The 59,107-nt window shown below is 43.7% G+C and overlaps 4 protein-coding genes and 2 long non-coding RNA genes across 8 annotated transcripts; 2 read left to right on the forward strand and 4 right to left on the reverse strand.

Annotated features, from left to right (window-relative positions):
• Positions 1-403: 403 nt before the first annotated feature.
• LOC120031058 (protein yippee-like 1) lies at positions 404-31,032 on the reverse strand. The gene is made up of 5 exons (XM_038976608.1): positions 30,857-31,032; positions 18,248-18,527; positions 3,340-3,383; positions 3,097-3,205; positions 404-2,337 (listed from the first exon to the last, which is right to left on the reverse strand). The coding sequence occupies exons 2-5, from the start codon at positions 18,353-18,355 to the stop codon at positions 2,248-2,250; spliced, it is 351 nt and encodes a 116-aa protein (XP_038832536.1). The 5' UTR covers positions 18,356-18,527; positions 30,857-31,032; the 3' UTR covers positions 404-2,247.
• Positions 31,033-31,824: 792 nt separating this feature from the next.
• Positions 31,825-36,118, reverse strand: LOC120031066 (protein smg8-like). Its single transcript, XM_038976619.1, has 4 exons — positions 34,563-36,118; positions 33,751-33,896; positions 32,701-33,630; positions 31,825-32,430 (listed from the first exon to the last, which is right to left on the reverse strand). The coding sequence occupies exons 1-4, from the start codon at positions 36,097-36,099 to the stop codon at positions 32,215-32,217; spliced, it is 2,829 nt and encodes a 942-aa protein (XP_038832547.1). The 5' UTR covers positions 36,100-36,118; the 3' UTR covers positions 31,825-32,214.
• A 113-nt stretch (positions 36,119-36,231) lies between these two features.
• On the reverse strand, positions 36,232-37,315 carry LOC120031087. The gene is made up of 2 exons (XR_005473704.1): positions 37,219-37,315; positions 36,232-37,124 (listed from the first exon to the last, which is right to left on the reverse strand). It is a non-coding gene; the product is annotated as an uncharacterized LOC120031087 (long non-coding RNA).
• Positions 37,316-41,887: 4,572 nt separating this feature from the next.
• On the forward strand, positions 41,888-47,574 carry LOC120031073 (serine/threonine/tyrosine-interacting-like protein 1). Of its 3 annotated transcripts, XM_038976652.1 has the most exons (9): positions 42,671-44,296; positions 45,379-45,499; positions 45,660-45,721; positions 45,875-45,974; positions 46,294-46,427; positions 46,575-46,720; positions 46,825-46,925; positions 47,010-47,119; positions 47,350-47,574. In XM_038976652.1, exons 2-9 carry the CDS (start codon positions 45,397-45,399, stop codon positions 47,479-47,481), a joined length of 888 nt encoding a protein of 295 aa, XP_038832580.1. In that variant the 5' UTR covers positions 42,671-44,296; positions 45,379-45,396; the 3' UTR covers positions 47,482-47,574. The 3 variants fall into 3 exon arrangements, with proteins under 3 accessions (XP_038832560.1, XP_038832580.1, XP_038832569.1); XM_038976641.1 differs by lacking the exon at positions 47,010-47,119 and having other exon boundaries at positions 46,825-46,922; XM_038976632.1 differs by lacking the exons at positions 42,671-44,296; positions 47,350-47,574 and adding an exon at positions 41,888-42,142 and having other exon boundaries at positions 46,825-47,137.
• A 651-nt stretch (positions 47,575-48,225) lies between these two features.
• LOC120031102 lies at positions 48,226-54,633 on the reverse strand. The gene is made up of 4 exons (XR_005473705.1): positions 54,482-54,633; positions 52,624-52,745; positions 49,614-49,736; positions 48,226-48,358 (listed from the first exon to the last, which is right to left on the reverse strand). It is a non-coding gene; the product is annotated as an uncharacterized LOC120031102 (long non-coding RNA).
• On the forward strand, positions 53,798-58,494 carry LOC120031093 (serine/threonine/tyrosine-interacting-like protein 1). The gene is made up of 9 exons (XM_038976672.1): positions 53,798-55,186; positions 56,269-56,389; positions 56,550-56,611; positions 56,765-56,864; positions 57,184-57,317; positions 57,465-57,610; positions 57,715-57,812; positions 57,927-58,039; positions 58,270-58,494. Exons 2-9 carry the CDS (start codon positions 56,287-56,289, stop codon positions 58,399-58,401), a joined length of 888 nt encoding a protein of 295 aa, XP_038832600.1. The 5' UTR covers positions 53,798-55,186; positions 56,269-56,286; the 3' UTR covers positions 58,402-58,494.
• The last annotated feature ends 613 nt before the right edge of the window (positions 58,495-59,107 follow it).

The raw sequence follows: 59,107 nt of genomic DNA on the forward strand, positions 1-59,107 counted from the left end.
GGAGGCCCGGGCACAATGGAGAGCCCGGTGATGATAACCAGCTGCAGCTAATATCCTCTTCAGACATCCAATGTTCAAAATGTCTAACCGTATCTACTTTTACACATTATGTACCAGCCTTTAGAGTCAGGCAGATGTTGGAACAAATGCTTTTGCCTCATGGGATAATACATGTATGCACGAACAGTTATCGGTTATGCAAGTTTCTCTGAAATCCATAGTGGTATTATCCTAACAGCTGGAAAGTCAAAACATATGTACGATACAATTAGCCTGGTTGCCAGATCTGTTTCTGTTTAAGCCAGCTCATTTCTGGTTGTTGTTCATCTCAAAAGCCAAAGTTGGCTCAAGTACAAAACAAGACTGGCAACCAGGTGAGTATAAAACTTACTTTTTCTTCAGATCAATCAAATAAGAATCTTTATTGAGTCCCATATATTGCCATCAACTTTCCTTCCTTTACAAAAAACACACAAAAAATACATTTTCAAATAGTAAAAAAGTAGGAAATCTAACTGTCCCACAAGGTGCCCCAAGACAGACAGCAGAACATACATAATCATCAATTGAGTAAATGAATAAATAAATAAAACATTGAATATGGCTATTTACATGGTGTAATACAGTTTATCGTTATATAATAATAATGCTTATGTTCATAGTGAATATACAGGTATTAACATTGTAAATGTCTCAACCAAACAATGCATTATCTCACAGAGAAAGCCCAGGGTTCAACAGTGGCTCTGGGCCAATCACAATCTTTCATTCTGCAACTTCCGGATACTAGCAATCTAGGCAGGTCCATTGTTTGGTCAATTTATTGTTGATGGGAGAGTCTTTGGTTGTTGTGCTGGGATGTGTGACACCCTCTGATTGGGTATTTCCACTGTCAGTCACATTCTGTTGATTTTAATTGGTTCTCCTGTTCCAGACTGTAGAGAGTTAATTTTAACGGTTGGTATTTTATCTAATCTCGTAAAATCAGCAAAACAAATAAGCGAGGAGGCAGTGGAGGAGGCGGAACCAGTTCACAAACATCAATCTGTGAAGCTCCAGAATTAGCTGTAGAAATAGATCTAGAATCAGGTAACCCTCTCCATATCCTCACCTCAACCACTAGGGGGGAAACACAACACTAACTTTAGATCAGTGTCTAGGCACGAGGCACTCCACTTGCCTCATTTCATCATCAGTTTGCATCACCGTTATAATGTCAGCATGGAGCATTATTTTGAAACCAAAAAGAGCTAAGGGTGCTATCTAACTTTTTTTGTTCTGTCTCTTTACCAAGGTGACATGAAAACCTCTTGCACTCCGCCACTGTTCATTGTACACACCACCATTACTGAAACATTTACAGAGGGTGGTAACAGCACACTCAGAAAGGCAAAAGGACGACAACTTGAGTGACACCTCATTTTTAAGACTGCTACCATTGATTAGAATTGAGCGGTGAGGGAGGAACTAAAAAGTTGCTACCTTTGAACAAAGGGAGTAGAAGGGGAGATTGTCCCCAAACATTACTAAATAAATTCATAAATAAATCAATACCTTAAACTCATGCTCGAATAAATAAAAAAAACTAAGAACAGCAAAATATGTATTTTTCCAGATGAACAGTCAAGCAGTTTTCTGACAATCAGTTTCAATCCCTCAAAGGGAGTTTTGGACGATTTCAGGCTACAAGAAGTCTGGTGATTCTGGTTGATTGGTTGGGTGGTTTGTGTCTTCCATGTGTGTGTGAAGGTGGAAGGATCCACATAGGGTAGTGAGGGTGATCGTAGGTAAAAAATAAAAATAAAACATATTTTCACCTCATTGTAGTGTTGGTGGGTCTTGGGGGTACATCCTTGTCTGTCCAGTACTATGTTCATTGTCCATCTCATTCACCCCCCAGATAGACCATTACCTATGACCTATAACACTTAACCTGTGGTCTCCTGTCCACCCTGAGGCCTGGGACAAGCATCAACATGCAGTGTGAATACAAACATGTCTCTGAGCCACTGTGTGTGTGCGTGTGTGCATTCCTGTATATTCTGTAGACTGGAAATTATTTATCATTCTTGTAAACACACAAGCACACACACGCCCTTACACCTATGTATTGTGGGGGTACATGAACTGCATGTCAGGTGGATAGGGTCACGTGGATGAGCTAGCGGTAAACCTTATTGGTGAGTCCAACACTGAGCTGTGCCATACAGCTAAGCCACGCCTCTCCAACACTCTAGGTCTGCCCACTCAGTCCCAGCCATTGTCCTTGATCATGTGGGCCAGCTCGATAATGAACTTCCCCTCCTTGTACTTCTGACTGCTCTCAAAGGCATGCTCCTGCGGGGATTGGGGGGGGGGGGGGGGATACGGTGGGGGTAGAAATAAAGGAGAGGGAGAAGAGGATAGAAAGAGATAAAGAGAGAGACAGGGACCGAGAACGGGAAAGAGGGGAGAGAGAGAGAGAGAGAGAGAGAGAGAGAGAGAGAGAGAGAGAGAGAGAGAGAGAGAGAGAGATACGGTCACAAACATTAGTGAATGGCTGAAACAAGCATTTTCATGAATGTAAACAGTGCCTTGATGTTTTCTACCTGGGGTAATCTCTCTTGTTGTTCTATATGTAATCTCAGTGTGAGTGATTGTGTATGTGTGCGTGCGTGAGTTAGTAAGTGAAAGTTAATTGTGTGTGTGTGTATTTGCGTGTGTGAGTGATTGTGTGTGGGAGAGTGTAATAGGGTGTTTGTGTGCTTATTATCCCCCCATTGATAAGTGTACTAGGTCAGCAGCAACACCTTTGGCAGTGTGACAGTGCAGGAACATCAGGCCTTGTGGATGATATTAATAATAATATCACACAGATGGCAGCGCCATAAAACACCACAAGGCCGCGTACCGTCCGGGTCTCTCTCCCTGACCTCCACCCAAGCACGCACCACACACGCACACACACACACACACACACACCTTAACCCACATCATTAGCCACAAAGCAGAGTCAGGGACCCCAGCAATGTGGAGCATTTATGTCTATAGATGTGTTATACACCTGTATGTCTACAGAACTGTTTGTAGGGGATTCCTATGTAATTAGCTACTCACGTATTTCCAGCCCAGTGTGGTTTTACAGTTTTCACAGTAGATATCAGCAACCGCATGAAGCCCTGTCAACAGAACCCTCTCTTCTGCTAGTCCACACCCCACGTTCACCCTGAGAGGGGGGGAGAGAGAGGAATAATGTTAGAAATGGAGAGAAAGGTAAAGGAAAGAAAGAATGAGAAATAGAGAAAGAGGGGGTGTCAGAGGAGAGGGATGAAGTGATAAAACAGGTGCTCAGGTACTTACACCGAGTTGAACAGGTACGCTCGGCCTTGACTTCCTTGGAAAGACTGGACGATAAAGAGAGAGAACGGGATGAGAAAAGCCATACATTACTATCACAGGAGTAGACATTTAGAATGGTCGGTTGTTTTTTTCTTTTGTCTTACACAGCTTCAAAGCAGACAGATGGCATAGCATGTTCCTAAAACAAATGTATTCCATTCTCTATCCCACTCAGAAAAGATTGTTTACATGTTCATTATTGTTAACTCAAGCACAGATAAGTAACTTTTTCCAAATTTGGCACACAGAAACATGAGGCCATGAGTAACTTGGTCAAAAAGAATGGTGCCGATTGGCGCTGTCATAAGTAGTCTCACTTAAACCCTAATATCCGCCGCCCCGTTTGACCTAGAGACTTGTAATCAAATTAAATCAAATTGTATTGGTCGCATACACATGTTTAGCAGATGTTATTGCGGGTGTAGCGAAATGCTTGTGTTCCTAGCTCCAACAGTGCAGTAATATGTAACAATAGATAACAATGCACACAAATCTAAAAGTAAAAGAATAGAGTAAAGAAATATAGAAATATTATGATGAGCAATGTCGGAGTCGGGAGTATATAGTGCATTCACTTTTTCCACATTTTGTTACGTTACAGCCTATTCGAAAATGTATTAAATAATGTTTTTCTTTATCAATCTACACAAAATACCCCATAATGATGAAGTGAAGAAAGGTTTTCCGATTTTTTTGCAAAAAAACTGAAATGCCTTATTCACATTAGCATTCAGACCCTTTGCTATGAGACTCGATTTTGAGCTCAGGTGCTTACTGCTTCCATTGATCATTCTTGAGATGTTTCTACAACTAGATTGGAGTCCACCTGTGGTAAATGTAATTGATTGGACATGATTTGGAAAGACACACACCTGTCTATATAAGGTCCCACAGTTGACAGCGCTCGTCAGAGCAAAAACCAAGGCATGAGGTCGAAGGAATTGTCCGTAGAGCTCCGAGACAGGATTGCATCGAGGCACAGATCTGGGGAAGGGCACCAAAACATTTCTGCAGCCTTGAAGGTCCCCAAGAACGCAGTGGCCTCCATCATTCTTAAATGGAAGAAGTTTGGAACCACCAAGACTCTTCCTAGAGCTGGGCGCCCTGCCAAACTGAGCAATCGGGGAGAACTTCCTTTGTCAGGGAGGTGACCAAGAACCCGATGGTCACTCTGACAGAGCTCCAGAGATACTCTGTGGAGATGGGAGAATCTTCCAGAAGGACAACCATCTCTGCAGCTCTCCACCAATCAGGCCTTTATGGTAGTGGCCAGATGGAAGCCACTCCTCAGTAAAAGGCACGACAGCCCGCTTGGAGTTTGCCAAAAGGCACTTAAAGGACTCTCCGACCATGAGAAACACGATTCTCTGGTCTGATGAAGCCAAGATTTATCTCTTTGGCCTGAATGCCAAATGTCAGGCCTGGAGGAAACCAGGCACCGCTCATCACCTGGCAAATCCCATCCCTACGGTGAAGCATGGTGGTGGAAGCATCATGCTGTGGGGATGTTTTTCAGCAGCAGGGACTGGGAGACTAGTCAGGATCGAGAGAAAGATGACTGGAGAAAAATACAGAGAGATCCTTGATGAAAACCCGCTCCACAGCTCTCAGGACTTCAGGCTGGGGAGAAGGTTCACCTTCCAACAGGACAACGACCCTAAGCACACAGCCAAGACAACACAGGAGTCGCTTAGGGACAAGTCTCGGAATGTCATTGAGTGGCCTAGCCAGAGTCCGGACTTGAACCCGATCGAACATCTCTGGAAAGACCTGAAAATAGCTGTGCAGCGACGCTCCCCATCCAACCTGACAGAGCTTGAGAGGATCTGCAGAGAATAATGGGAGAAACTCCCGAAATACAAGTGTGCCAAGCTTGTAGCGTCATACCCAAGCAGCTACGTCTGGTAAGACAAGGGGCGGGGTTGTGTGTCTATTTGTCAATAACTACTGGTGTGCGATGTCTAATATTAAAGAAGTCTCGAGGCATTGCTCACCTGAGGTAGAATACCTCATGATAAGCTGTAGACCACACTTTCTACCAAGAGAGTTCTCATCTATATTATTCGTAGCCGTCTATTTACCTCCACAAACTGCTGGCACTAAGACCGCACTCAACGAGCTGTATAAGGCCATAAGCAAACAAGAAAATGCTCATCCAGAAGCGGCGCTCCTAGTTGCCAGGGACTTTAATGCAGGCAAACTTAAATCCGTTTTACATAATTTCTACCAGCATGTCATATGTGCAACCAGAGGAAAAACAACTCTAGATCACCTTTACTCAACACACAGAGACGCATGCAAAGCTCTCTCTCGCCCTCCATTTGTCAAATTTGACCATAATTCTATCCTCCTGATTCCGGCTTTCAAGCAAAAACTAAAGCAGGAAGTAACAGTGACTCCCTCAATACGGAAGTGGTCAGATGACGCAGATGCTACGCTACAGGACTGTTTTGCTAGTACAGACTGGAATATGTTCAGGGATTCATCCAATTGCATTGAGGAGTATACCACCTCAGTCACCGGATTCATCAATAAGTGCATCGACGACGTCACCCCCACATTGACTGTACGTACATTTTCCGACCAGAAGCCATGGATTACAGGCAACATCCGCACCAAACTAAAGGCTTGAGCTGTCGCTTTTCACTAATCCGGACGTTTATAAGAAATCCCGCTATGCCCTCAGATAAAGCATCAAACATGCAAAACGTCAATACAGGACTAAGATTGAATCCTACTACACCGGCTCTGATGCTCGTCGGATGTGGCAGGGCTTGAAAAATATTACGGACTACAAAGGGAAACTCAGCCGCGAGCTGCCCAGTAACGCGAGCCTTACCAGACGAGCTAAATGCCTTTTATGCTCGCTTCGAGTCAAACAACACTGAAGCATGCATGAGAGCCGTAGCCGATGTGAGCAAGACCTTTAAACAGGTCAACATTCACAAAGCCGCGGGGCCAGACGGATTACCAGGACGTGTACTCAAAGCATGCGCTGTCCAACTGGCAAGTGTCGTCACTGACATTTTCAACCTCTCCCTGACCGAGTCTGTAATACCTACATGTTTCAAACAGACCAACATAATCCCTGTGCCCAAGAAAGTGAAGGTAACCTGCCTAAATTATTACCACCCCATAGCACTCACGTCAGTAGCCATGAAGTGCATTGAAAGGTTGGTCATGGCTCACATCAACACCATCATGCCGGAAACCCTAGACCCACTCCAATTCGCATACCACTCCAACAGATCCACAGATGACACAATCTCAATCACACTCCACACTGCCCTTTCCCACCTGGACAAAAGGAACACCTATGTGAGAATGCCATTCATTGACTACAGCTCAGCGTTCAACACCATAGTGCCCACAAAGCTCATCACTAAGCTAAGGACCCTGGGACTAAACACCTCCCTCTGCAACTGGATCCTGATGGGCTGCCCCCAGGTGGTAAGGGTAGGCAGCAACACATCTGTCACGCTGATCCTCAACACTGGGGCCCCTCAGGGGTGCTTGCTTAGTCCCATCCTGTACTCCCTGTTCACCCACGACTTGTGTGGCCAAGCACGACTCCAACACCATCATTAAGTTTGCTGACGACACAACAGTGGTAGGCCTGATCACTGATAATGATGAGGCCGCCAATAAGGAGGAGGTCAGAGACCTGGCAGTGTGGTGCCAGGACAACAAACCTCTCCCTCGATGTGAGCAAGACAAAGGAGCTGATCATGGACTATAGGAAAAGGAGGGCCGAAAAGGCCCCTATTAATATTGACGGGCTGAAGTGGAGGGGGTTGAGAGTTTTCAGTTCCTTTGTGTCCACATCACCAACGAACTATCATGGTCCAAACACACCAAGACAGTTGTGAAGAGGACACGACAACACATATTCCCACTCATGAGACTGAAAAGATTTGTCATGGGTCCTCAGATTCTCAAAAAGTTATACAGCTGCACCATCGACAGCATCCTGACCGGTTGTATCACCACCTGGTATGGCAACTGCTTGGGTATCTGACCATAAGGCACCACAGAGGGTAGTGCATGTGGCCCAGTACATCACTGGGGCCAAGCTTCCTGACATCCAGGACCTATATACTAGGCGGTGTTAGACGAAGGCCCAAAAAATTGTGAAAGACTCCGTGGCTGAAGTCCTTGACGATCTTCTTGGCCTTCCTGTGATGCTTTGGGCTGTCCGCACCACCCTCTGGAGAGCCCTGCGTTTGCGGACGGTGCAATTGCCATACCATACTCCCTCTGCTGTCTTCTGAAGTCCACGATCAGCTCCTTCGTTTTATTGACATTGAGGGAGAGGTTATTTTCCTGGCACCACTCCGCCAGGGCCTTCACCTCCTCCCTTTAGGTTGTCTTGTTGTTGTTGGTAATCAGGCCTACCACTGTTGTGTCATCTGCAAAATTGATGATTGAGTTAGAGGCTTGTGTGGCCACGCGGTCATGGGGGAACAGGGAGTACAGGAGAGAGCTGAGCACGCACCCTTGTGGGGCCCCTGTGTTGAAGATCAGCGTAGTGGAGGTGTTGTTGCCTACCTTCACCATCTGGGGGCTGCCCGTCAGAAAGTCCAGGACCCAGTTGCACAGGGTGGCGGTTCAGACCCAAGCCCCCGAGCTTAATGATGAGCTTGGAGGATACAATGGTGTTGAAGGCTGAGCTGTAGTTAATGTACAGCATTCTTACATAGGTATTCCTCTTGTCCAGATGGGATAGGGCAGTGTGCAATGTGATGGCGATTGCATCGTCTGTGGACCTGTTGAGGCGGTATGCAAACTGAAGTGGGTCTAGGGTGACAACTCAATCATAAAGTTTGCAGATGACACAACAGTAGTGGGCTTGATCACCAACAACGATGAGATAGCCTACAGGGAGGAGGTGAGGGCAGTCGGAGTGTGGTGTCAGGAAAACAACCTCTCACTCAATGTCAACAAAACAAAGGAGATGATCGTGGACTTCAGGAAACAGCAGAGGCAGCACCCCCCTATCCACATCGACGGGACAGCAGTGGAAAAAGTGAAAAGTTTTAAGTTCCTCGACGTACACATTACAGACAAACTTAAATGGTCCACCCACACAGACAGGGTGGTGAAGAAGGTGAAACAGCGCCTCTTCAACCTCAGCAGGCTGAAGAAATTTGGCTTGTCACCCAAAACTCTCACAAATTTTTACAGATGCACAATTGAGAGCATCCTGTCAGCATCCTGCTGTATCACCGCCTGGTACACCAACTGCACGGTCCAAAACTGCAAGGCTCTCCAGAGGGGGGTGAAGTCTGCACAACGCATCACAGGGGGCAAACTACCTACCCTCCAGGACACCTACAGCACCCGATGTCACAGGAAGGCCAAAAAAAATCATCAAGGACAACAACCACCCGAGCCACTGCCTGTACACCCCCACTACCATCCAGAAGGAGAGGTCAGTACAGGTGCATCAAAGCTGGGAACGAGAGACTGAACAACAGCTTCTCTCTCAAGGCCATCAGACTGTTAAACAGCCATCACTAACACAGAGAGGCTGCTACCTACATACAGACTTGAATCATTGGCCACTTTAATAAATGGATCACTAGTCACTTTAAATAATGCCACTTTAATAATGTTTACATATCTTACATTACTCATCTCATACTGTATTTTATACCATCTATTGCATCTTGCCTATGCCGCTCGGTCATCGCTCATCCATATAATTATATGATATATTCTTATTCCATCCCTTTAGATTCGTGTGTATTAGGTAGTTGCTGTGGAATTGTTAGATTACTTGTTAGATATTACTGCACTGTCAGAACTAGAAACACAAGTATTTCGCTACACTCGCATTAACATCTGCTAACCATGTGTATGTGACCAATACAATTTGATTTGAGCTGTTCTTCCACAAATTAACAAGGCACACCTGTTAATTGAAATGCATTCCAGGTAACTACCTCATGAAGCTGGTTGAGAGAATGCCAAGAGTGTGCAAAGCTTTCATCAAGGCAAAGGGTGGCTACTTTGAAGAATCTGAATATTAAATATATTGTTACGAATCCCGCCGAGGATGGTGCCTCTTCCCGTTCGGGCGGCGCTCGGCGGTCGTCGTCTCCGGTCTACTAGCTGCCACCGATCCCTTTTTCTGTTTTCTTTTGAGTTAGTCTAATTTGTATCACCTGTTTTGTGTTTAGGTTAGGGGGTATTTAAACCCAGTTGGCCCGCCGACTTTTGTGCGGGCTTGTTTTTCTGTTTGTGTTGGTGGTGTTCCTTATAGTGGATTTCAGTCCTACTTTTATGGTTATTTTTTTCCCTGCGTTTTTCCCCTCTCTCCAGCATAAGGCGCTAGTAGACTCAGGCGCAGCTGGGAGTTTTATGGATCGCGGACTAGCCCGTAAGTTGGGTATTCCGTTGGTACAGATAGACCCCCCTTTCCCTGTGCACTCCTTAGATAGCCGACCGTTAGGGTCAGGGCTGATCAGGGAGGCCACGATTCCGCTGGACATGGTAACGCAGGGGGATCATAGGGAGCAGATTAGTTTCTACCTTATTGATTCACCTGGGTTTCCGGTGGTGTTGGGGGTTCCCTGGCTAGCCATTCACAATCCCCTCATTTCCTGGAGACAGGGAGCTCTTCAGGGGTGGTCAGAGGAGTGTTCAGGTAGGTGTGTGGGAGTTTCCATCGGTGCCACATCGGTGGAGAGTCCAGACCAGGTTTCCACTGTGCGCATTCCCCCAGAATATGCCGATTTGGCTATCGCTTTTAGTAAGAAGAAAGCGACCAAATTACCACCTCATCGACGGTGGGATTGCGTGATAAACCTCCAGGAGAACGCTGCACTTCCCAGGAGTCATGTGTACCCATTGTCACAGGAGGAGACGTTGGCTATGGAGACATATGTCACGGAAACTCTGAGACAGGGGTTCATTCGGCCCTCCATGTCACCCGCCTCCTCGAGTTTCTTTTTTGTGAGAAAGAAGGAGGGAGGTCTGCGTCCGTGCATTGATTATCGAGGTCTAAATTCAATCACAGTGGGATTTAGTTATCCGCTACCTCTCATCGCTACGGCGGTGGAATCATTCCACGGAGCACGTTTTTTCACAAAACTGGATCTCAGGAGCGCGTATAATCTGGTGCGTATTCGGGAAGGAGACGAGTGGAAAACAGCGTTTAGTACCACATCAGGCCACTATGAGTACCTCGTCATGCCGTATGGGTTAAAGAATGCTCCAGCCGTTTTTCAATCCTTTGTAGATGAGATTCTCAGGGACTTGCACGGGCAGGGTGTGGTAGTGTATATTGATGACATCTTGATCTATTCTGCCACACGCGCCGCGCATGTCTCCCTGGTGTGCAGGGTCCTTGGGCGGCTGCTGGAGCATGACTTATACGTCAAGGCTGAGAAATGTGTGTTCTCCAAACAAGCCGTTTCCTTCCTGGGTTATCGCATTTCCACCTCAGGGGTGGTGATGGAGAGTGACCGCGTTAACGCCGTGCGTAATTGGCCGACTCCAACCACGGTAAAGGAGGTGCAGCGGTTTTTAGGGTTTGCCAATTACTACCGGAGGTTTATCCGGGGTTTTGGCCAAGTGGCAGCACCCATTACCTCACTGCTAAAGGGAGGGCCGGTGCGTCTACAGTGGTCGGCCGAGGCAGAGGGAGCTTTCAACCAGTTGAAGGCACGGTTTACTGAGGCTCCCGTGTTGGCGCATCCGGACCCTTCATTAGCGTTCATAGTGGAGGTGGATGCGTCCGAGGCTGGTGTTGGAGCCGTGCTATCACAGCGCTCGGGCACGCCACCGAAGCTCCGTCCCTGTGCCTTCTTTTCTAAGAAGCTGGGTCCGGCGGAGCGGAACTATGATGTGGGGGACAGGGAGCTACTAGCTATGGTAAAAGCCCTGAAGGTGTGGAGACACTGGCTTGAGGGGGCGAGGTACCCTTTTCTCATCTGGACTGACCACCGCAATCTGGAGTATATCCGAGAGGCGAGGAGACTGAATCCGCGTCAGGCGAGGTGGGCCATGTTCTTTACTCGTTTTAGATTTACGATCTCTTACCGACCAGGTTCCCTCAACACTAAGGCCGACGCGCTGTCTCGTCTCTATGACACGGATGACCGGCCCATCGATCCGACTCCCATCCTTCCCGCCTCTTGTCTGGTGGCTCCAGTGGTATGGGAGGTGGACGCGGACATCGAGCGGGCGTTGAGGGTAGAACCTGTGCCGTCCCAGTGTCCGACTGGCCTTAGGTACGTACCGCTTGGTGTCCGTGATCGATTGATTCGGTGGGCTCACACACTACCTGCTTCGGGTCATCCGGGGATGGAGAGGACAGTGCGTGGTCTTAGAGGGAAATACTGGTGGCCCACCTTGGCTAAGGACGTGAGACTCTATGTCTCCTCCTGCTCGGTATGCGCTCAGAGTAAGGCTCCTAGGCACCTACCGAGAGGGAAGTTACAACCCCTTCCGGTTCCACAACGGCCATGGTCTCATCTCTCGGTAGATTTTTTGACGGATCTTCCTCCATCTCAGGGGAACACTACTATTCTGGTCGTTGTGGATCGGTTCTCTAAGTCCTGTCGTCTCCTCCCATTGCCTGGTCTCCCTACGGCCCTACAGACTGCGGAGGCTCTATTTACCCACGTCTTCCGGCATTACGGGGTGCCGGAGGATATCGTATCTGATCGAGGTCCCCAGTTCACGTCCCGGGTGTGGAGGTCGTTTATGGAGCGTCTGGGGGTCTCGGTCAGCCTCACCTCTGGGTATCACCCCGAAAGTAATGGGCAGGTGGAAAGAGTGAACCAGGAAGTGGGTAGGTTTCTGAGGTCGTATTGCCAGGACCGGCCAGGAGAATGGGCGAGGTACGTCCCGTGGGCGGAGTTGGCCCAGAACTCACTCCGCCACTCATCAACGAACATGTCGCCCTTCGAGTGTGTACTGGGGTACCAGCCGGTCCTGGCTCCGTGGCATCAGAGCCAGACCGAAGCTCCTGCGGTGAAGGAGTGGGTACAGCGCTCTAGAGAGACCTGGCGAGCGGTCCAGGACTCTCTCAGGCAGGCCAGTGAATGGCAGAAGAGGAGCGCTGACCGCCACCGCAGTGAGGCCCCTGTGTTCGCACCAGGGGACAGGGTCTGGCTCTCGGCCCGAAACCTGCCCCTCCGCCTGCCCTGCCGGAAGCTGGGGCCGCAGTGTGTGGGGCCATTTAAAGTCCTGAGGAGGATAAACGAGGTGTGTTATAGGTTACAACTTCCCTCTTACTATCGTATTAACCCCTCGTTTCATGTGTCTCTCCTCAGGCCGGTGGTAGCTGGTCCCCTGCAGGAAGGTGAGGTACCGGAGGTCCCTCCTCCCCCTCTCGACATCGAGGGGTCCCCGGCGTATAGGATACGAGCCATTCTGGACTCAAGACGCCGGGTGAGGGGCCTGCAGTACCTCGTGGACTGGGAGGGGTACGGTCCGGAGGAGAGATGCTGGGTACCGGTGGGGGACATTTTAGATCCGTCCCTCTTGAGGGACTTTCACCGCCACCATCCGGATCGCCCTGCTCCTCGCCCTCCGGGTCGTCCTCGAGGCCGGAGTCGGCGCGCTGTGGGAGCCGCGCGTCGGGAGGGGGGTACTGTTACGAATCCCGCCGAGGATGGTGCCTCTTCCCGTTCGGGCGGCGCTCGGCGGTCGTCGTCTCCGGTCTACTAGCTGCCACCGATCCCTTTTTCTGTTTTCTTTTGAGTTAGTCTAATTTGTATCACCTGTTTTGTGTTTAGGTTAGGGGGTATTTAAACCCAGTTGGCCCGCCGACTTTTGTGCGGGCTTGTTTTTCTGTTTGTGTTGGTGGTGTTCCTTATAGTGGATTTCAGTCCTACTTTTATTGGACAGTATTTTGACGCGCCCGTTGTTTGTGTGGCGTCGCCGTTTATGTACTTCATTTCTGGAAGGAATAAATATCCACTTGTTGGAGATTACCCTGCTCTCTGCACCTGACTCTTTCATTCCACCATTGGAACTGTTACATATATTTTGATTTGTTTAACACTTTTTTGGTTACTACATGATTCCATACGTGTTATTTCATAGTTTGATGTCTTCACTATGTAGAAAATAGTCAAAATAAAGGAAAACCCTGGAATGAGTTGGTGTGTCCAAACTTTTGACTGGTACTGTACCTTTAACCTACATCAACTCAAGCTTTTGTGTGTATTTTCTACAACTACAAGGGAACTCCCAGGAGGCACATAAAATACAAGCCTCCTTTTGACTGGATGAGCCAGAGCTCTGCCCTACAATATGGCCATAGTGAAAACAGCCTTGAGGGAGGAGGCTTTATGACTGGCTGCTTTTCCCGAGGGTAGTGTGCTCGCACCGTGACATGTGGGTAGCTTCATAGCCACCAGGTGCCATTCATGAGGTTGATGTACACAGAACAGGTCTGCACTGGGAAACTGCCACATCACAGTCATAGTCAAAGGGACGGACGGCTGTACTCCACACCAGAAACTGAACACTAGCCAATCAGGACAGAGCTGGAGGCTAGAGCCCAGACAAAGGAAGTGGGTTGACCCCTGAATGAGACCTAGTGGTGTCTTTAATACCTGCTGGGACAGACGTTATGATGAGAGAGTGGAGCTGAGAAGTGGCTATGTTCCATGCAATCTAATATACTGCAGACAAACATAAAGCCTCTATGGTTTAAAAAGTGGCTGCCTTTAAAAAGTAACAAATCCATGTGAAAACAGCCTATGTGGCATCGGTATAAGTCAGAAACAGTTATTCTGGTGTCAAACTTGACTACCAAGTCTAAATAGGTCATGAAGTCAGTCTCATCTAAAACGGAGTTTGGAACATCTTTGCATCACAACAGGTAAATCATGAAGTTGGGTTTTGATTTGACTATGTCCATTTAATCAAATTGTATTTGTCACATGCGCCAAATACAACAGGTGTAGACCTTAATGTGAAATGCTCACAAGCCCTTAACCAAAAATGCAGTTCAAGAAATAGAGTTAAGAAAATATCTACTAAAGTAAAAAATTAAATAAAAAGTAACAATAAAATAACGAGGCCATAATACAGGGGGTACTGGTACCGAGTCAATGTGCGGTGGTACAGTCGAGGTAGTTTGCACATGTAGGTAGGGGTAAAGTGACTATGCATAGATAATAAACAGCAAGTAGCAGCAGTGTAAAATCAAAGGGGGGCCAATGTAAATAGTTCGGGTGGCCATTTGATTAACTGTTCAGCAGTCTTATGGCTTGGGGGTAGAAGCTGTTGAGAAGCCTTTCGGACCTAGACATGGCGCTCCGGTACCGCTTTCCGTGCGGTAGCAGAGAGAACAGTCTATGACTTGGGTGACTGGAGTCTCTGACAATTTCTTGGCCTTCATCTGACACCGCCTAGTATATAGGTCCTGGATGGCAGGAAGCTTGGCCCCAGTGATGTACTGGGCTGTATGCACTACCCTCTGTAGCGCCTTACTTTTCGAGAATCTGGTGACCCATGACAAATCTTTTCAGTCTCATGAGGGGGAAAAGGTGTTGTCGTGCCATCTTCATGACTGTCTTGGTGTGTTTGGACTATGATAGTTTGTTGGTGATGTGGACACCAAGGAACTTGAAACTCTCGACCCGCTCCACTACAGCCCTGTTGATGTGAATAGGGGCGTGTTCAGCCCTCCTTCTCCTGTAGTCCACGATCAGCTCCTTTGTCTTGCTCACATTGAAGGAGAGGTTGGTGTCCTGGCACCACCTTGCCGGGTCTCTGACCTCCTCCCTATAGGCTGTCTCATCGTTGTCGGTGATCAGGCCTACCACTGTTGTGTCGTCAGCAAACTTAATGATGGTGTTGGAGTTGTGCTTGGCCACGCAGTCTTGGGTGAACAGGGAGTACAGGAGGGGACTAAGCACGCACCCCTGAGGGGCCCCCAATAGCATAGACAGTGAGACAGACCTGCCCAGCAGCTCCAACTTTCTTTACATAAGACAACACGTCGCACCAAACAACTTAGTTAGATGTAAAATTGCGCAACAAAAACATCTTCGGCAAAAACATCTAATATTAATTACAGATTTCATGAGTTATCTTAAATTCATTCTGGGGATTTTGAGGAAGTGAAATAGGCTTCCGCATCTACAGTGCCTCATGGGGGACAAACGTCCTTAACCAAATGTGGAATCGGTCAGGAAACACACTTCCAAAACTAAAATATATATTTTCTAATGAGCAACAGAAAAACATGTGTGCCAATAGGCTTGTTCAGTGGCTCTTTAACACGCACACACACACACGCAAACACACTTTTTCTCCTACATACACACACTAACTCTCATTCTTTCCTTCTTTCTTTCCTTCACTCTCTTCCTCTTTCTCTCTGATTCTCACACACACATACACAAAATCATCCATCCACACATACAGTTGAAGTCGGAAGTTTACATACACTTATGTTGGAGTCATTAAAACTATTTTTTCAACCACTGCACAAATTTATTTTTAACAAACTATAGTTTTGGCAAGTCAGTTAGTATATCTACTTTGTGCATGACACAAGTAATTTTTTCAACAATTGTTGTTCACCTTTAACTCACTGTATCACAATTCCAGTGGGTCAGAAATTTACACACACTAAGTTGACTGTGCCTTTAAACAGCTTGGAAAATTCCAGAAAATGATGTCATGGCTTTAGAAGCTTCTGATAGGCTAATTGACATAATTTGAGTCAATTGGAGGTGTACCTGTGGATGTATTTCAAGGCCTACCTTCAAACTCAGTGCTTCTTTGCTGGACATCATGGGAAAATCAAAGGAAATCAGCCAAGACCTCAGAAAATTGTAGACCTCCACAAGTCTGGTTCATCCTTGGGAGCAATTTCCAAACGCCTGAAGGTACCACGTTCGTCTGTACAAGCAATAGACATCATGGGACCACGCAGCCATCATACCGCTCAGGAAGGAGACGCGTTAGAGATGAACGTACGTTGGTGCGAAAAGTGCAAATTAATCCCTGAACAACAGCAAAGGACCTTGTGAAGATGCTGGAGGAAACAGGTACAAAAGTATCTATATCCACAGTAAAACGAGTCCAATATCGACATAACCTGAAAGGCCGCTCAGCAAGGAAGAAGCCCCTGCTCCAAAACCGCCATAAAAAAGCCAGACTACGGTTTGCAACTGTACATGGGGACAATATCGTACTTTTTGGAGAAATTTCCTCTGGTCTGATGAAACAAAAATAGAACTGTTTGGCCATAATGACCATTGTTATGTTTGGATGACCATCGTTAGGTTTGGAGGAAAAAGGCGGAGGCAGAAGAACACCATCCCAACCCTGAAGCACGGGGTTGGCAGCATCATGTTGTGGGGGTGCTTTGCTGCAGGAGGGACTGGTGCACTTCACAAAATAGATGGCATCATGAGGAAAGAAAATTATGTTGCTTCAATATATCCACATCTCAAGACATTAGTCAGGAAGTTAAAGCTTGGTGGCAATTGGGTCTTCCAAATGGACAATGACCCCAAGCATACTTCCAAAGTTGTGGCAAAATGGCTTAAGAACAAAAAAGTCAAGGTATTGGAGTGGCCATCACAAAACCCTGACCTCAATCCTATAGAAAATTTGTGGGCAGAACTGAAAAAGCATGTGCGAGCGAGGAGGCCTACAAACCTGACTCAGTTACACCAGCTCTGTCAGGAGGAATGGGCCAAAATTCACCCAACTTATTGTGGGAAGCTTGTGGAAGGCTACCCGAAACGTTTGACCCAAGTTAAACAATTTAAAGGCAATGCCTTTAAATTGTTTAACTTGGGTACTAATTACTAATTGAGTGTGTGTAAACTTCTGACCCACTAGGAATGTGATGAAAGAAATAAAAGCTGAAATAAATCATTCTCTCTGCTATTATTCTGACATTTCACATTCTTAAAATAAAGTGGTGATCCTAACTGATCTAGGACAGGGAATTCTTGCTTGGATTAAATGTCATGAATTGTGAAAAACTGAGTTTAAATGTATTTGGCTAAGGTATATGTAAACTTCCAACTTCAACTGTATGCTATCATTGCCCTCTTTATTTTAGTCTGACACAAACATGCTGCTTCCATGGAAACTGTGTGTTTGCAGAGTGAATCCAGTCAATCTGATTTGATGTGCTGCTGGCTTACACTAAAAGCCCACTAGTGTCTATGAAAAAAGCCGGGAGAGGCCGTGTGTGTGTGGGTGTGGGTGTGGGTGTGGGTGTGGTGTGGTGTGGTGTGGTGTGGTGTGGTGTGGTGTGGTGTGGTGTGGTGTGGTGTGTGTGTGTGTGTATTAGGGAGCTTTGTAGCCAGGGATATTACCGAGGATGCTCTAGTCTAGAGAGTTCCAGGAGGGGACAGTATGCTGATCTCTCTCGCCCCTCTCTTTCGTGGTTTCTTTTTCCTTCTCTCATAGTTGCACACAAAACTAAATGGACTAAGGGCTATCCCTTGATCCCGCCATGTGGGTTAATTAAGTCAGGGCTATATACTGTGTTTATGACCCACAGTTTATGTGCCCTCATACTCACAATTGGAAACAACAACTGGTGGAATAAAGTTAACCCTGGTCAACCTGGTGCAACACGATGAACATCTGATGTTATCGCAAGCAAAGGAGCAAATGGCAGCAATCACGTTGAGGCAGAATCTACTCTCGGTTGTAACCACACACACACACACACACACAAACACACTGAGGCCCTGCAGTAGATGCTAGGCAGTGTGCCATCAGTAGGATTTCCAGCCGTGAAAATATGGAGTATATCTACCACTGGCCTGCAGCTTCATACACATGACGTAAAGCTTCATACACATGACATAGCTTCCCTATTCACAGTTGTATTTCAGATTTTTTTGTCCTTGCAGAAAAAGCCTACCTTGGAGATGAGCTCGTCATGGTTGGCCAGGTGTGCTCGACAGTGAATGCAGCTGTAGGTGCGGTGGCAGTTGGGCAGATAGGCCTGGAAGGTCTTGGAGCGTGTCATGATGATAGTTGCCTGGGAGACGGTGGCAGTTGCAGGGGCAACGGCGTTGCTGTTACTGGGTGGGGTGGGGGGGCGGTGCAAGAAAGGGCTTCCAGCCCAGGATGGTTCGCAGGGGAAGCACCGCAACACACAGGTGAGGGCCGTGGTGGGGCGTGGGGCGGGAGGCACACACCTGGGACACACACATAAACACTTTAATATGGATCCATGACGACGGATCATGTTTGTCGTGAAGGCGCAAAAATAGTTTGTGTATGTTGAGTCTACCAAATATGAATATTTAATGTTGAATTCACAATTTTTGTCACTTAGCATACGCTCTTATCCAGAGCAATTAGGGTTAAGTGCCTTGCTCAAGGGCACAGACAGATTTTTCACCTAGTCGGGATTGAAACCACGGGCATTTCGGTTACAAACATAACGCTCTTAACCACTAGTCTACCTGCCTCACACGCATGCATTAACGTATGTACCCCTCTGCGCACACAGACACGACACAGACATACACACACGTTAGAAACCCCTACTACTTTAAGATATAGTCTCAAAGGAATTTGATTGAAACTCCCATGGAGCAGGAATGGAGCAGGAAAATCCCCCCAGGCAAAATTGCTGGATCATTAACTCAATCTTTCCAACAAGTCTTATATGAGGTTCTCTCTCTCTCTCATATACATCAAAGCGTGGTGGAAGGCGTTTATGTGAATCATGACACAATTCAATATAATGCTCTCTATCGTATCATGGTACAACTATGATAGACTCTATGGCAGCAACACACACAACACAGACAATACAACGCACACACACACAGGGTCAGTGGGCCAGAATTGGACTATCAGAAGTCTGGAACCCTGCCAACCGCGTGGGCTCCACTAGAAATACACTACTTACTGACTCAATGTAGCCACACACACATCTGTCTTTTCGTGAAATGTCAACAATTTTTTAAGTGTCAAATGTTTTCACCATTAAAAATCATGTTTTCCATAACCCCTAACCCTAAAACCTAACCCTTAAGCTTAACATAGCATTTTAACAAATTCAGGACCTGCAAAAAGTCAACTTTTCAAAAAAGGTTTTGTTTTCCTACCTTTTCAGGACATTAAGGTGAAATGTTAGGACATTGAGGTCCTGATCGTGTAGGAAAACAAGTGTACACACACACAAAGAGTTTGAGGGAAGGAAAGGTGTGTAGGACAGGATGTGTACGGCAGTAGAGAGTGAGCTAGTAAATGCTACTGGCCTCAGTGGCCTGCTACTGAGCCAGCACCAAAATGGTGACGTACTTTATCATGGTTTTTACGATACTAGTACTGCAATATCTTTTGCATGGCAAAAATGAAAACACGAAGCAGACCCAACTCTTTGGTCCTTTAAAAACATATATGTAAAATATTGTGAGCTATAGCTTGGAAAATAAATAAAATATGACTCTGGATGCAACATTAGGGCTGTTTTCCTAAAGAAATTAAATCCGCTATGTGTTTAGTTTCCTTGCCACGATACTAACGAGTATCGTGATACTGGTATCGTCCTGTCTCTAGTTTTTATGTACACAGTCTCATAACCTAGTTTTTCTTAAATTCTTTTAAATCTTTCGCTGGTGTTGCACTTTTTCATAGCTCTGGAATGATATCCAGCTGTATGATGTTGGCAGTGTAAGTGCCTTTGAATTCTTCAACAGGCCTAATTAAAACATAACAGGCTACACAAAAGACTATGCTAACATTTCCTAAAACAGGATATGGCAAGCTATGAAGGCACAATTACATTGCCCAATTACGTTCACTATTCTGTCATGTGACACTGAATGCTCTGAATTTAGGCTACGCTCTCTGTCAGCTGTCATGATGTCACGCCCTGACCATAGAGAGCCTTTTCTATTCTCTATTTTGGTTAGGTCGGGGTGTGACTAGGGGGGGTGTTCCTATCTAGGTGTTTTGTTTTCTATGTTGGCCTATTATGGTTCCCAATCAGAGGTAGCTGTTTATCGTTGTCTCTGATTGGGGATCAGATTTAGGCAGCCTTTTCCCACTGGGTTTTTGTGGGATCTTGTTTTTGGTTAGTTGCCTGTGAGCATGCCATTAGCTTCACGTTTCGTTTGTGCCGGTTCACTAAATAAATATGTTGAACCCATACCACGCTGCACTTTGGTCCGACAATCCTTACAACGACGTTCGTGACACATGAACTGTCAAACAGTTATGAAAAGTGCCATCCTTATATGGAGTGTACAGTGGCCAATATACCAAGCATCCAAAACTGTCGGTGAAGCGAAAAGAACATGATAATGAAGCAGAAACAAACTCGTGTAAGGTTCCAGATATGTACAATTTTGGGGATGACTTTGGCCACATAAACAATGACCGTGCCCATATATTGTCCTATGAGTTCCCTCTACAGGGGCCTATACTGTTAACACACTAGCCATACACAAGGCTGCCAGAATGCACACTCCTGTATCCCCACTCAGCAGTTCACGCTAGGTAAGCGGCTCATGCCATGTAAGCTTGCTGTAAAGCCTGCTGACTAAGGACCCAGGGGCCTGGCACAATATGGAGGGGCTACCCACCACCCCCTGAGAGAAGAATGGAAGTGCTGAGAGCTCTCTCTCTCTCTCTCTCTGGGCAAGGCGTGTGGACAAGGTGTGTGTGCGCACGCGTGTGCATGTACCATTCCAAATGGCCAATCAAACAGACCAGCACAATCTCAAATTATTAGAGGCACTAGCTGGATCAGTCGAGCGTTTTCAAATTACAGACATCCCCTCTTGATGCAATAAAGCTTGGGATGACAAATTATAATTTACTTTGTGGTTAGCTGGGCTGTATAAACCATTCATTGTCAGATTTGTCTATGGGCAACAGCTGCAGCACCTCACGCAGCCTGCAGGTGTGTGTATGTGTGTGTGCCCACCAGTGACACAATGGGCAGGCATCACTAACTATTCTCTACCCTACCACATGCAAATGACAGACTCCATCTTGGGCAAATCCAATGAAAACAAAAAGCAAGCCTCTACACGATACATTAAACAGAGCCTTAATAACAGCCTTCACCCCAGCACAAAGGTTAAAAAGAAAGGCAAATATCAATATACAAAAGATTAAACACAGAAACAACAGCCAGCTCATAAAGATAAGAGATGACGAGCTATCATGGTGGGGTCATTTCAAATAGACCTAAAAGCCGACTCGGCAACTATTTAAATAGATCTTAAAGCCATGAAATGACTGCCTGGCTACCAATGAGCCACAGTCAATCAACCATGCCATGTAGAGAAAGATAGTCAGCTTCCTTTGAACTTCATGTGGCTCAAATTAGTGTCTCGGCCCATCAAAGGAAATTGGAGAGTTCTATCGAAGTATCTGGATTAATCTACTATAGGCCTAGGAGTCACATTTCAATTAGCTTCCATAGCAACTGTGCATAACCCCAGTGGGAAAAGTGTCACCCTCGAAACATGCATCTGCATCTCAATTAACCTGGTATGAACTAGTGTTATGTTAGATAAGACCCTCAGATAGTGTCCTTGTGTTGTCCTTTTCGATATTGGAAGAGAGGAGTCTGAAATTATTTTCAGGGAGTGAGACTGTTGAAGCAGCATCATTTATTGGCGATATAGCGCTCACCACCAGTGCTTGTGCAGGAGCTCACTGGAGCTGAGTACCGGCACCTCAAAGGTTCTACTGCTTGTGCTCCTGTTCCTCTTATAGAATATTATCTCAAAGTATTGTGGATTTCCTGCACCTAAATATAAACAGTACCGGCACCCAAAATGAGTACCGGCTCCTATTTCTGTCCGAGTCAAGCCCTTTCACCGCTTTTTGGTCTATGTTGTCATTAGCTAACTGACAACGAGTTCAGTTAAGAATACATCTATTAGTGTTTGTGAAGTTTTGTTCAGCCAACTAGCTGGAACAACACAGGCATCTGTGTCATGGGGATGGAGATGAGGCTGGCATGAGTGATGGGCATGAGACAGAGAAAACACAGGGGTCAGAGATACTGGAAGAATGAAAGTGGAAGAGAGAGAGAGAGAAAGAGAGAGAGAGACGGAGAGAAAGAGAGAATCTAAAAAAGGGCAGGCAAAATGAGGACAGAGATGGAAAGAGAAATGGCAGCAAGAGCAGGAGGAAGAGAAAGAGAATAACAGAAGGAAAAGAGAGAGAATGAAATAAAGACAATGAAAGACAGCAGTAGCATGAGAGAGAGATACACATTATAAAAACTTATAAATAAAGGAGAATGGGAGAACCAGGTCAGTGGCAGCATTAGTACTGGTGTGTGTGAGTGTGACAGTATACGTCGATATGACTAGACTAGGATAGGCTGCTAGTACATTTGTATTTATTACGATGCCCATTAGCTACTACCAAGCTAAGCTAACTTCTTCAGGTCCAAGCAGGATTAAAACAATTACATCACAACAAAATGTAACAACAGCCTGCATAAATAAAACAATACATCTTATAATATATTATTACAAATGTACAATATAAAATGAACAACACTACAATACAACAATATTACAATGTTACAATATGTAGGCCAGGGACATCACAAGATTTCACAAATAGCTCCATTAACTCAGCACCACTTTGCTAACTAGCTACAGTGACGTGCGGTGAGGTCAGTGGCTGGGTAAGCACTGGTTATTATCAAAGCCAGATTTACTCACAAATAAACCTTGATGAAGCCCAAGTTCACCATACAACAGATATCTCCAACATCCAGAGTGACATACGCTATTAACCTTAATTAACAAACAATTTTCACCAAATGTAAATACCAATGTAGCCAAGAGAAACACGCGATAGCCTCCGATGACAGCATATTTCATATCATCCGACAAAATGACACACTGCTCAACTCAGCCTTAGAACGATGTAGCATCCACACTAAAATATCAAAATATGGACACATTTCATCCGAATAATTCCAATATGAACTCCATAGCCTTTAAAAATTGATTTTAGGGGGGCCTCTCGAGTGGTGCAGCGGTCTAAGGCATTGCATCGCAGTGGTAGAGGCATTACTACAGACCCGGGTCCGATCCCAGGCTGCGACCGTAAGATCCATGAGGCGGTGCACAATCGGCGCACAATTGGCCCAGCGTCGTCCGGGTTAGGGAGGGTTTGGCCGGCCGGGATGTCCTTGTCCCATCACGTGCTAGCGACTCTTTGTGGCAGGCCGGGCGCATGCAAGCTGACTCGTGTCGCCAGTTGTACGGTGTTTCCTCCGACACATTGGTGTCGCTGGCTTCCTGATTAAGAAGCAGTGCAGCTTGGCAGGGTCGTGTTTCGGAGGACGCATGGCTCTTGACCTTCTCCTCTCCAGAGTCCGTACAGGAGTTGCAGCGATGGGACAAGACTGTAACTACCAATTGGATATCATGAAAAAGGGGTAAACATTTTTTTATAATAATTTAAAAAAAAGATTCAAACTAAATTTCCACATCAACAATTGAAATGACTGAAAAATGCTGTTCAAAACATCAAAAAGTGTCTCATGAAATTGTAGCTTGATAAATCAAATGCATTCAAAGGGTCGTTGTCTATTCTCATGATTAAACAGTAGCCTAACCTGCAAATTTCAAAGGAAAGTGCATTAAGGCCTACCTTTACTTGTAAATTAAGTCCATTCGTCTGGTGAACCTCTGCGTGACAGTGTTGTAGAAGTCTCAGCAGAATTTTATTCTGCATGCACACAGCAGGCCCCACAGTCATGAGGCATCCGCAAGGCCTCATTCGGTTATATTTTAACACTGACACATAAAGTCACACACAAACAGTAGCTGGTAGCACAGTTCTTCTCCCACGCAGCACACAGGCAGCTCCATCTATTAGGGCATCCTGCTCTCTGACGGGCTGAATCCTCCCGTGCGTGTGCGTTCCCATGCAGCCACGCATGTAGAATGGTTGTAGTGTAGTGAGTTGTATCTATCTTGTAGAAGCCAAAGCTCTGGCCCGCATTAAGTGGCGGGAGAAGCTCCATTCCCAATACGTCCACAAAGCAAAAGTAAATGTCCAAGAGGTGTAAAACCCAGCTAAAAGGTATTAATTGGTAATGACGTTTCAGACAAGTGGACAGCACAGGAGGTTGGTGGCACCTTAATTGGGGAGAACAGGCTTGTGTTAATGACTGGAGCGGAATGAGTAGAATAGTATCAAATACATCAAACACCTGGTTTCAAGGTGTTTGATGCCATTCTGTTTGCTCTGTTTCGGCCATTATTATGGCTGGAATGGCGCCGCCTGTGGTGGACAGTCCAGTTCTCTTCGCCTGCACAACAGCTAGCAGTGAGGGAGATGGTGGTTGCCATGCCTGTCATGAATAAAGTCACATCTTGTATGCTTTTTGCTGCCTTTGCCTCGTCTTAACTTTCATTATAGTTGACTTCCACTCTTCGAACCCTCCAAAATGGCGCTTTACATTATTCCAACTTCGAAAATTGTTTGTACAGTATAGTAACGTTAGTGTCCTTTTGTCAGGTTGTTTTTGCTAGCTAGCTTTGTTAATTTCAAGAGATCTGAGAGCCAAATTATATAGACACGCACAAATGTGCACAGCTTACTCCAGGCAAAACCCGCACAACATGTTTAGGCAATACGCATGCGCAAAATCTGAACATCGGTTCAATTCAACAAATAAAGCTACTTCAAGCTAGGCAAGGCAGCAATGCCAATATAGTGACCCTGTCCATTAACAGTGACTGGAGTCATGAAATGCTGCACTCTAAGGATGTTAATGGCATTGAATGGATGGAAAGAAAAGGCATGAATACCCTGGCGCCTATTCTGAGGTTGTGATGCACTTTTAGCAAATGTACAGTTGTGGCCAAAAGTTTTGAGAATGACACAAATATTCATTTTCACAGTCTGCTGCCTCAGTTTGTATGATGGCAATTTGCATATACTCCAGAATGTTATGACGAGTGATCAGATGAATTGCAATTAAGTGCAAAGTCCCTCTTTGCCATGCAAATGAACTGAATCCCCCAAAAAACTTTCCACTGCATTTCAGCCCTGCCACAAAAGGACCAGCTGACATCATGTCAGTGATTCTCTCGTTAACACAGGTGTGAGTGTTGACGAGGACAAGGCTGGAGATCACTCTGTCATGCTGATTGAGTTCGAATAACAGACTGAAAGCTTCAAAAGGAGGGTGGTGCTTGGAATCATTGTTCTTCCTCTGTTAACCATGGTTACCTGCAAGGAAACACGTGCTGTCATCATTGCTTTGCACAAAAAGGGCTTCACAGGCTACTGCTGCCAGTAAGATTGCCCCTAAATCAACCATTTATCGGATCATTAAGAACTTCAAGGAGAGCGGTTTAATTGTTGTGAAAAAGGCTTCAGGGCGCTCAAGAAAGTCCAGCAAGCTCCAGGACCGTCTCCTAAAGTTGATTCAGCTGTGGGATCGGGGCACCACCAATACAGAGCTTGCTCAGGAATGGCAGCAGGCAGGTGTGAGTGCATCTGCACGCACAGTGAGGAGAAGACTTTTGGAGGATGGCCTGGTGTCAAGAAGGGCAGCAAAGAAGCCACTTCTCTCCAGGAAAAACATCAGGGACAGACTGATATTCTGCAAAAGGTACAGGGATTGGACTGCTGGGGTAAAGTCATTTTCTCTGATGAATCCCCTTTCCGATTGTTTGGGGCATCTGGAAAAAAGCTTGTCCGGAGAAGACAAGGTGAGCGCTACCATCAGTCCTGTGTCATGCCAACAGTAAAGCATCCTGAGACCATTCATGTGTGGGGTTGCTTCTCAGCCAAGGGAGTGTGCTCACTCACAATTTGCCTAAGAACACAGCCGTAAATAAAGAATGGTACCAACACATCCTCCAAGAGCAACTTCTCCCAACCGCCCAGGAACAGTTTGGTGACGAACAATGCCTTTTCCAGTATGATGGAGCACCTTGTCATAAGGCAAAAGTGATAACTAAGTGGCTCGGGGAACAAAACATCGATATTTTGGGTCCATGGCCAGGAAACTCCCCAGACCTTAATCCCATTGAGAACTTGTGGTCAATCCTCAAGAGGCGGGTGGACAAACAAAAACCCACAAATTCTGACAAACTCCAAGCATTTATTATGCAAGAATGGGCTGCCAGCAGTCAGGATGTGACCCAGTTAATTGACAGCATGCTAGGGCGGATTGCAGAGGTCTTGAAAAAGAAGGGTCAACACTGCAAATATTGACTCTTTGCATCAACTTCATGTAATTGTCAATAAAAGCCTTTGACACTTATGAAATGCTGGTAATTATACTTCAGTATTCCATAGTAACATCTGACAAAAATATCTAAAGACACCGAAGCAGCAAACTTTGTGGAAATTAATATTTGTGTCATTCTCAAAACTTTTGGCCACGAGTGTATATATTGAGCATAAAAGCCACCAGAATCATTGTAAAAACAGATAACATTAGATAATTTTATTTATTATTATTTTGCTTTTCATTAACAGCTGTTTAGTAGATTATCACAGGGTAAGCATTGCCTCCCTCACTACTCTGATGGGACTATCATTTATCTTTATTGTAGAAAATAGTAAATATCAAGAAAAACGCTGGGATGAGTAGGTGTTATTTTTTTTTACTGGTACTGTATACAGTCGTATGAAAACGGTTGGGCACCGCTGACAATTTCCATGATTTCCATTTATAAATAATTGGGTGTTTGGATCAGCAATTTCATTTTGATCTATCAAATAACTGATGGACACAGTAATATTTCAGTAGTGAAATGAGGTTTATTGGATTAACAGAAAATGTGCAATATGCATCAAAACAAAATTAGACAGGTGCATAAATTTGGGCACCCCAATAGAAAAATCACATCAATATTTAGTAGAGCCTCCTTTTGCAAAAATAACAGCCTCTAGACCACAGGTGTCAAACTCATTCCACGGGGGGCCGAGTGTCTGCGGGTTTTCGCTCCTCCCTTGTACTTGATTGATGAATTAACATCACTAATTAGTTAGGAACTCCCCACACCTGGTTGTCTAGGGCTTTATTGAAAGGAAAAACCAAAAACCTGCAGACACTAGGCCCTCCGTGGAATGAGTTTGACACCCCTGCTCTAGACGCTTCCCATAGCCTCTAATGAGTGTCTGGATGAAGGTATTTTGGACCATTCCTTCTTACAAAACATCTCCAGTTCAGTTAGGTTTGATGGTTGCCGAGCATGGACAGGCCGCTTCAAATCATCCCACAGATTCTCAATGATATTCAGGTCTGGGGACTGGGATGGCCATTCCAGAACATTGCACTTGTTCCTCTGCATAAATGCCCGGGTAGATTTTGAGCAGTGTTTTGGGTCGTTGTCTTGTTGAAATATCCAGCGCCGGCGTAACTTCAACATTATTCCCAAGAATCTGCTGATATTGAGTGGAATCCATGCGACCCTCAACTTTAACAAGATTCCCAGTACTGGCACTGGCCACACAGCCCCACAGCATGATGGAACCCCCACCAAATTTTACTGTGGGTAGCAAGTGTTTTTCTTGGAACGCTGTGTTCTTTTGCCGCCATGCATAACGTCCCTTGTTATGACCAAATAACTCAATCTTTGTTTCGTCAGTCCACAGCACCTTATTCCAAAATGAAGCTGGCTTGTCCAAATGTGCGTTTGCATACCTCAAGCGACTCTGTTTGTGGCGTGTGTGCAGAAAAGGCTTCTTCCACATCACTCTCCCATACAGCTTCTCCTTGTGCAAAGTGCGCTGAATTGTTGAACGATGCACAGTGACACCATCTGCAGCAAGATGATGTTGTAGGTCTTTGGAGGTGGTCTGTGGGCTGTTTTTGACCGTTCTCACCATCCTTCGCCTTTGCCTCTCCGATATTTTACTTGGCCTGCCACTTCTGGCCTTAACAAGAACTGTGCCTCTGGTCTTCCATTTTCTTACTATGTTCCTCACAGTGGACACTGACAGCTTAAATCTCTGCGATAGCTTTTTGTAGCCTTCCTCTAAACCATAATGTTGAACAATCTTTGTTTTCAGGTCATTTGAGAGTTGTTTTGAGGCCCCCATGATGCCACTCTTCAGAGGAGAGTCAAAGAGAACAAGAACTTGCAATTGGCCACCTTAAATACCTTTTCTCATGATTGGATGCACTTGTCTATGAAGTTCAAGGCTTAATGAGCTCACCAAACCAATTGTGTGTTCCAATTAATCAGTGCTAAGTAGTTACAGGTATTCAAATCAACAGAATGACAAGGGTGCCCACATTTTTGCATAGCCTATTTTTCACATCTGATTTAATTTCATACAACTTAATATTGCTACACTAAAAATCTTTGTCTGGACAATACCCCAGTACTCAGCTTTTATTAGAAAATGAATGGCATGCCACTGTGATCATTTTCTGTGACGACAAAGTAAATTATTATGCAGCCTCAGAGGGGTGCCCAAACTTTTTCATACGACTGTATATGCACACACACACACTGACGCGCACGTAGGCGTATATTGACCGCCACGCATTGACAAAAATACACTGTCTCTAGGCTTTTTATCTCAATCAGATCCTGCTTAAAATGTAGACATGGAATGTGCCACATCCTTCACAACACAGGGCAGACTCCTGGATGCGAGGAGGCCAGGGTGGAGAACTTTCTGCTAACGTCCCAGCTGGTGTGAATGACTGGCAGGAAATAGGTGTGACCAGTTGGATAGAGGTGTAAACATCCCTGCCATGCTCCCTCCCTCTGTTTATTAGCATTGGATGAATGAAAGAGCCAATGCAGAGAGCTGGTCTCTGAATTGATTCACTGCCAAATGAGCACCCAGCAATGACCTTTGAATAGCACTCTTTTTGCACACACAAGATGATAGGAAGCAGTGAACACACACAAATATTAGATCCATTTGGGGACCGTCTTGTAGTGTTGTGTTGCATTATCTGATGTGCATTAGGGAACGTATACCATAGTTACCTCACAAGGTGCAAAAACAATGGAGTAAACACTGAATAAATAAAACCGGACACTCTTCAGCGGAAATGAAAGTTGAATTGTAAGACATTCCTGACTATGAGTATCACCAGGTTTACTATACATTGTATTGTACCTGTCCTGGCTACACCTATAGGGACATTATGCCCAGATTTTTCCCCCCAGCATCTGTGATGGCAATTGATTCCAAAGTGTGCTACCATACTAACCTCAGGTCTAGCCATACACAGCCATTTGTATGCCGACTGACAGAGAGAAAGCCTCCTACTCAGGCGGCCCCGGGGCTCACAACCTTTTTTACATATTAAAAAACAACAACATTTCAGTCATTTAGCAGATGCTCTTATCCAGAGCAACTTACAGGAGCAATTATGGTTAAGTGCCTTGCTCAAAGGCACATCAGATATTTCACCTAGTCGGCTCGGGGATTCGAACCAGCGACCTTTCAGTTACTGGCCCACACAATACTCCCACACAGCTATATCTCTGTTGCACTGATTGACATATTGGCACTGATTTCATGCTTATGCTGGAATTTTGTGCTTACACTTACAATGCTTTAAAAGGCTGTGTTGGTCATGGTACTGAGTGGCTAAGAAAGAGGTGACAAACATTGAGCTCTTGACCATATCACATGATGCATCTGCTATGATGTGTTCCATAGGTAGCTTTCTTTTGGTGGTTTTAAAACTACCTGTTAAGTTGTTGAATTATTTATATGCCAGTTAAGGTCATTATGACTAAATAGGAAACCAAGTTAGATATCAATGAAAATGTCAAAATGAACAGAGATGTTACTGTGGGTATAAATAGCTAACCTTTTGCTCTCTGCCAACTTTGTCGAGATTTAGAGTAGACTAGTCAAGGGGAACCAGCTGTCATCCGTTTATGTGGCCCGACCTTACAAACTGGATTCACTATTTTGGTATGGTCTTTTAGCAAAAACTACAGCAAGATAGTGAGAGGCCTCTATCGGTTCACTGAGAGTCATTTAGGAAAGATTGTTAAAGGTTCAAAATACTGATGACAATAACAGATGTTACATTTATTACAGCATATTGTTACAACCACTAAACGATGGTAACATTTTGAATAACTGTTAAAACAACCAATACAAGCTTGTCAATTATATTAATATGGCATAAGTAATGAAAAATGATTGTCAACAAAAACATGTCAGAACCGAAACAATATCATAGCGGATTCCTCTTTGCAACTTCTACTTCCATCGTCCGCATGCACCAAAAGCAATGTTTGGATTCGGTGGTGCAGAATACGACACTGCCAACTTTGTGTAATCTAAAACCAGCGCATGTAGTGCCACCGCGTATATTTTACATCAATCCTACTCGCATCATATACTATACCTGTAGGTTATACACGAAGCACAGTCGGTCAGAATCGTATTATCGTTTAATTGTTATCAAATAGTTATAATCTAGTCTCAGGCCCCATTGTGAACTTTCGGACAAGATGCAGTCCGTTTTAAACATGTACCGTTACAGTTGCGCAATAACAATAAGCATTGCCTTTACCTTTGGATAGAGAAAAGTCAATCGTCGTCTCTAGTGCTTTGCCGATCACAACTTTATGTGGCAATTCCTTCTCATTCCGTTTAGAGGGTTAAGGTTTGCTTCTACGCGTTAACTTCAATGCTCAAGAAGTAACGAAGGATGTCCATCCGATACTGAGCGCACCGCTTGAGTTGATGTTATTGCGCAAAGACAGTACCCCGTCTGAGGCAGACGGACAGTCAAGGGAACCAATCAATGTAACATTACAGCATAGCAACATTGTGCCCATTGGCTACAGATGGTAATGGCTGACCAATCGTTGCGCGGAGAAAAATAAGTGCCTACTGTTCGTTAAGCATACGTGTGGGAGACCGCAATAGCGGAGTTCATAAACAGAAACGCTTTGCACACTTTGTGTCTCAGTAAGCCTACCAATTAAATTTACCAGACAACACGGACAAATTGCAAGATAGTTTTTTTTTTATGTCATGATGGACAAATAGGCTACATACATGACGGGTAGACAGCTCAACAGCAAACGTTGTACCTGCAGAACAATCCATTTATTTAAGCATTGTAATAATACAAGTTGGAGGCATGCATGATCATGCCATCCATACATACCAGGCCTGAAGGACAAAAGGATTTAAAAAAAGACACATGCCAAGCACTTTAAATGACAGGATTATTCATCTTTCTGCAAGGTAAATAACTACTGTTTTTGTTAGGGGCCCACGTAGAGAACTTTCTCATGACGCCACACTCAATAACTTGGTTAATAGCGACATCTAGTGCTGTGCATTGATCTAAGAATTCTGTGGCTAGGCTTCAGAAACGTTGCATGCCATTTTCTTTATTGATGACTAACTGTAATGATGTGTGATCTCACCTTTATATGGTGGTCTGAACAATGATCCTAGCTCAAAACAAGCCTCTATACAGGCTGTATTGAGTGTGCACAATAACAGTGAATAAAGCCAACAAACAAGGATCCGTAAAATGTAATTTATTCTCTCCTTAAAGGCCCAGTGCAGTCAAAAACATGATTTTCCAGTGTTTTATATAAATTGCCCTTTTAGTGTAAGAGCTGAAAATACCACCTGACAACCCTATTAAAAAGATACCACGAACAACAAAAGATCAGAGAACAAGATCTTAATTTTGAATATATCCAAGTGGAGACGCAGATCAACACCTTTTTAGATTGCTATTCATAAATCAACTAACCCAGCACAATTCTATTTAACTCGAAATAGTATTTTAGGGGATGAAACAACACTAGGCAAGAGAACACGGTCCAACTGACTCAAAGTCATTTTTAAACTAACCTTTCAAATAAGTGCGAGAGTCACATTGCGGTGCTATGGTGTGAGTAGGGGTTACTGTGGTGGAAGAGGGCTTGCAGTGTTGGCACGCAGGATGCCTCTGAGGACCTTGTAGCTGGCCAGGGGCTGGTTCTCTTTAGGTGGGTAGCATGGGCCACGGTCTGTGACATAGGAATAGGGGAAACGTAGGACCCACAGGCCATCAGGGGGCAGCACCAGCTCTGTCTGCTCGGGGTGGAACACTGGACATGGAGGGGGGCCGGGTTGGACCTAAGAACAAAAAGAAGAGGGGCAGCGTTTTACAGTCAACATTAATCAAGCATTACATCTCTCATTAATCAACAAAGGGACTATTTGCCAACACAAAATGAATCTCTACACAGCATATTGCTACACTAAGAACTCACAATGAGTTCAGTTGTAATTGTACTGACAGTTTAGCATAATAGCTTGTCTATCAAGATAGGTAAGTAAATTCCTCTCATCTATTCCTGGTGACAAACACTAGTTGATAGGGAAATGTATGCCAGGCAAGTGTACCTGTGGGTTGAGTGTTATCTCCAGGGGGGCGTCAGGGACCACAATGTAGAGGCGCGCCAGCTGGGCGTAGTGGGTCTTTAGGCCACGCCCCTGGGCTGGAGAGGGAATGTACAGGGGCATGTCTGTGTTCAGGGCCCTGGTGGCCGGCTCTTTGGCCCCTCCAGGCCCCAGCACTTTCACCACTTTATCAGGTCCTGAGCTGAGGAAACGCCGGCCCCTACTGTCCTCGTACTCAAAGCCCACAAAGGCCCGGGCCACGTCATCCCGCCTGCGTCCCCGGCCAAGGCCCCCTGCACTCCCTCGCTTCCCCGCCACGGTTTTGTTGGGGGCCGGCCAGGAGGAGGGTCCCCCATCCAAGGGCTCAGTTAAGCCCACCTCCTCTTCAGAGCGGGAGCGAATCACCACGTCCCAGGGCAGGAGGAAGGAGGAGCCAGGCAGGAAGCCTGGCTGCTCCAGGCCAGTGTGGGGGTTGTAGGTCTTAGCAGGGCCAAGCTTGACCAGCGACCAGCTGGAGAACTTGGGCAGCAGACCTTTGGAGCAGCCTGAGTGGAGCATGCCTGGAAGGTACTCCACAGTGGAGGCCTGGCGATCCACCAGGCTGGGCCTCTTCTCCTGGCCCTCACCGCCCCCTCCATCTCCATAAGGCCCTAGGCTGTCAGTGGAATGGCCCAGGCTGAGGGCCAGGCTGAGGCTGGTGCTCTCTCCGGGCGTGTGGGACACTGGGTGGGACGCTGGGATGCTCTCCTTTAGCCTCTCCCCCTCTGATGGCCCTGACCCAGGCTCTGAACCTGACGGTGGGACTGGGACTGGGGCAGCCACCTCAGTGGGTCTGGGTGCTTCTTCACAGGCCGGGGCTGGGTCTGGGGTGCTTGGCTGGAAAACAGGAAAGTCGATCCTCTCCAGCTTCCCGCAGCATTTCTCCTCAAACATCTACAAGGCAACAGAGTGAGACAAAGTGTAAACAAGACAAGTACAATTGAATAGATTTTTAAAGAGATCATGGGGTTATGCTGGCGTCCTCTGCAGAGATCTGTTAAAGCGGATACTAACTTGGTAGAAGTCGTAGTTGGCAGCTTGGATGTCAAAGGGGTCCTCACGAGGGGCTTGCTTCCAGCCACAGTTACACGAGCTAGTGGAACGCCCCCTGCTGTTGTGGTTGAGGATGGGCGGGTTGCGGTCCATCTCTGGCTTCTCATCTGCAGATGACAATGGCCTTTTATCAATTGATTTGCTCACCTCATGCATCCTCTCTCACCTCTTTTTGAAAAAGGTCAAAGTTAATCGAGGAGAGTGAACGTGGATGGAAATGTGCTTGCTTGAAATGAGACGGTCCTTCTCCACTCGTGAGTCATTAGGCAAATGACGTTTACAAGATGGAACCCAAAATAAATGTGTAACGTCATCAAAACAAATTAAGTTGTGCAAGACATTATATAGATAACAATAAGTAGCATATTGTTTTTTTAAATGTGTGCATGTTTTTCTCCTCTGACAAAACAAACGCTGATTCAAAGGGGGTGTGGCAGATTTCAAAACTCTTCCGCGGTAAGATACATGACTATCCCCGATGAAAGGTGGATATCGAGGAGGACACTTCCGTTTGCCTACTAACAAATTGACACACTCCTCGACCACTTATCAGTTTCCGTGTCACAGAGGACAGCCTTTTGCACAAACGAGAAAACCCCATAGAAGACAGTTTGCCATAATACACACCACAATTCAACATTGATATTCTGAGGTACACTGACCACCAACTCTGTTGATACCTGTTATGATACCTTTCATTTGTGTAATAAATAAGAAATATTTTAGAAATTATAGTAACAGTAGTATGTTCCGTACAGTGATTGAGGCTTTACCTGGCTGAGGCAGCAGGTGAAACTTGTGCACACAGTGTTGGTCTGTTAGACTGCGCTCTTCACATAACTGATGCCCATTACTCCAGAACTTGTAGCAGTCCTCATGCAACTGCAAGGCATAGCGCTGAAAAGCTACGCCGCGTGCATGCTGGCTGTAGACCCGAAGTGCTTGTGTCAGTTGGTTTTTATGCACAGTGGTGGTATAGTTATGGGGAAGGTTAGACTGGTAGGCGCTATGTGCCAGTGGCAGGGCTTTCTGGCAGCGGTTCTCAGAGAACTTGGCATCTGCGTCCAGGAAACCTTCCAAAAACTTAAGTTGACTCTGCACTTTGACAGCCAGCTCTGCAGTTTCCTCCTCTGTGTTGGCTATCATGACCTGATGCAGCCTGTAGGCCACTTGTGCCCATTTGGAGTAGGTTGGCAGCTCAAAATGAGAAGGCTGCGGATTGCGACCAACACTGTCATCAAAGCCTTTCTTGGTCAACACCAGTTCGACATGCTGCCAAAGGAACTCCTTCAGACTACAGTCTACTAGTTGCCCCCCTGAGAGGCTGCTGCTTTCTACATTGAAGGATGGTTGTCTTGCAGAGTGACGCATTTGTTGGTAGCGCCTGGGTCCAGACACCAAGGTGCTGGTGTCATTTTCCCTCAGGGCACAGTTGGAGCGCAGTTGTCCTAGCACGGCTGCCACTGGGTCCTCCTCTGGCCCAGGCACCACGTAAACAAACGCTTGGTTAGCAGGGACAGTGAATAAGCAATTACTGCTCTGGTTGGTGAGGACCCGACTTTTCCGGAAAATTCGATATATCTGGTCTTCCAATGCATGCTGGAGGCGTCTCCTTGGCGAGTGTTTCTTGGGCTTATCAGCATTTCCTCCAGAAGGGTCTGAACCATTTCCACCATAGCTTCGCAGGGCTCCATTCATCTGGAATACGAATAGCAGGCGAGGGGGACAGGGCCGGCAGTTCACCTTCCATTCTTTGGATATTATCGAATCCTTGATTGTAGCACGTAGTAGTGGCAGAACTTTCTGGCGAAGTGCATCCAGAGCACGGAACAATCTGTCATAGGTGACATCAAAACAGCATGTAGGATGGACCAGTAGCAGGACATGGCACAACGAGAATAGGTAAAGCAATGCTAAGCAATGCTGTTTATCCGCTCCTTTCCAGAATTCGTGCGCCTCCGAGTGTCCGACGCCCGTACTCAAAGACTCACACGCCCACAAAAGCTGTCGGTTGTCACAAACTGAAGTAAGCACCAGATACAATACGCGGTTTTCTTGGCTGTAGTACGCCTGAATCAAGCTTCCACTGTTATGATTGTCTGTCTCATCCAGTCCAAATAGTGAATAGATGTGCTTGTCCGCGAGCGTGTTGATTAGAAACTCTTTCGGTGATCCGGGTACCATTGCAGTCTTACCGAATATACCAAGTACACAGAGACCTTCATCTTTGTATAATGGATCCTCTATTACTTCTGATTCTAGAAGCGCTCCCACACTCACGGGCAACGCCATTTTTTCCGCCCATATCATGGGGAAGATAAACAGCTGCGCACAAGGCCACTTTCCGTGAACACAAGTAAAATGTTCCGTGTAGAAACCTTATACTTCTGTGGTAGAAACAACATACCTTTTCTGCGTTCCAGCAACCAAAACAGGTACATAATTTTTTTTGTTAATTTATTTGGTGTTTCCTAAACATGTCTAGGAAATCACAAATTCAATTGTATTCTTAAACACAAGTGGTTAAAATACTTTTTAAAACAATGTGCTGAAAATGTTAAAAAAAAATGAAAATCAAAAGATAATGCAAGAAGCTTTTTGGAAAAAGTAACAAATAACGTGTAATAGCTCAAACATAGGGTCCCCCAGTCAATGTGCAATTTCCAAACATAGATCCTCAGATACATTTACAACAGTTAAAATTGACTTCCTCATAGAAAAGATTAAACTGAAACCACATTCAAACCAAGTGATGCTTCTCACTCATTCCAAGTAACAGATCATCGATTGTTTCCACAACATGTTCAGAGTATCTCAACTACTGCCTTTTAAATCTCAGTATCGCTCACTTAACATCCTCCTTGGTGTCACTTTTCCAAGAAGCATGCAGTTTTGAGGCAGTGTTGGGATTGACCAAACCTATGTTTGATATAGTGGGGCGGTCAAGGCTCTTGCCTTTAGAACTTATGTCCTTTTTAAAATTGTGGTCCAAGACAAGTGTTTCCTCTTTTCATCCTCAATCTACCTAGCACTTAGTAATTCATTCAGCAATGGTAAAAGTATGAAATAACCCATCCAGCAATAGAAGGCAGAAACCCATTTAGCAACGGAAACCAGAAAGTGCTAGAGAATGTGCATTGTGCCAATAGTTACATCTATAGCTTGCATACCGTCCTCATACAACACTGGAACTTTTCATCATGGCAGCTGCCTTTCCGTTACATTTGAACTAGTCTCGATCGACATCTGTGTATACATCAACAAATGTCTCAGTTTTGATCAAAGCTTTCGTTGAGATTCTTTGCCTTTGGAGACAGTCCTCGTGGTAAGGCACTCTGAGGGGATAAAGAACTATGTAAGTGGTGACAAAGGGGACACACCTTTAAACCACACATGCATAAGCCACACAGGCTCTGTAGAGTGATCTACCTGGAACTTGCATCGCAGGGCCTGAGTCATGATGGGGGTGAGGCCAGTGCCCGTCTCCATATTCTCCTTATCAAACAGAGGAGTGCCACCAGGACTCCTAAAGAGTAGAGAAACACTTATAGTCAGACTCAGCTCTCACTTGATGATAGTCCTTTGACTTCCTGTTTTCAGGTTACACAAGAACCCCAGAATAAAGCACTTGAGTGTTGAAATGCATTACCTATTGATTTGAACCCTTTTCAGCTGTGTACGCAGATTCATAGGCCTTTTGGTAGGTGTTATAGAGTGGGAAATAACATTTGATAATCTCCACAATAACACAACATAAATCCAATCAAGAAAACAAATGTTTGAAAAACTGTTCTTCAATCCTGGTGTGCAGGCTTTTGTTCCAGGCCTGATAAACATTATTTAATTATCATAACTGGCCTGGGGAAAAAAGCCTGGACAACATGTGGTGGGTCCCCAGGACCATGATGGAGAACACTGTGATATCTCCTGGTCACAAAACAAATGGCAGCCGATTAAGAAATATGGGATAGGTTTACCTGCCAAAGCTAAGGTGTTTGAGAAGTTTAGGGGGCAGTTGGATCGTTTCAGACGGACATTCTGCAGGTCTGCCACAGTGACCAGAGGGTCATGCATCTTCTCTGGAGTCCTCTAAAATAAAAGACATACCCATTTTTCAGACAATGGCCTTGTTGTACATTCTTATGCTGGAAATGCAAGAAAGAGTAAGGCACATTACTGCATGCTATGTGAGAGTGTCCTGTGAAGCTTCCATTTTGGACAGGTGGAAGCAGAAATTACTTTGAGTATGCTAAGGATATGCATTGCTTACCTTTGATTTCACACTGCTGACAATAACCTTTCTCAGTTTAACAGCCTGTAAATCCCTGAGGGTCATGGCCACCAGTATGTCCTGCTTCTCCTTAGTGACAGAGAGGTCAGATCATAGGAGAGAATACATTTTACATTTGAGTAATTTAGGAGACACTCTTCTACAGAACGACTTACGGTAGTGAGTGCATACAGTACATTTTCGTACTCGTCCACCGTGGGAATTGAACCCACAACCCTGGCGATGCAAGCACCATGCTCTACCAACTGAACCACACGGGACAGAAATCGATCTATGACCACCAAATAAAAAGATGAGTTATTATATTCTTACCTGTTGAGTATTGGAAGCCACTCTTTTTGTAGGGATGTAGGGATGCAGGAAAGTGGTGGATGGAGAAGGTGGTGGTGGTGTGAGAGCAGGAAGAGGGTCCACACTGGAGCCACAGCCTAATGGAAGAAGGGTAGGAGGAAACATGAGACAGACTAAACTACCAGCCACAGTCCCATGGCAGTGGCATCCAGTCTTACCACCCTGCTGAAACAAGATAGGCTTTGGTGACGCATTACTGCATGTGGCTTTTTGTCACATGATCATACCATGAGGTATGTTCAGAGGAGTGTAATTGTTGGTGTCTCACCTGAAGAGCAGAATGCAAGGCACCCATCTCCCTCTCAGCAATTTGATTCTGGAGGGTCTCTGTTTGGCATACCCCCACCAGAGGGAAAAAAATTCAAATCCAGCAAATGACTGCAATAGATAGATGGAAGTAGAAATTGGGTCAGTGTAACTGACAGAGCGAATCATAGAGGCAAATGTTTGGGAATGAAATCTAACATAACATTTTCCCTCAACCAAAACAGCCCTGTTAGAAACATAGCCTTGCTGTAGAAACTTACCGGCTCAGGCTGTTCCTCCAGATTTGGAATATCCTGCCAAATGCCAGCAGCAACACTCTGACACCCAGTAAAGGAACCCATTTCTTCACATTCTTTACAGGGGGGTCTTCTAGTTGCGCTGGACTGGTTTGGGTGATTGGGTCACAATTTTCAAGTTTTAAGAAAATACACACAGAATGATAAGGGTTATGAGTTGATAGGATTGTCCACCCTCTTGTGCATGATCCTTCAGCCAGCCATAGATTCATGTTAACAAAATCCCCTATGATTTTTTCCCCAGCAGTGGTGGGGTAGTGGGGGTGCATTGCTACTAGTGTTAGCACAATGACATGCTAGCTGTTCCCACAGACTTCCAGTCATTGAGTTAATAACTATCTATTTAAAAGCATGTGTTTGCAGGAATACATTATATATACAGTACCAGTCAAATGTTTGGACACACCTACTCATTGAAGGGGTTTTCTTTATTTTTACTATTTTCTACAATAAGTGAAGACATCAAAACTATGAAATAACACATATGGTATCATGTAGTAACCCCCCCAAAAAGTGTTAAACAAATTCTTCGAAGTAGTCACCCTTTGCCTTGATGACAGCTTTGCACATTCTTAGCATTCTCTCAACCAGCGTCATAAGGCAGTTACCTGGAATGCATTTCAATTAACATGTGTGCCTTGTTAAAAGTTAAACATGAGCAATGGACATTAGATAGGTGGAAATCTGTCTGTCTGTTGAGTCCAAATTTGAGATTTTTGGTTCCAACCGCTGTGTCTTTGTGAGACGCAGAGTAGGTGAACGGATGATCTCTGCATGTGTGGTTCCCACCGTGAAGCATAGAGGAGGTGTGATGATGCTCTGCTGGTGACACTGTCTGCGAGTTATTTAGAATTCAAGGCACGCAACCAGCATAGCTACCACAGAATTCTGCAGCAATACGCCATCCCATCTGGTTTGCGCTTAGTGTCATTATCATTTGTTTTTCAACAGGACAATGACCCAACACACTTCCAGGCTGTGTAAGGGCTATTTGACCAAGAAGGAGAGTGATGGAATGCTGCATCAGATGACCTCGCCTCCACAATCACCAGACCTCAACCCAATTGAGATTGTTTGGGATGAGTTGGACCGCAGAGTGAAGGAAAAGCAGTCAACAAGTGCTCAGTATATGCGGGAACTCCTTCAAGACTGTTGGAAAAGCATTCCAGGTGAAGCTGGTTGAGAGAACGCCAAGAGTGTACAAAGCTGTCATCAAGGCAAAGAGTGGCTACTTAGACAAATCAAAATATATTTGGGATTCTTCAAACACTTTTTTGGTTACGACATGATTCCATATGTGTTATTTCATAGTTTTGATATCTTCACTATTATTGTGCAATGTAGAAAATAGTAAAAATAAAGAAAAACCCTGGAATGAGTAGGTACAGTTGAAGTCGGAAGTTTACATACACCTTAGCCATATACATTTAAACTCAGTTTTTCACAATTCCTGACATTTAATCCCAGTAAAAATCCCCTGTCTTAGGTCAGTTAGGATCACCACTTTATTTTAAGAATGTGAAATGTCAGAATAATAGTAGAGAGAATGATTTATTTCAGCTTTTATTTCTTTCATCACATTCCCAGTGGGTCACAAGTTTACATACACTCAATTAGTATTTGGTAGCATTGGGTCAAACATTTCAGGTAGCCTTCCACAAGCTTCCCACAATAAGTTGGGTGAATTTTGGCCCATTCCTCCTGACAGAGCTGGTGTAACCGAGTCAGGTTTGTAGGCCTCCTTGCTCGCACACTCTTTTTCAGGTCTGCCCACAAATGTTCTATAGGATTGAGGTCAGGGCTTTGTGATGGCTACTCCAATACCTTGACTTTGTTGTTCTTAAGCCATTTTGCCACAACTTTGGAAGTATGCTTGAGGTCATTGTCCATTTGGAAGACCCATTTGCGACCAAGCTTTAACTTCCTGACTGATGTCTTGATGTTGCTTCAATATATCCACATAATTTTCCTCCCTCATGATGCCATCTATTTTGTGAAGTGCACCAGTCCCTCCTGCAGCAAAGCACCCCCACAACATGATGCTGCCACCCCCGTGATTCACGGTTGGGATGGTGTTCTTCGGCTTGCAAGCGCCCCCCTTTTTCCTCCGATAGTCATTATGCCCAAACAGTTCTATTTTTGTTTCATCAGACTTGACATTTCTCAAAAAAGTACGATCTTTGTACCCATGTGCAGTTGCTAACCGTAGTCTGGCTTTTTTATGGCGGTTTTGGAGCAGTGGCTTCTTCCTTGCTGAGCGGCCTTTCAGGTTATGTCGATATAGGACTCGTTTTACTGCACCAAAGTACGTTCATCTCTAGGAGACAGAACGTGTCTCCTTCCTGAGCGGTATGATGGCTGCGTGGTCCCATGGTGTTTATACTTGCGTACTGTTGTTTGTACAGATGAACGTTGTACCTTCAGGCGTTTGGAAATTGCTCCCAAGGATGAACCAGACTTGTGGAGGTCTACAATCTTTTTTCCTGAGGTCTTGGCTGATTTCTTTTGATTTTCCCATGATGTCAAGCAAAGAGGCACCGAGTTTGAAGGTAGGCCTTGAAATACATCCACAGGTACACCTCAAATTGACTCAAATGATGTCAATTAGCCTATCAGAAGCTTCTAAAGCCATTACATAATTTTCTGGAATTTTCCAAGCTGTTTAAAGGCAGTCAACTTAGTGTATGTAAACTTCTGACCCACTGGAATTGTGATACAGTGAATTATAAGTGAAATAATCTGTCTGTAAACAATGGTTGGAATAATTACTTGTGTCATGCACAAAGTAGATGTCCTAACCAACTTGCCAAAACTATAGTTTGTTAACAAGAAATTTGTGGAGTGGTTGAAAAACGAGTTTTAAATGACTCCAACCTAAGTGTATGTAAACTTCCGACTTCAACTGTATACATGTAAACATAATTTATGTATGAACTAAAATGTTGCAGTGATGACAGCCATAGATTGACTCACTATGTCGTTACAGGTGTGATGATGGGCTCTTGTGTTTCCTGAAGCCTTTTACTCATAACAGCCCCCCAGCGTCTGCTGCTGGCCCTCTTCTTTCTTCGTCGCAGGAAGGCTTTGCTTGGTCCCTAAAGGCACAGTGAAGAGAGTCGGATTCAGTTACATTTCAAAATATGTATGGGTTAGTGCACAAGTTACTTATTTATACTGAACATAAATATAAATGCAACATGTAAGTGTTTCATGAGCTGAAAAAACTTGATCATTATGTAACAGTTTTGTTTCCGTCCCTCTCATTGCCCCTACCTGGGCTTGAACCAGGAACCCTCTGCACACAGCGACAACAGTCACCCTCGAAGCATCTTTACTCATCGCTCCATAAAAGCCGTGGCCCTTGCAGAACAAGGGAAACAACTACTTCAAGGTCTCAGAGCGAGTGACATCACCGACTTGCGCTATATCACGCTATTAGTGAGCACCCCGCTAACTAGCTAACCATTTCACACCGGTTACACTTACACATGTGCACTTTGTGCTGGGGACAATAAAAAGTCACTCAAAATGTACAGTTTTGTCACAACGCAATGTGACAGATGTCTGAAGTTTTGAAGGAGCGTGCAAATGGCATGCTGACTGCAGGAATGTCCACCAGAGCTGTTGCCAGATAATTTTATGTTAATTTCTCTACCATAAGCCACCAACATCGTTTTAGAGAATTTGGCAGTACGCCCAACCGGCCTCACAACTGCAGACCACGTGTAACCACGCCAGCCCAGGACCTCCAGATCCGACTTCTTCAGGACCAACGGTATCATCTGAGACCAGCCACCCAGACAGCTGATGAAACTGAGGAGTATTTATGTCTGTAATAAAGCTCTTTTGTGGGGGGAAAAACTAATTCTGATTGGCTGGGCCTGGCTCCCAAGTGGGTGGGCTGCCATGGTATTTGGGCAAGATCTAATTTTACAAACTAACGTTAGCCAGCCATGTTTTCTTTAGGCAGCCTATAACCTAGGTCCAATAATTGAGTATCTTAATTGTAACCATAACTCGCTAACCTATTAACTACAAACTGACTTGCCTCGTTAAATAAAAGGGTTAAACATTATATATTTTTTTAACAGGCTAGCCGATTAAACTCAACTCCACGATTTGCGATGCAGTTGATTGGCGACTAGTGTGGACAGACTATAGCTCCGACGTCACATACAAGTCCGTTTTTATTAAAAACTACATGGTTCAGCACCCAAAGAATAGCCCGCAATTACACACAACATTGTTGATTTTATGTGAAGTCGCGCTCCAGTGCGCCCACACTCGTCACAGCTCAACTCCATCGTAAATCGTGAAGTTTAGTCGGTTACAAGCAGGCTGGACTAACTGCTTTTTTTATATACCTACATCTACAAAACTGTTTTAAAGAATCAATATAAGCTGTCAACACATTCTGCTTCATCAGCCAAACGAATGCATAACTATACAAATTAGTTTTGCTGCCAGCAGCGCTTTTGCAACACATAATGCTAGCTAGCTAACGTTATTCGTGGCGGTAGTTTAATCCAGATGTCTCATATTTTTTGCCTATTCACGCAAGTTAACGTTAGTGACATGTATAACTGACGTTACATACCCATGATCCAGCTATAAAACCGTATTCAAACTAGAGAATACAACATATATGTGTACAATCTTTGCTGTTTAAAAACAAGCAAAGGCTTTCAAAATGTAGTAATAAATTCGCTTCAACAAATCAGGAAACGTATTACAAACAGCTGGATGAAGACGTACGTGGATAGGCTACTGAATACGGGTGCGTTCGTAAATTCACTCTGACAATCTGCTCCGATTTCTGAGCACTGTCGTCTGAGTGTGCCAGAGCGCAGAATAGAATAACTGATGAATTTACGAACGCTCAACACCCATTGAATACGGCCGGTTTCAGTAAACGTCGGCAAAAAGGGTTATTAAAATGTTGCCAACAGCATGGTTACAGCCACCAACGCTCTGGATAACATGAAAACACCCTAACCAGCTCTGCTAGGGAGAGTAAAATGGTCATAGTGCGATTTTTCTAAAATAGTAAAGATAGGCAGAGGGAATTTACGAACGCACCCGAACACATCCCAAGAACGTAGATAGAATGTCCAATCACAGATTAGTACTGTACAGCCAACCGCAATGCCGGTTATTGTATTACCGAGCAACAAAACCTAAACAAACCTTTCCTTCATATTGCGTGTGTTTTGCTCAAATATGTTTCAGAAATGTTGTAACTAACCGCCTTTGGTTAGTGACCTTGAGTGGAAAAAGTCATTAAGATTTTGACCTAAGCCAGGTAAGATTTTGACCTAACCCTAACTACCTGCAGGTTTTTACTAGCAACATTAGTGAATTAGTTAGCCAATCATGTGTTGTTAGCAGAAACCATACGATATCTTATTAAATTACTAGATGGGCTATGTCATAAACCCTCAAAGTTCCAGAATGGGGTACAAATGGGAGTCATATTGCGATGGTCAGGGAAAATCCCAAAGTAGTCTAATTGGAATGATTGGCAGTAGAGACATAATCCTGATTATACTTATACAGGAAAATACAAGTAAGACATGTGATACATCATAAATTGTCAACCTAAAATATTGTCATATAACTATAAATACAGTTTATAGGTGTTTTATACCAATTTGATTTAGAAATAGCATCTAAAATATATGTATACATACCATAAAAGTCTACATTTGTGTTTTCTTGGAGTTCATTGTCATGGGTTGCGTGTTTAGTCACAATATTGTTTCGAACGTTCGTTTCGAAAAATATGTATTGGAAAGCTGTGAGTGCTTTTATATGATACAATATCAGTACTTGTTGCATATACAACTTGTCTCTAAGTCCTATCGTCAACTGATTTCAGCCAGTGAATGGCTGTGTGGCTGCATTGTTTGATTGGAATGTTGGCATATTGGCAGTTAATTTGAAAAAAATATTGAATCATTAATACCTCTAAAACTGTCTGGCTAGCTAGCTAACAAACATACAGTGCAGATCAATCATTCAAATTCATTATTTTACACAATATCTTATCACAGCACTAGTTGACCAACTCCCTGACCAAAATGGATGACCTTCATCTTGTAATAAAATGGTTCATGGCCATTCTAGTTTTCTAATTCCTAATTCATATATGGCAGAGACAAACATTAGGCTCAGTATTTTTTGTGCTAACTAGAGTTCTCTACGATTTCTGATGTTAGTTTGCAAACTCGACTAACTAGCTGCAGAAATATGTTGATGTACAGCGAAAACAAATATTTGTATTCTTCACAAGTTAGTATTTGAAGCACGAGGTGAACGAGCTAACTAGCTAGTAAATTTGTAGTCCAATGCAGGGTTTTCAAAACACTGACTTTTTATTTTCAGGTTGTCAGGTGTCCTACAATGGCTGGAACAACCTTTTGTGAGGCGTCTGAGCTTTACAACATTCTCAACCAGTACACTCGCCTGTCCAGACTGGCAGAGTTCAACTTCCTCTGTTTGATTGGTAAGAGCCAGGTAGCGGCAGACAGTCATATCAGTTCAACACGATTAAAACAAATCCATTGTGTTGATAAATGTTACTTATTTCTAAGATTCAGTCCAATATAATACACTCAAAGTTGCCTATTATGAAAAGTGGACAAATGGTTATGCTGTTTCCTCAGATGCCCGTGCTAAAGGACAGTACAATGCCAGCCATATCATTACTGCCAGAAATGCAAAATGGGTATGCATGTCAAATCAGTTATTAACACATTACAACACTAGCTCATTCCACCTTAGGATGACAATACTGTGCTTCAATTATTTTGCCATTTTGAAATACACGTTGCAATGTTCGGCAGTGTAATAAGTAAGATGTCATTGTTTTACTCTACAGGACTCTAAAGGCAAACTCATTATGCCTGTAGGAGTGGAAGTGGAGAGTATGAGGTATATTGTGGTTTATGACAGCAGCACCAGTTCTTTACAAGGTTCAGGTGAGCTGAACATCACCAGCCTGGTCACTGACAATTTTTTATTTAACCTTTATTTAACTAGGCAAGTCAGTTAAAAACAAATTCTTATTTACAATGACGGCCTACCCTGGCCAAACCCTAACCCGGACGACGCTGGGCCAATTGTGCGCTGCCCTATGGAACTCCCAATCAAGGCCAGTTGTGATACAGCCTTGAATCAAACCAGGGTCTGTGGTGACATCTCTAGCACTGAGATGCAGTGCCTTAGACCGCTGCGCCACTCGGGAGCCTGAGATGGGTAAGAATGGTTTGTAGTTATTCTGTGTGTGTGTGTTTGTAGGTGAGGCTATTGAGTGCGCTGAGGCCCTGACAAAATCAAGCCGCTATCCTGTCCAGATTCTGAAAGGAGGCTATCAGAGGTTCTCAGCCTTTTATCCTTTCTTCAGGACACAGAAAATCCTTTACACCATAAAGGTAACGCCTCCATTGCGTCAAAACCTTTGCTAAATATTGTGAGAGCCTGTTGAGAAAAAGAAAAACATACTCAGGTGATAAGAGTCTTTCAATGTGCTGATTTATGTAGATTGTGCTCCTGTCTGTTTCATTATTGTGACTTTGTAGGAATTGGAGAGCTTGAGACCTTATCCAGTGGAGCTCTTACCAGGTCAACTCTACTTGGGCAATTACAAGCAGGCCATCAATCCCCATGTCCTAAAAGATCTGAAACTGAGCGCCCTTGTCAATGTCTCTGAAGACAGTTGTCACATGTGCGTGAGGACTCATATTTACATGTCAAAGTAGCAAGTACTATGGATGAATGTTCATAAAAAATTATTATGTTTGAATACAACTTTTTTCTTTTTGAAATTAGGTTTGAAAAAGGAAACCACACCATCCTTCACATCAATGTGTCAGATTCAGTGGAGGCTGATCTGTACTCCAGTTTTGAGAGGATTTGTGTTTTTATTGGTGAGCTGAATGTATTTTGTTCCACTTTTTTAGATGTTACTTGTTATTACTTGTTGTTACTATTTGTTTATTAATATTATGTTTATTATCGTCTCAACACTGGATCTGCAGTTTTGATCTTTTCAAGTCATGGAATAAGCCGCTGTAGTGCTGCGGCCATGGCTTTTCTTTTGCACCACTTGAAATATACACTGGGGGCAAGTCATGTTTATGTACTTTAGGGTCTTCTTTGGAATGTGTAATAGAAATAGAAGAAGTTCAGGCTGTTCCAGTTCCTGGTTTTGGAATCTGAAAAAATGTTTGGCTTAGTAATGAAAATACTGCGTGTTTACTGTATAATATTTTGTTGCTGAATTTGGTGAGCTGCTAATTTTTCTGTTATTCCTCCCACTCCATTATGATATCGATGGCACTTTTTTCACTGAAGGAGGTCTGGGAGCATGTCCTGCAATGTAAAACCAACATGAGGCCAAACCGAGGCTTTGTACAACAGCTGTCCGACTGGGAGCTGCACACACTGGGTAGAAGAATGACTGATATTGCAGAGCCCCGCTATTGAGATGATGGATAATTGTTCATTTCAATGAGTCTAGAAGAGCCCTGTAAATCACTGGGACTATAATTACCCAATGCAAATAAAAAAAGACATGGATATTTTTGTCATGAAGTTTTCTACCTTCTTTATATGGGCCTTCTTGGGTGGTTGATAACATTTGTATGCACTGAGCACCAACTTCTTCTGACAAATATTTGAAGTATGCTCATACACACACACACACACACTTATGTGGTACTAAGAACCAGCGTGCAAGCATCGCTTGTCAGGCCATTGCTGGTGAGGCTTACTGATCACAATTTCATTGTAAGATATTCACTTTCAGTATGTATTGTAATACCATGCTTTCTGAAGACTCAGGGATCATCTAAAAACACATACACATTGATACGTTTGCCCTGCTGATATTCTGGATTGATAGGTCCTGAGAATTCTATAGGAATGATGAATGACACAGGGACAACGTTTCTTCTTGCAAGTGTCAATTTTTCAGGATTATGCAATCAATGTAATGAAAAGAACGGGACAGTGGCACACCATGATCTTGCTCTAATAATACATACACTCTATATATACAAAAGTATGTGGACACCCCTTCAAATTAGTGGATTCGGCTATTTCAGCCACACCTGTTGCTGACAGGTGTATAAAATTGAGCACACAGCCATGCAATCTCCATAAACAAACATTGGCAGGAGAATGGCCTTACTGAAGAGCTCAGTGACTTTCAAAGTGGCACAGTCATAGGATGCCACCTTTCCAACAAATCAGCGGTCCCGTTCTGTGAGCTTGTGTGGCCTACCACTTTGCGGCTGAGCCGATGTTGCTCCTATAAGTTTTCACTTCACCATAACAGCACTTACAGTTGACTGGGGCAGCTCTAGCAGGGCAGAAAAAAAGTATATGTTGATTATTTTCCAATAGAAAAAGAAGACAGAGATACAACATTGACATTCATTGTAGTGTTGAATGGGATGGCAAATTTATAGGACAAAACAAGACTTAACTCACATGTACAAAAATAAAACATTAAAATACTATTAGGTGGTACATATGATAAGAAGACAGCATATAGTCATTACATGCAGTGTAGTTAAACTCAATATAAATATTGAGTGGAGTACAGCACAGAGTAGCAGCAGATCATCAACCCAGTTATGAAGGGGGAATAGACCATTTATCTGGTATCGGCTGCCATATTTTGTCCAATGTCATACTTGAGTAAAAGTGAAGACACCTTAATTGAAAATGTGAAAAGTGAAAGTCACCCAGTAAAATCCTACTTGAGTAAAAGTCTAAAAGTATTTGGTTTTAAATAGTGATGCACCGATATGACATTTTTGGCCGATATCCGATATTTTCATTGACAAAAAAAAAACGATACCGATAACCGATATTTAAAATTTTAGCGGCCTTTTAAGCATTCTAGTATAGTTAAATAGTTAACACACACACATGGATGCAGTGGTCTAAGGCACTGCATCTCAGTGCAAGAGGCGTCACTACAGTCCTGAAGTTCAATTTCAATAGGCGAACAACAAGTGGCAACCTAGCTAATGCTTACTAACAAGGATTCTGAAATCATTGCTAAGAATAATGAAAATGACTGCAGTTTCTACTGGTCATTGTTTTCAAGCTGGTTGTATTGGTGCTAGCTAGGTACCAAGCTAAAGCTAGCTACCCCAGAAGTTGCGGAATAACAAATTATGCTTTATTACCAACGCGGTATTGTAAACACATCGTTCGTGGCCGGTGTTTGCTTGTTTGCAGACTGTTTTGTACAGCATTGACAGTGCTACTGTATATTTTTTGACACGCAAAGACCCAAACGGCATTCCATAGTATGTATGCCGTGAAGCTAATAGCAGTGACGCTATTACTGTGTAACTCCAGTAGGGCAACATCTGAAAAAAGCAATTTGATTCTGGAGGGTCTCTGTTTGGCATACCCCCACCAGAGGGAAAAAAATTCAAATCCAGCAAATGACTGCAATAGATAGATGGAAGTAGAAATTGGGTCAGTGTAACTGACAGAGCGAATCATAGAGGCAAATGTTTGGGAATGAAATCTAACATAACATTTTCCCTCAACCAAAACAGCCCTGTTAGAAACATAGCCTTGCTGTAGAAACTTACCGGCTCAGGCTGTTCCTCCAGATTTGGAATATCCTGCCAAATGCCAGCAGCAACACTCTGACACCCAGTAAAGGAACCCATTTCTTCACATTCTTTACAGGGGGGTCTTCTAGTTGCGCTGGACTGGTTTGGGTGATTGGGTCACAATTTTCAAGTTTTAAGAAAATACACACAGAATGATAAGGGTTATGAGTTGATAGGATTGTCCACCCTCTTGTGCATGATCCTTCAGCCAGCCATAGATTCATGTTAACAAAATCCCCTATGATTTTTTCCCCAGCAGTGGTGGGGTAGTGGGGGTGCATTGCTACTAGTGTTAGCACAATGACATGCTAGCTGTTCCCACAGACTTCCAGTCATTGAGTTAATAACTATCTATTTAAAAGCATGTGTTTGCAGGAATACATTATATATACAGTACCAGTCAAATGTTTGGACACACCTACTCATTGAAGGGGTTTTCTTTATTTTTACTATTTTCTACAATAAGTGAAGACATCAAAACTATGAAATAACACATATGGTATCATGTAGTAACCCCCCCAAAAAGTGTTAAACAAATTCTTCGAAGTAGTCACCCTTTGCCTTGATGACAGCTTTGCACATTCTTAGCATTCTCTCAACCAGCGTCATAAGGCAGTTACCTGGAATGCATTTCAATTAACATGTGTGCCTTGTTAAAAGTTAAACATGAGCAATGGACATTAGATAGGTGGAAATCTGTCTTTGTCTGTTGAGTCCAAATTTGAGATTTTTGGTTCCAACCGCTGTGTCTTTGTGAGACGCAGAGTAGGTGAACGGATGATCTCTGCATGTGTGGTTCCCACCGTGAAGCATAGAGGAGGTGTGATGATGCTCTGCTGGTGACACTGTCTGCGAGTTATTTAGAATTCAAGGCACGCAACCAGCATAGCTACCACAGAATTCTGCAGCAATACGCCATCCCATCTGGTTTGCGCTTAGTGTCATTATCATTTGTTTTTCAACAGGACAATGACCCAACACACTTCCAGGCTGTGTAAGGGCTATTTGACCAAGAAGGAGAGTGATGGAATGCTGCATCAGATGACCTCGCCTCCACAATCACCAGACCTCAACCCAATTGAGATTGTTTGGGATGAGTTGGACCGCAGAGTGAAGGAAAAGCAGTCAACAAGTGCTCAGTATATGCGGGAACTCCTTCAAGACTGTTGGAAAAGCATTCCAGGTGAAGCTGGTTGAGAGAACGCCAAGAGTGTACAAAGCTGTCATCAAGGCAAAGAGTGGCTACTTAGACAAATCAAAATATATTTGGGATTCTTCAAACACTTTTTTGGTTACGACATGATTCCATATGTGTTATTTCATAGTTTTGATATCTTCACTATTATTGTGCAATGTAGAAAATAGTAAAAATAAAGAAAAACCCTGGAATGAGTAGGTACAGTTGAAGTCGGAAGTTTACATACACCTTAGCCATATACATTTAAACTCAGTTTTTCACAATTCCTGACATTTAATCCCAGTAAAAATCCCCTGTCTTAGGTCAGTTAGGATCACCACTTTATTTTAAGAATGTGAAATGTCAGAATAATAGTAGAGAGAATGATTTATTTCAGCTTTTATTTCTTTCATCACATTCCCAGTGGGTCACAAGTTTACATACACTCAATTAGTATTTGGTAGCATTGGGTCAAACATTTCAGGTAGCCTTCCACAAGCTTCCCACAATAAGTTGGGTGAATTTTGGCCCATTCCTCCTGACAGAGCTGGTGTAACCGAGTCAGGTTTGTAGGCCTCCTTGCTCGCACACTCTTTTTCAGGTCTGCCCACAAATGTTCTATAGGATTGAGGTCAGGGCTTTGTGATGGCTACTCCAATACCTTGACTTTGTTGTTCTTAAGCCATTTTGCCACAACTTTGGAAGTATGCTTGAGGTCATTGTCCATTTGGAAGACCCATTTGCGACCAAGCTTTAACTTCCTGACTGATGTCTTGATGTTGCTTCAATATATCCACATAATTTTCCTCCCTCATGATGCCATCTATTTTGTGAAGTGCACCAGTCCCTCCTGCAGCAAAGCACCCCACAACATGATGCTGCCACCCCCGTGATTCACGGTTGGGATGGTGTTCTTCGGCTTGCAAGCGCCCCCCTTTTTCCTCCGATAGTCATTATGCCCAAACAGTTCTATTTTTGTTTCATCAGACTTGACATTTCTCAAAAAAGTACGATCTTTGTACCCATGTGCAGTTGCTAACCGTAGTCTGGCTTTTTTATGGCGGTTTTGGAGCAGTGGCTTCTTCCTTGCTGAGCGGCCTTTCAGGTTATGTCGATATAGGACTCGTTTTACTGCACCAAAGTACGTTCATCTCTAGGAGACAGAACGTGTCTCCTTCCTGAGCGGTATGATGGCTGCGTGGTCCCATGGTGTTTATACTTGCGTACTGTTGTTTGTACAGATGAACGTTGTACCTTCAGGCGTTTGGAAATTGCTCCCAAGGATGAACCAGACTTGTGGAGGTCTACAATCTTTTTTCCTGAGGTCTTGGCTGATTTCTTTTGATTTTCCCATGATGTCAAGCAAAGAGGCACCGAGTTTGAAGGTAGGCCTTGAAATACATCCACAGGTACACCTCAAATTGACTCAAATGATGTCAATTAGCCTATCAGAAGCTTCTAAAGCCATTACATAATTTTCTGGAATTTTCCAAGCTGTTTAAAGGCAGTCAACTTAGTGTATGTAAACTTCTGACCCACTGGAATTGTGATACAGTGAATTATAAGTGAAATAATCTGTCTGTAAACAATTGTTGGAATAATTACTTGTGTCATGCACAAAGTAGATGTCCTAACCAACTTGCCAAAACTATAGTTTGTTAACAAGAAATTTGTGGAGTGGTTGAAAAACGAGTTTTAAATGACTCCAACCTAAGTGTATGTAAACTTCCGACTTCAACTGTATACATGTAAACATAATTTATGTATGAACTAAAATGTTGCAGTGATGACAGCCATAGATTGACTCACTATGTCGTTACAGGTGTGATGATGGGCTCTTGTGTTTCCTGAAGCCTTTTACTCATAACAGCCCCCCAGCGTCTGCTGCTGGCCCTCTTCTTTCTTCGTCGCAGGAAGGCTTTGCTTGGTCCCTAAAGGCACAGTGAAGAGAGTCGGATTCAGTTACATTTCAAAATATGTATGGGTTAGTGCACAAGTTACTTATTTATACTGAACATAAATATAAATGCAACATGTAAGTGTTTCATGAGCTGAAAAAACTTGATCATTATGTAACAGTTTTGTTTCCGTCCCTCTCATTGCCCCTACCTGGGCTTGAACCAGGAACCCTCTGCACACAGCGACAACAGTCACCCTCGAAGCATCTTTACTCATCGCTCCATAAAAGCCGTGGCCCTTGCAGAACAAGGGAAACAACTACTTCAAGGTCTCAGAGCGAGTGACATCACCGACTTGCGCTATATCACGCTATTAGTGAGCACCCCGCTAACTAGCTAACCATTTCACACCGGTTACACTTACACATGTGCACTTTGTGCTGGGGACAATAAAAAGTCACTCAAAATGTACAGTTTTGTCACAACGCAATGTGACAGATGTCTGAAGTTTTGAAGGAGCGTGCAAATGGCATGCTGACTGCAGGAATGTCCACCAGAGCTGTTGCCAGATAATTTTATGTTAATTTCTCTACCATAAGCCACCAACATCGTTTTAGAGAATTTGGCAGTACGCCCAACCGGCCTCACAACTGCAGACCACGTGTAACCACGCCAGCCCAGGACCTCCAGATCCGACTTCTTCAGGACCAACGGTATCATCTGAGACCAGCCACCCAGACAGCTGATGAAACTGAGGAGTATTTATGTCTGTAATAAAGCTCTTTTGTGGGGGGAAAAACTAATTCTGATTGGCTGGGCCTGGCTCCCAAGTGGGTGGGCCTATGCCCTCCCAGGCCTACCCATGGCTGTGCCCCTGTCCAGTCATGTGAAATCCATAGATTAGGGCCTAATTAATTAACTTAAATTGACAGATTTCCTTATATGAACTGTAACTCGGTAAAATCGTTAATTGTTGCATTTATATTTTTGTTCAGTATATTTTACACACCAAACTTAAATTCACACACACTTGTAATGTTGTGGGTGCAACACACACACTTGTAATGTTTTGGCTGCCATGGTATTTGGGCAAGATCTAATTTTACAAACTAACGTTAGCCAGCCATGTTTTCTTTAGGCAGCCTATAACCTAGGTCCAATAATTGAGTATCTTAATTGTAACCATAACTCGCTAACCTATTAACTACAAACTGACTTGCCTCGTTAAATAAAAGGGTTAAACATTATATATTTTTTTAACAGGCTAGCCGATTAAACTCAACTCCACGATTTGCGATGCAGTTGATTGGCGACTAGTGTGGACAGACTATAGCTCCGACGTCACATACAAGTCCGTTTTTATTAAAAACTACATGGTTCAGCACCCAAAGAATAGCCCGCAATTACACACAACATTGTTGATTTTATGTGAAGTCGCGCTCCAGTGCGCCCACACTCGTCACAGCTCAACTCCATCGTAAATCGTGAAGTTTAGTCGGTTACAAGCAGGCTGGACTAACTGCTTTTTTTATATACCTACATCTACAAAACTGTTTTAAAGAATCAATATAAGCTGTCAACACATTCTGCTTCATCAGCCAAACGAATGCATAACTATACAAATTAGTTTTGCTGCCAGCAGCGCTTTTGCAACACATAATGCTAGCTAGCTAACGTTATTCGTGGCGGTAGTTTAATCCAGATGTCTCATATTTTTTGCCTATTCACGCAAGTTAACGTTAGTGACATGTATAACTGACGTTACATACCCATGATCCAGCTATAAAACCGTATTCAAACTAGAGAATACAACATATATGTGTACAATCTTTGCTGTTTAAAAACAAGCAAAGGCTTTCAAAATGTAGTAATAAATTCGCTTCAACAAATCAGGAAACGTATTACAAACAGCTGGATGAAGACGTACGTGGATAGGCTACTGAATACGGGTGCGTTCGTAAATTCACTCTGACAATCTGCTCCGATTTCTGAGCACTGTCGTCTGAGTGTGCCAGAGCGCAGAATAGAATAACTGATGAATTTACGAACGCTCAACACCCATTGAATACGGCCGGTTTCAGTAAACGTCGGCAAAAAGGGTTATTAAAATGTTGCCAACAGCATGGTTACAGCCACCAACGCTCTGGATAACATGAAAACACCCTAACCAGCTCTGCTAGGGAGAGTAAAATGGTCATAGTGCGATTTTTCTAAAATAGTAAAGATAGGCAGAGGGAATTTACGAACGCACCCGAACACATCCCAAGAACGTAGATAGAATGTCCAATCACAGATTAGTACTGTACAGCCAACCGCAATGCCGGTTATTGTATTACCGAGCAACAAAACCTAAACAAACCTTTCCTTCATATTGCGTGTGTTTTGCTCAAATATGTTTCAGAAATGTTGTAACTAACCGCCTTTGGTTAGTGACCTTGAGTGGAAAAAGTCATTAAGATTTTGACCTAAGCCAGGTAAGATTTTGACCTAACCCTAACTACCTGCAGGTTTTTACTAGCAACATTAGTGAATTAGTTAGCCAATCATGTGTTGTTAGCAGAAACCATACGATATCTTATTAAATTACTAGATGGGCTATGTCATAAACCCTCAAAGTTCCAGAATGGGGTACAAATGGGAGTCATATTGCGATGGTCAGGGAAAATCCCAAAGTAGTCTAATTGGAATGATTGGCAGTAGAGACATAATCCTGATTATACTTATACAGGAAAATACAAGTAAGACATGTGATACATCATAAATTGTCAACCTAAAATATTGTCATATAACTATAAATACAGTTTATAGGTGTTTTATACCAATTTGATTTAGAAATAGCATCTAAAATATATGTATACATACCATAAAAGTCTACATTTGTGTTTTCTTGGAGTTCATTGTCATGGGTTGCGTGTTTAGTCACAATATTGTTTCGAACGTTCGTTTCGAAAAATATGTATTGGAAAGCTGTGAGTGCTTTTATATGATACAATATCAGTACTTGTTGCATATACAACTTGTCTCTAAGTCCTATCGTCAACTGATTTCAGCCAGTGAATGGCTGTGTGGCTGCATTGTTTGATTGGAATGTTGGCATATTGGCAGTTAATTTGAAAAAAATATTGAATCATTAATACCTCTAAAACTGTCTGGCTAGCTAGCTAACAAACATACAGTGCAGATCAATCATTCAAATTCATTATTTTACACAATATCTTATCACAGCACTAGTTGACCAACTCCCTGACCAAAATGGATGACCTTCATCTTGTAATAAAATGGTTCATGGCCATTCTAGTTTTCTAATTCCTAATTCATATATGGCAGAGACAAACATTAGGCTCAGTATTTTTTGTGCTAACTAGAGTTCTCTACGATTTCTGATGTTAGTTTGCAAACTCGACTAACTAGCTGCAGAAATATGTTGATGTACAGCGAAAACAAATATTTGTATTCTTCACAAGTTAGTATTTGAAGCACGAGGTGAACGAGCTAACTAGCTAGTAAATTTGTAGTCCAATGCAGGGTTTTCAAAACACTGACTTTTTATTTTCAGGTTGTCAGGTGTCCTACAATGGCTGGAACAACCTTTTGTGAGGCGTCTGAGCTTTACAACATTCTCAACCAGTACACTCGCCTGTCCAGACTGGCAGAGTTCAACTTCCTCTGTTTGATTGGTAAGAGCCAGGTAGCGGCAGACAGTCATATCAGTTCAACACGATTAAAACAAATCCATTGTGTTGATAAATGTTACTTATTTCTAAGATTCAGTCCAATATAATACACTCAAAGTTGCCTATTATGAAAAGTGGACAAATGGTTATGCTGTTTCCTCAGATGCCCGTGCTAAAGGACAGTACAATGCCAGCCATATCATTACTGCCAGAAATGCAAAATGGGTATGCATGTCAAATCAGTTATTAACACATTACAACACTAGCTCATTCCACCTTAGGATGACAATACTGTGCTTCAATTATTTTGCCATTTTGAAATACACGTTGCAATGTTCGGCAGTGTAATAAGTAAGATGTCATTGTTTTACTCTACAGGACTCTAAAGGCAAACTCATTATGCCTGTAGGAGTGGAAGTGGAGAGTATGAGGTATATTGTGGTTTATGACAGCAGCACCAGTTCTTTACAAGGTTCAGGTGAGCTGAACATCACCAGCCTGGTCACTGACAATTTTTTATTTAACCTTTATTTAACTAGGCAAGTCAGTTAAAAACAAATTCTTATTTACAATGACGGCCTACCCTGGCCAAACCCTAACCCGGACGACGCTGGGCCAATTGTGCGCTGCCCTATGGAACTCCCAATCAAGGCCAGTTGTGATACAGCCTTGAATCAAACCAGGGTCTGTGGTGACATCTCTAGCACTGAGATGCAGTGCCTTAGACCGCTGCGCCACTCGGGAGCCTGAGATGGGTAAGAATGGTTTGTAGTTATTCTGTGTGTGTGTGTTTGTAGGTGAGGCTATTGAGTGCGCTGAGGCCCTGACAAAATCAAGCCGCTATCCTGTCCAGATTCTGAAAGGAGGCTATCAGAGGTTCTCAGCCTTTTATCCTTTCTTCAGGACACAGAAAATCCTTTACACCATAAAGGTAACGCCTCCATTGCGTCAAAACCTTTGCTAAATATTGTGAGAGCCTGTTGAGAAAAAGAAAAACATACTCAGGTGATAAGAGTCTTTCAATGTGCTGATTTATGTAGATTGTGCTCCTGTCTGTTTCATTATTGTGACTTTGTAGGAATTGGAGAGCTTGAGACCTTATCCAGTGGAGCTCTTACCAGGTCAACTCTACTTGGGCAATTACAAGCAGGCCATCAATCCCCATGTCCTAAAAGATCTGAAACTGAGCGCCCTTGTCAATGTCTCTGAAGACAGTTGTCACATGTGCGTGAGGACTCATATTTACATGTCAAAGTAGCAAGTACTATGGATGAATGTTCATAAAAAATTATTATGTTTGAATACAACTTTTTTCTTTTTGAAATTAGGTTTGAAAAAGGAAACCACACCATCCTTCACATCAATGTGTCAGATTCAGTGGAGGCTGATCTGTACTCCAGTTTTGAGAGGATTTGTGTTTTTATTGGTGAGCTGAATGTATTTTGTTCCACTTTTTTAGATGTTACTTGTTATTACTTGTTGTTACTATTTGTTTATTAATATTATGTTTATTATCGTGTTGCAAATGGTTCCCTTTTAGCCTCTCGTCTCAACACTGGATCTGCAGTTTTGATCTTTTCAAGTCATGGAATAAGCCGCTGTAGTGCTGCGGCCATGGCTTTTCTTTTGCACCACTTGAAATATACACTGGGGGCAAGTCATGTTTATGTACTTTAGGGTCTTCTTTGGAATGTGTAATAGAAATAGAAGAAGTTCAGGCTGTTCCAGTTCCTGGTTTTGGAATCTGAAAAAATGTTTGGCTTAGTAATGAAAATACTGCGTGTTTACTGTATAATATTTTGTTGCTGAATTTGGTGAGCTGCTAATTTTTCTGTTATTCCTCCCACTCCATTATGATATCGATGGCACTTTTTTCACTGAAGGAGGTCTGGGAGCATGTCCTGCAATGTAAAACCAACATGAGGCCAAACCGAGGCTTTGTACAACAGCTGTCCGACTGGGAGCTGCACACACTGGGTAGAAGAATGACTGATATTGCAGAGCCCCGCTATTGAGATGATGGATAATTGTTCATTTCAATGAGTCTAGAAGAGCCCTGTAAATCACTGGGACTATAATTACCCAATGCAAATAAAAAAAGACATGGATATTTTTGTCATGAAGTTTTCTACCTTCTTTATATGGGCCTTCTTGGGTGGTTGATAACATTTGTATGCACTGAGCACCAACTTCTTCTGACAAATATTTGAAGTATGCTCATACACACACACACACACACTTATGTGGTACTAAGAACCAGCGTGCAAGCATCGCTTGTCAGGCCATTGCTGGTGAGGCTTACTGATCACAATTTCATTGTAAGATATTCACTTTCAGTATGTATTGTAATACCATGCTTTCTGAAGACTCAGGGATCATCTAAAAACACATACACATTGATACGTTTGCCCTGCTGATATTCTGGATTGATAGGTCCTGAGAATTCTATAGGAATGATGAATGACACAGGGACAACGTTTCTTCTTGCAAGTGTCAATTTTTCAGGATTATGCAATCAATGTAATGAAAAGAACGGGACAGTGGCACACCATGATCTTGCTCTAATAATACATACACTCTATATATACAAAAGTATGTGGACACCCCTTCAAATTAGTGGATTCGGCTATTTCAGCCACACCTGTTGCTGACAGGTGTATAAAATTGAGCACACAGCCATGCAATCTCCATAAACAAACATTGGCAGGAGAATGGCCTTAC

This window comes from Salvelinus namaycush, chromosome 3 (genome assembly GCF_016432855.1).
Source record: "Salvelinus namaycush isolate Seneca chromosome 3, SaNama_1.0, whole genome shotgun sequence".
NCBI lineage: Eukaryota > Metazoa > Chordata > Actinopteri > Salmoniformes > Salmonidae > Salvelinus > Salvelinus namaycush.

What these genes read in the sequence shown, in the direction of transcription:
- LOC120031073 (XM_038976652.1), top strand. Translation starts at nt 45,397, where the DNA reads ATGGCTGGAACAACCTTTTGTGAGGCGTCTGAGCTTTACAACATTCTC. An exon ending in CAGTTCTTTACAAGGTTCAG is followed by an intron (nt 45,975 to 46,293) that starts GTGAGCTGAACA and finishes GTGTGTTTGTAG; the next exon opens with GTGAGGCTATTGAGTGCGCT. An exon ending in GATTTGTGTTTTTATTGGTG is followed by an intron (nt 46,926 to 47,009) that starts AGCTGAATGTAT and finishes ATTATGTTTATT; the next exon opens with ATCGTCTCAACACTGGATCT.
- LOC120031058 (XM_038976608.1), bottom strand. Translation starts at nt 18,355, where the DNA reads ATGACACGCTCCAAGACCTTCCAGGCCTATCTGCCCAACTGCCACCGC. An exon ending in GCGTACCTGTTCAACTCGGT is followed by an intron (nt 3,206 to 3,339) that starts GTAAGTACCTGA and finishes CCCCCCTCTCAG; the next exon opens with GGTGAACGTGGGGTGTGGAC. An exon ending in CCACACTGGGCTGGAAATAC is followed by an intron (nt 2,338 to 3,096) that starts GTGAGTAGCTAA and finishes CAATCCCCGCAG; the next exon opens with GAGCATGCCTTTGAGAGCAG.
- LOC120031066 (XM_038976619.1), bottom strand. Translation starts at nt 36,099, where the DNA reads ATGATATGGGCGGAAAAAATGGCGTTGCCCGTGAGTGTGGGAGCGCTT. An exon ending in TCACCTGCTGCCTCAGCCAG is followed by an intron (nt 33,897 to 34,562) that starts GTAAAGCCTCAA and finishes TGTCATCTGCAG; the next exon opens with ATGAGAAGCCAGAGATGGAC. An exon ending in CCAACTACGACTTCTACCAA is followed by an intron (nt 33,631 to 33,750) that starts GTTAGTATCCGC and finishes GTTGCCTTGTAG; the next exon opens with ATGTTTGAGGAGAAATGCTG.
- LOC120031093 (XM_038976672.1), top strand. Translation starts at nt 56,287, where the DNA reads ATGGCTGGAACAACCTTTTGTGAGGCGTCTGAGCTTTACAACATTCTC. An exon ending in GAGGATTTGTGTTTTTATTG is followed by an intron (nt 57,813 to 57,926) that starts GTGAGCTGAATG and finishes GTTCCCTTTTAG; the next exon opens with CCTCTCGTCTCAACACTGGA. An exon ending in ACTTGAAATATACACTGGGG is followed by an intron (nt 58,040 to 58,269) that starts GCAAGTCATGTT and finishes TTTTCACTGAAG; the next exon opens with GAGGTCTGGGAGCATGTCCT.